Source organism: Heterodontus francisci, unplaced genomic scaffold (genome assembly GCF_036365525.1).
Source record: "Heterodontus francisci isolate sHetFra1 unplaced genomic scaffold, sHetFra1.hap1 HAP1_SCAFFOLD_54, whole genome shotgun sequence".
In the NCBI taxonomy this organism is placed as follows: Eukaryota; Metazoa; Chordata; class Chondrichthyes; order Heterodontiformes; family Heterodontidae; genus Heterodontus; species Heterodontus francisci.
Window position 1 is genome coordinate 11,378,479 of NW_027140250.1, and position 70,161 is coordinate 11,448,639.

Below are 70,161 nucleotides of genomic sequence, written 5' to 3' on the forward strand. Positions count from 1 at the left end.
GTATGTCTTTGTTACTTGGTGTCAGTGTATGTCTGTGTTACTTGGTGTCAGTGTATGTCTTTGTGACTTGTAGTCAGTGTATGTCTTTGTTACTGGGTGTCAGTGTGTGTCTGTGTTACTGTGTATCAGTGCATGTCTTTGATACTTGGTTTAAGTGTGTGTCTGTGTTACTGGGTATCAGTGTATGTTTTTGTTACTTGGTGTCAATGTGTGTCTTTTTTACTGGGTGTCAGTGTATGTCTTTGTTACTGGGTGTCATTGTATGTCTTTGTGATTTGGTGTAAGTGTGTGTCTGTGTTACTGGATATCAGTGTCTGTCTTTGTTATTTGGTGTAAGTGTGTGTCTGTGTTCCTGGGTATCAGTGTATGTCTTTGTTACTTGGTGTAAGTGTTTGTCCGTGTTGCTGGGTATCAATGTATGTCTTTGTTTCTTGGTGTAAGTGTGTGTCTGTGTTACTGGGTATCAGTGTATGTCTTTGTTACTGGGTATCAGTGTATGTCTTTGTTACTTGGTGTCAGTGTATGTCTGTGTTACTTGGTGTCAGTGTATGTCTTTGTGACTTGTAGTCAGTGTATGTCTTTGTTACTGGGTGTCAGTGTGTGTCTGTGTTACTGTGTATCAGTGCATGTCTTTGATACTTGGTTTAAGTGTGTGTCTGTGTTACTGGGTATCAGTGTATGTTTTTGTTACTTGGTGTCAGTGTGTGTCTTTTTTACTGGGTGTCAGTGTATGTCTTTGTTACTGGGTGTCAGTGTATGTTTTTGTGACTTGGTGTAAGTGTGTGTCTGTGTTACTGGATATCAGTGTCTGTCTTTGTTACTTGGTGTAAGTGTGTGTCTGTGTTCCTGGGTATCAGTGTATGTCTTTGTTACTTGGTGTAAGTGTTTGTCCGTGTTGCTGGGTATCAATGTATGTCTTTGTTACTTGGTGTAAGTGTGTGTCTGTGTTACTGGATATCAGTGTATGTCTTTGTTACTTGGTGTAAGTGTGTGTCTGTGTTACTGGGTATCAATGTCTGTCTTTGTTACTTGGTGTCAGTGTATGTCTTTGTGACTTGGTGTCAGTGTATGTCTTTGTTACTGGGTGTCAGTGCGTGTCTGTGTTACTGGGTGTCAGTGTATGTCTTTGTTAATTGGTGTAAGTGTGTGTCTGTGTTACTGGGTATCAGTGTATGTCTTTGTTACTTGGTGTCAGTGTATGTCTTTGTTACTTTGTGTAATTGCATGTCTTTGTTACTTGGTGTCAGTGGATGTCTTTGTGACTGTGTGTCAGTGTGTGTCTGTGTTACTGGGTATCAGTGTATGTCTTTGTTACTTGGTGTAACTGTGTGTCTGTGTTACTGGGTATCAGTGTATGTCTTTGTTACTTGGTGTCAGTATACGTCTTTGTTACTTGGTGTCAGTGTGTGTCTTTTTTACTGGGTGTCAGTGTATGTCTTTGTTCCTGGGTGTCAGTGTATGTCTTTGTGACTTGGTGTAAGTGTGTGTCTGTGTTACTGGGTATCAGTGTATGTCTTTGTTACTTGGTGTCAGTGTTTGTCTTTGTTACTTTGTGTAAGTGCATGTCTTTGTTACTTGGTGTCAGTGTACGTCTTTATTACTTGGTGTAAGTTTGTGTCTATGTTACTGGGTATCAGTGTATGTCTTTGTTACTTGGTGTAAGGGTATGTCTTTGTGACTTCGTGTAAGTGTGTGTCTTTGTTACTTGGTGTAAGTGTATGTCTTTGTTACTTGGTGTCAGTGTATGTCTGTGTTACTGGGTATCAGTGTATGTCTTTGTTTCTTGGTGTAAGTGTGTGTCTGTGTTACTGGGTATCAGTGTATGTCTTTGTTACTTGGTGTCAGTGTATGTCTATGTTACTTGGTGTCAGTGTATGTCTTTGTGACTTGTTGTCAGTGTATGTCTTTGTTACTGGGTGTCAGTGTGTGTCTGTGTTACTGGGTATCAGTGTATGTTTTTGTTACTTGGTGTCAGTGTGTGTCTTTTTTACTGGGTATCAGTGTATGTCTTTGTTACTGGGTGTCAGTGTATGTCTTTGTGACTTGGTGTAAGTGTGTGTCTGTGTTACTGGATATCAGTGTCTGTCTTTGTTACTTGGTGTCAGTGTATGTCTTTGTGACTTGGTGTCAGTGTATGTCTTTGTTACTGGGTGTCAGTGCGTGTCTGTGTTACTGGGTATCAGTGTATGTATTTGTTCCTGGGTGTCAGTGCGTGTCTGTGTTAATGGGTCTCAATGTATGTCTTTGTTACTGGGTATCAATGTATGTCTTTGTTACTTGGTGAAAGTGGATGTCTTTGTTACTTGGTGTCCGCGTATGTCTGCTCTACTTGGTGTAAGTGTATGTCTTGGTTACTGGGTATTTTTGTGAGTCTTTGTTACTTGGTGTAAGTGTGTGTCTGTGTTACTGGGTATGAGTGTGTGTCAGTGTAACATGGTATCAGTTTATGTCTTTGTTACTTGGTGTAAGTGTGTGTCTGTGTTACTGGGTATCAGTGTATGTCTTTGTTACTTGGTGTCAGTGTATGTCTTTTTTACTTGGTATCAGTGTATGTCCTTGTTACTTGGTGCAAGTGTGTGTCTGTGTCACTGGGTATCAGTGTCTGTCTTTGTTACTTGGTGTAAGTGTGTGTCTGTGTTCCTGGGTATCAGTGTATGTCTTTGTTACTTGGTGTAAGTGTGTGTCTGTGTTACTGGGAATCAGTGTATGTCTTTGTTACTTGGTGTCAGTGTGTGTCTGTGTTCCTGGGTATCAGTGTATGTCTTTGTTACTTGCTGTAAGTGTTTGTCTGTGTTGCTGGGTATCAATGTATGTCTTTGTTACTTGGTGTAAGTGTGTGTCTGTGTTACTGGGTATCAGTGTATGTCTTTGTTACTTGGTGCAAGTGTATGACTTTGTTACTATGTGTCAGTGTGTGTCTGTGTTACTGGATATCAGTGTATGTCTTTGTTCGTTGGTGTAAATGTGTGTCTGTGTTACTGGGTATCAGTGTCTGTCTTTGTTACTTGGTGTCAGTGTATGTCTTTGTGACTTGGTGTCAGTGTATGTCTTTGTTACTGGGTGTCAGTGCGTGTCTGTGTTACTGGGTGTCAGTGTATGTCTTTGTTACTTGGTGTAAGTGTGTGTCTGTGTTACTGGGTATCAGTGTATGTCTTTGTTACTTGCTGTCAGTGTACGTCTTTGTTACTTGGTGTCAGTGTGTGTCTTTTTTACTGGTTGTCAGTGTATGTCTTTGTTACTGGGTGTCAGTGTATGTCTTTGTGACTTGGTGTAAGTGTGTGTCTGTGTTACTGGGTATCAGTGTCTGTCATTGTGACATGGTGTAAGTGTGTGTCTGTGTTACTGGGTATCAGTGTATGTCTTTGTTACTTGGTGTCAGTGTATGTCTTTGTGACTTGGTGTCAGTGTTTGTCTTTGTTACGGGGTGTCAGTGCGTGTCTGTGTTACTGGGTATCAGTGTATGTATTTGTTCCTGGGTGTCAGTGCGTGTCTGTGTTAATGGGTCTCAATGTATGTATTTGTTACTGGGTATCAATGCATATCTTTGTTACTTGGTGAAAGTGGATGTCTTTGTTACTTGGTGTCAGCGTATGTCTGTTTTACTTGGTGTAAGTGTATGTCTTGGTTACTGGGTATTTTTGTGAGTCTTTGTTACTTGGTGTAAGTGTGTGCCTGTGTTACTGGGTATGAGTGTATGCCTTTGTTACTTGGTGTCAGTGTATGTCTTTGTTACTTGGTGTTATTGTATGTCTTTGTGACTTGGTGTTAGTGTGTGTCTGTGTTACTGGGTATCAGTGTATGTCTTTGTTACTTGGTGTCTGTGTGTGTCTGTGTTACTTGGTGTCAGTGTGTGTCAGTGTAACTGGGGATCAGTTTATGTCTTTGTTACTTGGTGTAAGTGTGTGTCTGTGTTACTGGGTATCAGTGTATGTCTTTGTTACTTGGTGTCAGTGTATGTCTTTTTTACTTGGTATCAGTGTATGTCCTTGTTACTTGGTGCAAGTGTGTGTCTGTGTCACTGGGTATCAGTGTCTGTCTTTGTTACTTGGTGTAAGTATGTGTCTGTGTTCCTGGGTATCAGTGTATGTCTTTGTTACTTGGTGTAAGTGTGTGTCTGTGTTACTGGGTATCAGTGTATGTCTTTGTTACTTGGTGTCAGTGTGTGTCATTGTTACTAGGTGTCAGTGCATGTCTTTGTGACTTGGTGTCAGTGTATGTCTTTGTTACTGGGTGTCAGTTTGTGTCTGTGTTACTGGTTGTCACTGAGTGTCTGTGTTACTGGGTATCAGTGTATGTATTTGTTACTTGGTGTAATTGTGTTTCTGTGTTACTGGGTATCAGTGTCTGTCTTTGTTACTTGGTCTAAGTGTGTGTCTGTGTTCCTGGGTATCAGTGTATGTCTTTGTTACTTGGTGTCAGTGTACGTCTTTGTTGCTTGGTGTCAGTGTGTGTCTTTTTTACTGGGTGTCAGTGTATGTCTTTGTGACTTGGTGTAAGTGTGGGTCTCTGTGTTACTGGGTATCAGCGTCTGTCTTTGTTACTTGGTCTAAGTGTGTGTCTGTGTTCCTGGGTATCAGTGAATGTCTTTGTTACTTGGTGTAAGTGTGTGTCTGTGTTACTGGGTATCAGTGTATTTCTTTGTTACTTGGTGTAAGTGTGTGTCTGTGTTACTGGGTATGAGTGTATGCCTTTGTTACTTGGTGTCAGTGTATGTCTTTGTTACTTGGTGTTATTGTATGTCTTTGTGACTTGGTGTTAGTGTGTGTCTGTGTTACTGGGTATCAGTGTATGTCTTTGTTACTTGGTGTCTGTGTGTGTCTGTGTTACTTGGTGTCAGTGTGTGTCAGTGTAACTGGGGATCAGTTTATGTCTTTGTTACTTGGTGTAAGTGTGTGTCTGTGTTACTGGGTATCAGTGTATGTCTTTGTTACTTGGTGTCAGTGTATGTCTTTTTTACTTGGTATCAGTGTATGTCCTTGTTACTTGGTGCAAGTGTGTGTCTGTGTCACTGGGTATCAGTGTCTGTCTTTGTTACTTGGTGTAAGTATGTGTCTGTGTTCCTGGGTATCAGTGTATGTCTTTGTTACTTGGTGTCAGTGTGTGTCATTGTTACTAGGTGTCAGTGCATGTCTTTGTGACTTGGTGTCAGTGTATGTCTTTGTTACTGGGTGTCAGTTTGTGTCTGTGTTACTGGGTGTCACTGTGTGTCTGTGTTACTTGGTATCAGTGTATGTATTTGTTACTTGGTGTAAGTGTGTTTCTGTGTTACTGGGTATCAGTGTCTGTCTTTGTTACTTGGTCTAAGTGTGTGTCTGTGTTCCTGGGTATCAGTGTATGTCTTTGTTACTTGGTGTCAGTGTACGTCTTTGTTGCTTGGTGTCAGTGTGTGTCTTTTTTACTGGGTGAAAGTGTATGTCTTTGTGACTTGGTGTAAGTGTGGGTCTCTGTGTTACTGGGTATCAGCGTCTGTCTTTGTTACTTGGTCTAAGTGTGTGTCTGTGTTCCTGGGTATCAGTGAATGTCTTTGTTACTTGGTGTAAGTGTGTGTCTGTGTTACTGGGTATCAGTGTATTTCTTTGTTACTTGGTGTAAGTGTGTGTCTGTGTTACTGGGTATGAGTGTATGCCTTTGTTACTTGGTATCAGTGTATGTCTTTGTTACTTGGTGTTATTGTATGTCTTTGTTACTTGGTGTCAGTGTATGTCTTTGTTACTTGGTGTTAGTGTGTGTCTGTGTTACTGGGTATCAGTGTATGTCTTTGTTACTTGGTGTCTGTGTGTATCTGTGTTACTTGGTGTAAGTGTGTGTCAGTGTAACTGGGTATCAGTGTATGTCTTTGTTACTTGGTGTAAGTGTGTGTCTGTGTTACTGGGTATCAGTGTATGTCTTTGTTACTTGGTGTCAGTGTATGTCTTTTTTACTTGGTATCAGTGTATGTCCTTGTTACTTGGTGCAAGTGTGTGTCTGTGTCACTGGGTATCAGTGTCTGTCTTTGTGACTTTGTGTAAATGTGTGTCTGTGTTCCTGGGTATCAGTGTATGTCTTTGTTACTTGGTGTAAGTGTGTGTCTGTGTTACTGGGTATCAGTGTATGTCTTTGTTACTTGGTGTCAGTGTGTGTCTTTGTTACTGGGTGTCAGTGCATGTCTTTGTTACTGGGTGTCAGTGTGTGTCTGTGTTACTGGGTGTCACTGTGTGTCTGTGTTACTGGGTATCAGTGTATGTCTTTGTTACTTGGTGTAAGTGTGTTTCTGTGTTACTGGGTATCAGTGTCTGTCTTTGTTACTTGGTCTAAGTGTGTGTCTGTGTTCCTGGGTATCAGTGTATGTCTTGGTTACTTGGTGTCAGCGTACGTCTTTGTTGCTTGGTGTCAGTGTGTGCCTTTTTTACTGGGTGTCAGTGTATGTCTTTGTTACTGGGTGTCAGTGTGTGTCTGTGTTACTGGGTGTCACTGTTTGTCTGTGTTACTGTGTATCAGTGTATGTCTTTGTTACTTAGTGTAAGTGTGTTTCTGTGTTACTGGGTATCAGTGTCTGTCTTTGTTACTTGGTCTAAGTGTATGACTTTGTTACTTTGTGTCAGTGTGTGTCTGTGTTACTGGGTATCAGTGTCTGTCTTTGTTACTTGGTGTCAGTGTATGTCTTTGTGACTTGGTGTCAGTGTATGTCTTTGTTACTTGGTCTAAGTGTGTGTCTGTGTTACTTGGTATCAGTGTATTTGTTTGTTACTTGGTGGAAGTGTGTGTCTGTGTTACTGGGTATGAGTGTATGCCTTTGTCACTTGGTGTCAGTGTATGTCTTTGTTACTTGGTGTTATTGTATGTCTTTGTTACTTGGTGTCAGTGTATGTCTTTGTGACTTGGTGTAAGTGTGTGTCTGTGTTACTGGGTATCAGCGTCTGTCTTTGTTACTTGGTCTAAGTGTGTGTCTGTGTTCCTGGGTATCAGTGAATGTCTTTGTTACTTGGTGTAAGTGTGTGTCTGTGTTACTGGGTATCAGTGTATTTCTTTGTTACTTGGTGTAAGTGTGTGTCTGTGTTACTGGGTATGAGTGTATGCCTTTGTTACTTGGTGTCAGTGTATGTCTTTGTTACTTGGTGTTATTGTATGTCTTTGTTACTTGGTGTAAGTGTATGTCTTTGTTACTTGGTGTTAGTGTGTGTCTGTGTTACTGGGTATCAGTGTATGTCTTTGTTACTTGGTGTATGTGTGTGTCTGTGTTACTTGGTGAAAGTGTGTGTCAGTGTAACTGGGTATCAGTGTATGTCTTTGTTACTTGGGGTAAGTGTGTGTCTGTGTTACTGGGTATCAGTGTATGTCTTTGTTACTTGGTGTCAGTGTATGTCTTTTTTACTTGGTATCAGTGTATGTCCTTGTTACTTGGTGCAAGTGTGTGTCTGTGTCACTGGGTATCAGTGTCTGTCTTTGTTACTTGGTGTAAGTGTGTGTCTGTGTTCCTGGGTATCAGTGTATGTCTTTGTTACTTGGTGTAAGTGTGTGTCTGTGTTACTGGGTATCAGTGCATGTCTTTGTTACTTGGTGTCAGTGTGTGTCTTTGTTACTGGGTGTCAGTGCATGTCTTTGTGACTTGGTGTCAGTGTATGTCTTTGTTACTGGGTGTCAGTGCATGTCTTTGTTACTGGGTGTCAGTGTGTGTCTGTGTTACTGGGTGTCACTGTGTGTCTGTGTTACTGGGTATCAGTGTATGTCTTTTTTACTTGGTGTAAGTGTGTTTCTGTGTTACTGGGTATCAGTGTCTGTCTTTGTTACTTGGTCTAAGTGTGTGTCTGTGTTCCTGGGTATCAGTGTATGTCTTGGTTCCTTGGTGTCAGTGTACGTCTTTGTTGCTTGGTGTCAGTGTGTGTCTTTTTTACTGGGTGTCAGTGTATGTCTTTGTTACTGGGTGTCAGTGTGTGTCTGTGTTACTGGGTGTCACCGTGTGTCTGTGTTACTGGGTATCAGTGTATGTCTTTGTTACTTGGTGTTAGTGTGTGTCTGTGTTACTGGGTATCAGTGTATGTCTTTGTTACTTGGTGTCCGTGTACGGCTTTGCTACTTGGTGTCAGTGTATGTCTTTGTTACTTGGTGTAAGTGTGTGTCTGTGTTACTGGGTATCAGTGCATGTCTTTGTTACTTGGTGTCAGTGTGTGTCTTTGTTACTGGGTGTCAGTGCATGTCTTTGTGACTTGGTGTCAGTGTATGTCTTTGTTACTGGGTGTCAGTGCATGTCTTTGTTACTGGGTGTCAGTGTGTGTCTGTGTTACTGGGTGTCACCGTGTGTCTGTGTTACTGGGTATCAGTGTATGTCTTTGTTACTTGGTGTTAGTGTGTGTCTGTGTTACTGGGTATCAGTGTATGTCTTTGTTACTTGGTGTCCGTGTACGGCTTTGCTACTTGGTGTCAGTGTATGTCTTTGTTACTTGGTGTAAGTGTGTGTCTGTGTTCCTGGGTGTCAGTGAATGTCTTTGTTACTTTGTGTAAGTGTGTGTCTGTGTTACTGGGTATCAGTGTATGTCTTTGTTAATTGGTGTAAGTGTATGACTTTGTTACTTTGTGTCAGTGTGTGTCTGTGTTACTGGATATCAGTGTATGTCTTTGTTACTTGGTGTAAGTGTGTGTCTGTGTTACTGGGTATCAGTGTCTGTCTTTGTTACTTGGTGTCAGTGTATGTCTTTGTGACTTGGTGTCAGTGCATGTCTTTGTTACTGAGTGTCAGTGCGTGTCTGTGTTACTGGGTGTCAGTGTATGTCTTTGTTACTTGGTGTAAGTGTTTGTCTGTGTTACTGGGTATCAGTGTATTTCTTTGTTACTTGGTGTCAGTGTATGTCTTTGTTACTTTGTGTAAGTGCATGTCTTTGTTACTTGGTGTCAGTGTACGTCTTTATTACTTAGTGTAAGTTTGTGTCTGTGTTACTGGGTATCTGTGTATGTCTTTGTTACTTAGTGTAAGGGTATGTCTTTGTGACTTCGTGTAAGTGTGTGTCTTTGTTACTTGGTGTAAGTGTATGTCTTTGTTACTTTGTGTCAGTGTATGTCTGTGTTACTGGGTATCAGTGTATATCTTTGTTTCTTGGTGTAAGTGTGTGTCTGTGTTACTGGGTATCAGTGTATGTCTTTGTTACTTGGTGTCAGTGTATGTCTTTGTTACTGGGTGTCAGTGTGTGTCTGTGTTACTGGGTATCAGTGTATGTCTTTGTTACTTGGTGTAAGTGTGTGTCTGTGTTACTGGATATCAGTGTATGTCTTTGTTACTTGCTGTCAGTGTACGTCTTTGTTACTTGGTGTCAGTGTGTGTCTTTTTTACTGGTTGTCAGTGTATGTCTTTGTTACTGGGTGTCAGTGTATGTCTTTGTGACTTGGTGTAATTGTGTGTCTGTGTTACTGGGTATCAGTGTCTGTCATTGTGACATGGTGTAAGTGTGTGTCTGTGTTACTGGGTATCAGTGTATGTCTTTGTTACTTGGTGTCAGTGTATGTCTTTGTGACTTGGTGTCAGTGTGTGTCTTTGTTACGGGGTGTCAGTGCGTGTCTGTGTTACTGGGTATCAGTGTATGTATTTGTTCCTGGGTGTCAGTGCGTGTCTGTGTTAATGGGTCTCAATGTATGTCTTTGTTACTGGGTATCAATGCATATCTTTGTTACTTGGTGAAAGTGGATCTCTTTGTTACTTGGTGTCAGCGTATGTCTGTTTTACTTGGTGTAAGTGTATGTCTTGGTTACTGGGTATTTTTGTGAGTCTTTGTTACTTGGTGTAAGTGTGTGCCTGTGTTACTGGGTATGAGTGTATGCCTTTGTTACTTGGTGTCAGTGTATGTCTTTGTTACTTGGTGTTATTGTATGTCTTTGTTACTTGGTGTCAGTGTATGTCTTTGTTACTTGGTGTCTGTGTGTGTCTGTGTTACTTGGTGTCAGTGTGTGTCAGTGTAACTGGGGATCAGTTTATGTCTTTGTTACTTGGTGTAAGTGTGTGTCTGTGTTACTGGGTATCAGTGTATGTCTTTGTTACTTGGTGTCAGTGTATGTCTTTTTTACTTGGTATCAGTGTATGTCCTTGTTACTTGGTGCAAGTGTGTGTCTGTGTCACTGGGTATCAGTGTCTGTCTTTGTTACTTGGTGTAAGTATGTGTCTGTGTTCCTGGGTATCAGTGTATGTCTTTGTTACTTGGTGTAAGTGTGTGTCTGTGTTACTGGGTATCAGTGTATGTCTTTGTTACTTGGTGTCAGTGTGTGTCATTGTTACTAGGTGTCAGTGCATGTCTTTGTGACTTGGTGTCAGTGTATGTCTTTGTTACTGGGTGTCAGTTTGTGTCTGTGTTACTGGGTGTCACTGTGTGTCTGTGTTACTGGGTATCAGTGTATGTATTTGTTACTTGGTGTAAGTGTGTTTCTGTGTTACTGGGTATCAGTGTCTGTCTTTGTTACTTGGTCTAAGTGTGTGTCTGTGTTCCTGGGTATCAGTGTATGTCTCTGTTACTTGGTGTCAGTGTACGTCTTTGTTGCTTGGTGTCAGTGTGTGTCTTTTTTACTGGGTGTCAGTGTATGTCTTTGTTACTGGGTGTCAGTGTATGTCTTTGTGACTTGGTGTAAGTGTGGGTCTCTGTGTTACTGGGTATCAGCGTCTGTCTTTGTTACTTTGTCTAAGTGTGTGTCTGTGTTCCTGGGTATCAGTGAATGTCTTTGTTACTTGGTGTAAGTGTGTGTCTGTGTTACTGGGTATCCGTGTATTTCTTTGTTACTTGGTGTAAGTGTGTGTCTGTGTTACTGTGTATGAGTGTATGCCTTTGTTACTTGGTGTCAGTGTATGTCTTTGTTACTTGGTGTTATTGTATGTCTTTGTTACTTGGTGTCAGTGTATGTCTTTGTTACTTGGTGTTAGTGTGTGTCTGTGTTACTGGGTATCAGTGTATGTCTTTGTTACTTGGTGTCTGTGTGTGTCTGTGTTACTTGGTGTAAGTGTGTGTCAGTGTAACTTGGTATCAGTGTATGTCTTTGTTACTTGGTGTAAGTGTGTGTCTGTGTTACTGGGTATCAGTGTATGTCTTTGTTACTTGGTGTCAGTGTATGTCTTTTTTACTTGGTATCAGTGTATGTCCTTGTTACTTGGTGCAAGTGTGTGTCTGTGTCACTGGGTATCAGTGTCTGTCTTTGTGACTTTGTGTAAGTGTGTGTCTGTGTTCCTGGGTATCAGTGTATGTCTTTGTTACTTGGTGTAAGTGTGTGTCTGTGTTACTGGGTATCAGTGTATGTCTTTGTTACTTGGTGTCAGTGTGTGTCTTTGTTACTGGGTGTCAGTGCATGTCTTTGTGACTTGGTGTCAGTGTATGTCTTTGTTACTGGGTGTCATTGCATGTCTTTGTTACTGGGTGTCAGTGTGTGTCTGTGTTACTGGGTGTCACTGTGTGTCTGTGTTACTGGGTATCAGTGTATGTCTTTGTTACTTGGTGTAAGTGTGTTTCTGTGTTACTGGGTATCAGTGTCTGTCTTGTTACTTGGTCTAAGTGTGTGTCTGTGTTCCTGGGTATCAGTGTATGTCTTGGTTACTTGGTGTCAGCGTACGTCTTTGTTGCTTGGTGTCAGTGTGTGCCTTTTTTACTGGGTGTCAGTGTATGTCTTTGTTACTGGGTGTCAGTGTGTGTCTGTGTTACTGGGTGTCACTGTGTGTCTGTGTTACTGTGTATCAGTGTATGTCTTTGTTACTTAGTGTAAGTGTGTTTCTGTGTTACTGGGTATCAGTGTCTGTCTTTGTTACTTGGTCTAAGTGTATGACTTTGTTACTTTGTGTCAGTGTGTGTCTGTGTTACTGGGTATCAGTGTCTGTCTTTGTTACTTGGTGTCAGTGTATGTCTTTGTGACTTGGTGTCAGTGTATGTCTTTGTTACTTGGTCTAAGTGTGTGTCTGTGTTACTTGGTATCAGTGTATTTGTTTGTTACTTGGTGTAAGTGTGTGTCTGTGTTACTGGGTATGATTGTATGCCTTTGTCACTTGGTGTCACTGTATGTCTTTGTTACTTGGTGTTATTGTATGTCTTTGTTACATGGTGTCAGTGTATGTCTTTGTGACTTGGTGTAAGTGTGTGTCTGTGTTACTGGGTATCAGCGTCTGTCTTTGTTACTTGGTCTAAGTGTGTGTCTGTGTTCCTGGGTATCAGTGAATGTCTTTGTTACTTGGTGTAAGTGTGTGTCTGTGTTACTGGGTATCAGTGTATTTCTTTGTTACTTGGTGTAAGTGTGTGTCTGTGTTACTGGGTATGAGTGTATGCCTTTGTTACTTGGTGTCAGTGTATGTCTTTGTTACTTGGTGTTATTGTATGTCTTTGTTACTTGGTGTAAGTGTATGTCTTTGTTACTTGGTGTTAGTGTGTGTCTGTGTTACTGGGTATCAGTGTATGTCTTTGTTACTTGGTGTCTGTGTGTGTCTGTGTTACTTGGTGAAAGTGTGTGTCAGTGTAACTGGGTATCAGTGTATGTCTTTGTTACTTGGGGTAAGTGTGTGTCTGTGTTACTGGGTATCAGTGTATGTCTTTGTTACTTGGTGTCAGTGTATGTCTTTTTTACTTGGTATCAGTGTATGTCCTTGTTACTTGGTGCAAGTGTGTGTCTGTGTCACTGGGTATCAGTGTCTGTCTTTGTGACTTGGTGTAAGTGTGTGTCTGTGTTCCTGGGTATCAGTGTACGTCTTTGTTACTTGGTGTAAGTGTGTGTCTGTGTTACTGGGTATCAGTGCATGTCTTTGTTACTTGGTGTCAGTGTGTGTCTTTGTTGCTGGGTGTCAGTGCATGTCTTTGTGACTTGGTGTCAGTGTATGTCTTTGTTACTGGGTGTCAGTGCATGTCTTTGTTACTGGGTGTCAGTGTGTGTCTGTGTTACTGGGTGTCACTGTGTGTCTGTGTTACTGGGTATCAGTGTATGTCTTTGTTACTTGGTGTAAGTGTGTTTCTGTGTTACTGGGTATCAGTGTCTGTCTTTGTTACTTGGTCTAAGTGTGTGTCTGTGTTCCTGGGTATCAGTGTATGTCTTGGTTCCTTGGTGTCAGTGTACGTCTTTGTTGCTTGGTGTCAGTGTGTGTCTTTTTTACTGGGTGTCAGTGTATGTCTTTGTTACTGGGTGTCAGTGTGTGTCTGTGTTACTGGGTGTCACCGTGTGTCTGTGTTACTGGGTATCAGTGTATGTCTTTGTTACTTGGTGTTAGTGTGTGTCTGTGTTACTGGGTATCAGTGTATGTCTTTGTTACTTGGTGTCCGTGTACGTCTTTGCTACTTGGTTTCAGTGTATGTCTTTGTTACTTGGTGTAAGTGAGTGTCTGTGTTCCTGGGTGTCAGTGAATGTCTTTGTTACTTTGTGTAAGTGTGTGTCTGTGTTACTGGGTATCAGTGTATGTCTTTGTTACTTGGTGTAAGTGTATGACTTTGTTACTTTGTGTCAGTGTGTGTCTGTGTTACTGGATATCAGTGTATGTCTTTGTTACTTGGTGTAAGTGTGTGTCTGTGTTACTGGGTATCAGTGTCTGTCTTTGTTACTTGGTGTCAGTGTATGTCTTTGTGACTTGGTGTCAGTGCATGTCTTTGTTACTGGGTGTCAGTGCGTGTCTGTGTTACTGGGTGTCAGTGTATGTCTTTGTTACTTGGTGTAAGTGTTTGTCTGTGTTACTGGGTATCAGTGTATGTCTTTGTTACTTGGTGTCAGTGTATGTCTTTGTTACTTTGTGTAAGTGCATGTCTTTGTTACTTGGTGTCAGTGTACGTCTTTATTACTTAGTGTAAGTTTGTGTCTGTGTTACTGGGTATCTGTGTATGTCTTTGTTACTTAGTGTAAGGGTATGTCTTTGTGACTTCGTGTAAGTGTGTGTCTTTGTTACTTGGTGTAAGTGTATGTCTTTGTTACTTGGTGTCAGTGTATGTCTGTGTTACTGGGTATCAGTGTATATCTTTGTTTCTTGGTGTAAGTGTGTGTCTGTGTTACTGGGTATCAGTGTATGTCTTTGTTACTGGGTATCAGTGTATGTCTTTGTTACTTGGTGAAAGTGGATGTCTTTGTTACTTGGTGTCAGTGTATGTCTGTGTTACTTGGTGTCAGTGTATGTCTTTGTGACTTGTTGTCAGTGTATGTCTTTGTTACTGGGTGTCAGTGTGTGTCTGTGTTACTGGGTATCAGTGCATGTTTTTGTTACTTGGTTTAAGTGTGTGTCTGTTTTACTGGGTATCAGTGTATGTTTTTGTTACTTGGTGTCAGTGTTTTTTTTTTCACTGGGTGTCAGTGTATGTCTTTGTTACTGGGTGTCAGTGTATGTCTTTGTGACTTGGTGTAAGTGTGTGTCTGTGTTACTGGGTATCAGTGTCTGTCTTTGTTACTTGGTGTAAGTGTGTGTCTGTGTTCCTGGGTATCAGTGTATTTCTTTGTTACTTGGTGTAAGTGTGTGTCTGTGTTGCTGGGTATCAAAGTATCTCTTTGTTACTTGGTGTAAGTGTGTGTCTGTGTTACTGGGTATCAGTGTATGTCTTTGTTACTTGGTGTAAGTGTATGTCTTTGTTACTTTGTGTCAGTGTATGTCTTTGTTACTTGGTGTAAGTTTGTGTCTGTGTTACTGGTTATCAGTGTATGTCTTTGTTACTTGGTGTAAGTGTGTGTCTGTGTTACTGGGTATCAGTGTCTGTCTTTGTTACTTGGTGTCAGTGTATGTCTTTGTGACTTGGCGTCAGTGTATGTCTTTGTTACTGGGTGTCAGTGCGTCTCTGTGTTACTGGGTATCAGTGTATGTCTTTGTTACTTGTTGCAAGTGTGTGTCTGTGTTACTGGGTATCAGTGTCTGTCTTTGTTACTTGGTGTCAGTGTATGTCTTTGTGACTTGGCGTCAGTGTATGTCTTTATTACTGGGTGTCAGTGTATGTCTTTGTGACTTGGTGTAAGTGTGTGTCTGTGTTACTGGGTATCAGTTTCTGTCTTTGTTACTTGGTGTAAGTGTGTGTCTGTGTTCCTGGGTATCAGTGTATGTCTTTGTTACTTGGTGTAAGTGTGTGTCTGTGTTGCTGGGTATCAAAGTATGTCTTTGTTACTTGGTGTAAGTGTGTGTCTGTGTTACTGGGTATCAGTGTATGTCTTTGTTACTTGGTGTAAGTGTATGTTTTTGTTACTTTGTGTCAGTGTATGTCTTTGTTACATGGTGTAAGTTTGTGTCTGTGTTACTGGCTATTAGTGTAAGTCATTGTTACTGGGTGTCAGTGCGTCTCTGTGTTACTGGGTATCAGTGTATGTCTTTGTTACTTGTTGCAAGTGTGTGTCTTTGTTACTGGGTAACAGGGTATGTCTTTGTTACTTGGTGTCAGTGTGTGTCTTTGTTACTTGGTGTAAGTGTATGTCTTTGTTACTTGGTGTCAGTGTTTCTCTGTGTTACTGTGTGTCAGTGTGTATCTGTGACACTAGGTGTCAGTATTTAGTTTAGTTTTGAGATACAGCACTGAAACAGGCCCTTCGGCCCACTGATTGTGTGCCGACCATCAACCACCCATTTATACTAATCCGAGACCAATCCCATAATCCTATCACATCCCCACCTGTCCCTATATTTTTCCCTGCCACCTACCTATACAAGGGGCAATTTATAATGGCCAATTAACCTGTCAACCTGCAAGTCTTTGGCATGTGGGAGGACACCGGAGCACCCGGAGGAAACCCACGCAGACACAGGCAGAACTAGCAAATTCCGCACAGGCAGTACCCAGAATCGAACCCGGGGCCCTGGTGCTGTGAGGCTGCGGTGCCAACCACTGCTCCAATGTGCAGCCCAGTGTGTGTCTGTGATACTGGGTATCAGTGTCTGTCTTTGTTACTTGGTGTCAGTGCATGTCTGTATTACTGGGTATCAGTGTATGTCTTTGTTACTTGGTGTCAGTGTATGTCTTTGTGACTTGGTGTCAGTGTATGTCTTTGTTACTGGGTGTCAGTGCGGGTCTGTGTTCCTGGGTGTCAGTGTGTGTCATTGTTACTGGGTGTCAGTGCGTGTCTGTGTTACTGGGTATCAATGTATGTCTTTGTTAATGGGTATCAAAGTATGTCTTTGTTACTTGGTGTAAGTGGACTTCTTTGTTACTTGGTGTCAGTGTATGTCTGTGTTACTTGGTGTCAGTGTACGTCTTTATTACTTAGTGTAAGTTTGTGTCTGTGTTACTGGGTATCAGTGTATGTATTTGTTACTTGGTGTAAGGGTATGTCTTTGTGACTTCGTGTAAGTGTGTGTCTTTGTTACTTGGTGTAAGTGTATGTCTTTGTTACTTGGTGTCAGTGTATGTCTGTGTTACTGGGTATCAGTGTATGTCTTTGTTTCTTGGTGTAAGCGTGTGTCTGTGTTACTGGGTATCAGTGTATGTCTTTGTTACTTGGTGTCAGTGTATGTCTGTGTTACTTGGTGTTAGTGTATGTCTTTGTGACTTGTTGTCAGTGGATGTCTTTGTTACTGGGTGCCAGTGTGTGTCTGCGTTTTGGGTATCAGTGCATGTCTTTGTTACTTGGTTTAAGTGTGTGTCTGTGTTACTGGGTATCAGTGTATGTTTTTGTTACTTGGTGTCAGTGTGTGTCTTTTTTACTGGGTGTCAGTGTATGTCTTTATTACTGGGTGTCAGTGTGTGTCTTTGTGACTTGGTGTAAGTGTGTGTCTGTGTTCCTGGGTATCAGTGTATGTCTTTGTTACTTGGTGTAAGTGTGTGTCTGTGTTGCTGGGTATCAAAGTATGTCTTTGTTACTTGGTGTAAGTGTGTGTCTGTGTTACTGGGTATCAGTGTATGTCTTTGTTACTTGGTGTAAGTGTATGTTTTTGTTACTTTGTGTCAGTGTATGTCTTTGTTACATGGTGTAAGTTTGTGTCTGTGTTCCTGGCTATCAGTGTAAGTCATTGTTACTGGGTGTCAGTGCGTCTCTGTGTTACTGGGTATCAGTGTATGTCTTTGTTACTTGTTGCAAGTGTGTGTCTTTGTTACTGGGTAACAGTGTATGTCTTTGTTACTTGGTGTCAGTGTATGTCTTTGTTACTTGGTGTAAGTGTATGTCTTTGTTACTTGGTGTCAGTGTTTCTCTGTGTTACTGTGTGTCAGTGTGTATCTGTGACACTAGGTGTCAGTATTTAGTTTAGTTTTGAGATACAACACTGAAACAGGCCCTTCGGCCCACTAATTGTGTGCCGACCATCAACCACCCATTTATACTAATCCGACACCAATCCCATAATCCTATCACATCCCCACCTGTCCCTATATTTTTCCCTGCCACCTACCTATACAAGGGGCAATTTATAATGGCCAATTAACCTGTCAACCTGCAAGTCTTTGGCATGTGGGAGGACACCGGAGCACCCGCAGGAAACCCACGCAGACACAGGCAGAACTAGCAAATTCCGCACAGGCAGTACCCAGAATCGAACCCGGGGCCCTGGTGCTGTGAGGCTGCGGTGCCAACCAATGCTCCAATGTGCAGCCCAGTGTGTGTCTGTGATACTGGGTATCAGTGTCTGTCTTTGTTACTTGGTGTCAGTGCATGTCTGTATTACTGGGTATCAGTGTATGTCTTTGTTACTTGGTGTCAGTGTATGTCTTTGTGACTTGGTGTCAGTGTATGTCTTTGTTACTGGGTGTCAGTGCGTGTCTGTGTTACTGGGTATCAATGTATGTCTTTGTTAATGGGTATCAAAGTATGTCTTTGTTACTTGGTGTAAGTGGACTTCTTTGTTACTTGGTGTCAGTGTATGCCTGTGTTACTTGGTGTCAGTGTATGTCTTTGTGACTTGGTGTCAGTGTATGTCTTTGTTTCTGGGTGTCAGTGTGTGTCTGTGTTACTGGGTATCAGTGTATGTCTTTTTTAGTTGGTGTAAGTGTTTGTCTGTGTTACTGGGTATCAGTGTATGTCTTTGTTACTTGGTGTCAGTGTATGTCTTTATTACTTAGTGTAATTGTGTGTCTGTGTTACTGGGTATCAGTGTATGTCTTTGTTAGTTGGTGTAAGTGTGTGTCTGTGTTACTGGGTATCAGTGTATGTCTTTGTTACTTGGTGTCAGTGTATGTCTTTATTACTTTGTGTAAGTGCATGTCTTTGTTACTGGGTATCAGTGTATGTCTTTGTTACTTGGTGTAAGTGTGTGTCTGTGTTACTGGGTATCAGTGTATGTCTTTGTTACTTGGTGTCAGTGTATGTCTTTGTTACTTTGTGTAAGTGCATGTCTTTGTTACTTGGTGTCAGAGTACGTCTTTATTACTTAGTGTAAGTTTGTGTCTGTGTTACTGGGTATCAGTGTATGTCTTTGTTACTTTGTGTAAGGGTATGTCTCTGTGACTTCGTGTAAGTGTGTGTCTTTGTTACTTGGTGTAAGTGTATGTTTTTGTTACTTGGTATCAGTGTATGTCTGTGTTACTGGGTATCAGTGTATGTCTTTGTTTCTTGGTGTAAGTGTGTGTCTGTGTTACTGGGTATCAGTGTATGTCTTTGTTACTGGGTATCAGTGTATGTCTTTGTTACTTGGTGTAAGTGGATGTCTTTGTTACTTGGTGTCAGTGTATGTCTGTGTTACTTGGTGTCAGTGTATGTCTTTGTGACTTGTTGTCAGTGTATGTCTTTGTTACTGGGTGTCAGTGTGTGTCTGTGTTACTGGGTTTCAGTGCATGTCTTTGTTACTTGGTTTAAGTGTGTGTCTGTGTTACTGGGTATCAGTGTATGTTTTTGTTACTTGGTGTCAGTGTGTGTCTTTTTTACTGGGTGTCAGTGTATGTCTTTGTTACTGGGTGTCAGTGTATGTCTTTGCGACTTGGTGTAAGTGTATGTCTGTGTTACTGGGTATCAGTGTCTGTCTTTGTTACTTGGTGAAAGTGAGTGTCTGTGTTCCTGGGTATCAGTGTATGTCTTTGTTACTTGGTGTAAGTGTGTGTCTGTGTTGCTGGGTATCAAAGTATGTCTTTGTTACTTGGTGCAAGTGTGTGTCTGTGTTACTGGGTATCAGTGTATGTCTTTGTTACTTGGTGTAAGAGTATGTCTTTGTTACTTTGTGTCAGTGTATGTCTTTATTACTTAGTGTAAGTGTGTGTCTGTGTTACTGGGTATCAGTGTATGTCTTTGTTACTTGGTGTAAGTGTGTGTCTGTGTTACTGGGTATCAGTGTATGTCTGTGTTACTTGGTGTCAGTGTATGTCTTTGTGACTTGGTGTCAGTGTATTTCTTTGTTACTGGGTATCAGTGCATGACGTTGTTACTGGGTGTCAGTGTATGTCTTTGTGACTTGGTGTAAGGGTGTGTCTGTGTTACTGGGTATCAGTGTCTGTCTTTGTTACTTGGTGTAAGTGTGTGTCTGTGTTCCTGGGTATCAGTGTATGTCTGTGTTACTTGGTGTCAGTGTATGTCTTTGTGACTTGCTGTCAGAGTATGTCTTTGTTACTGGGTGTCAGTGTCTGTCTGTGTTACTGGGTATCAGTGTATATCTTTGTTACTTGGTGTAAGTGTGTGTCTGTGTTACTGGGTATCAGTGTATGTCTTTGTTACTTGGTGTCAGTGTATGTCTTTGTGACTTGGTGTCAATGTATGTCTTTGTTACTGTCTGTCAGTGCGTGTCTGTGTTACTGGGTATCAGTGTATGTCTTTGTTACTGGCTATCAAAGTATGTCTTTGTTTCTTGGTGTAAGTGGACGTCTTTGATACTTGGTGTCAGTGTATGTCTCTGTTACTTGGTGTCAGTGTATGTCTTTGTGACTTGGTGTCAATGAATGTCTTTGTTTCTGGGTGTCAGTGTGTGTCTGTGCTCCTGGGTATCAGTGTATGTCTTTGTTTCTTGGTGTAAGTGTGTGTCTGTGTTACTGGGTATCAGTGTATGTCTTTGTTACTTGGTGTCAGTGTATGTCTTTGTTACTTTGTGTAAGTGCATGTCTTTGTTACTTGGTGTCAGTGTACGTCTTTATTACTTAGTGTAAGTTTGTGTCTGTGTTACTGGGTATCAGTGTATGTCTTTGTTACTTGGTGTAAGGGTATGTCTTTGTGACTTCGTGTAAGTGTGTGTCTTTGTTACTTGGTGTAAGTGTATGTCTTTGTTACTTGGTGTCACTGTATGTCTGTGTTACTGGGTATCAGTGTATGTCTTTGTTTCTTGGTGTAAGCGTGTGTCTGTGTTACTGGGTATCAGTGTATGTCTTTGTTACTTGGTGTAAGTGGATGTCTTTGTTACTTGGTGTCAGTGTATGTCTGTATTACTTGGTGTTAGTGTATGTCTTTGTGACTTGTTGTCAGTGGATGTCTTTGTTACTGGGTGCCAGTGTGTGTCTGTGTTACTGGGTATCAGTGCATGTCTTTGTTACTTGGTTTAAGTGTGTGTCTGTGTTACTGGGTATCAGTGTATGTTTTTGTTACTTGGTGTCAGTGAGTGTCTTTTTTACTGGGTGTCAATGTATGTCTTTGTTACTGGGTGTCAGTGTATGTCTTTGTGACTTGGTGTAAGTGTGTGTCTGTGTTACTGGGTATCAGTGTCTGTCTTTGTTACTTGGTGTAAGTGTGTGTCTGTGTTCCTGGGTATCAGTGTATGTCTTTGTTACTTGGTGTAAGTGTGTGTCTGTGTTGCTGGGTATCAAAGTATGTCTTTGTAACTTGGTGTAAGTGTGTGTCTGTGTTACTGGGTATCAGTGTATGTCTTTGTTACTTGGTGTAAGTGTATGTTTTTGTTACTTTGTGTCACTGTATGTCTTTGTTACATGGTGTATGTTTGTGTCTGTGTTACTGGCTATCAGTGTATGTCTTTGTTACTGGGTGTCAGTGCGTCTCTGTGTTACTGGGTATCAGTGTATGTCTTTGTTACTTGTTGCAAGTGTGTGTCTTTGTTACTGGGTAACAGTGTATGTCTTTGTTACTTGGTGTCAGTGTATGTCTTTGTTACTTGGTGTAAGTGTATGCCTTTGTTACTTGGTGTCAGTGTTTCTTTGTGTTACTGTGTGTCAGTGTGTATCTGTGACACTAGGTGTCAGTATTTAGTTTAGTTCAGAGATACAGCACTGAAACAGGCCCTTCGACCCACTGATTGTGTGCCGACCATCAACCACCCATTTATACTAATCCGAGACCAATCCCATAATCCTATCACATCCCCACCTGTCCCTATATTTTTCCCTGCCACCTACCTATACAAGGGGCAATTTATAATGGCCAATTAAACTGTCAACCTGCAAGTCTTTGGCATGTGGGAGGACACCGGAGCACCCGGAGGAAACCCACGCAGACACAGGCAGAACTAGCAAATTCCGCACAGGCAGTACCCAGAATCGAACCCGGGGCCCTGGTGCTGTGAGGCTGCGGTGCCAACCACTGCTCCAATGTGCAGCCCAGTGTGTGTCTTTGATACTGGGTATCAGTGTCTGTCTTTGTTACTTGGTGTCAGTGTATGTCTTTGTTTCTGGGTGTCAGTGTGTGTCTGTGTTACTTGGTGTCAGTGTATGTCTTTGTGACTTGGTGTCAGTGTATGTCTTTGTTTCTGGGTGTCAGTGTGTGTCTGTGTTACTGGGTATCAGTGTATGTCTTTGTTACTTGGTGAAAGTGTGTGTCTGTGTTACTGGGTATCAGTGTATGTCTTTGTTACTTGGTGTCAGTGTATGTCTTTATTACTTAGTGTAATTGTGTGTCTGTGTTACTGGGTATCAGTGTATGTCTTTGTTACTTGGTGTAAGTGTGTGTCTGTGTTACTGGGTATCAGTGTATGTCTTTGTTACTTGGTGTCAGTGTATGTCTGTGTTACTTGGTGTCAGTGTATGTCTTTGTGACTTGTTGTCAGTGTATGTCTTTGTTACTGGGTGTCAGTGTGTGTCTGTGTTACTGGGTATCAGTGTATGTTTTTGTTACTTGGTGTCAGTGTGTGTCCTTTTTACTGCGTTTCAGTGTATGTCTTTGTTACTGGGTGTCAGTGTATGCCTTTGTGACTTGGTGTAAGTGTGTGTCTGTGTTACTGGATATCAGTGTCTGTCTTTGTTACTTGGTGTAAGTGTGTGTTTGTGTTGCTGGGTATCAAAGTATGTCTTTGTTACTTGGTGTAAGTGTGTGTCTGTGTTACTGGGTATCAGTGTATGTCTTTGTTACTTGGTGTAAGTGTATGTTTTTGTTACTTTGTGTCACTGTATGTCTTTGTTACATGGTGTAAGTTTGTGTCTGTGTTACTGGCTATCAGTGTATGTCTGTGTTACTGGGTGTCAGTGCGTCTCTGTGTTACTGGGTATCAGTGTATGTCTTTGTTACTTGTTGCAAGTGTGTGTCTTTGTTACTGGGTAACAGTGTATGTCTTTGTTACTTGGTGTCAGTGTATGTCTTTGTTACTTGGTGTAAGTGTATGTCTTTGTTACTTGGTGTCAGTGTTTCTTTGTGTTACTGTGTGTCAGTGTGTATCTGTGACACTAGGTGTCAGTATTTAGTTTAGTTTAGAGATACAGCACTGAAACAGGCCCTTCGGCCCACTGATTGTGTGCCGACCATCAACCACCCATTTATACTAATCCGAGACCAATCCCATAATCCTATCACATCCCCACCTGTCACTATATTTTTCCCTGCCACCTACCTATACAAGGGGCAATTTATAATGGCCAATTAAACTGTCAACCTGCAAGTCTTTGGCATGTGGGAGGACACCGGAGCACCCGGAGGAAACCCACGCAGACACAGGCAGAACTAGCAAATTCCGCACAGGCAGTACCCAGAATCGAACCCGGGGCCCTGGTGCTGTGAGGCTGCGGTGCCAACCACTGCTCCAATGTGCAGCCCAGTGTGTGTCTGTGATACTGGGTATCAGTGTCTGTCTTTGTTACTTGGTGTCAGTGCATGTCTGTATTACTGGGTATCAGTGTATGTCTTTGTTACTTGGTGTCAGTGTATGTCTTTGTTACTGGGTGTCAGTGCGGGTCTGTGTTCCTGGGTGTCAGTGTATGTCATTGTTACTGGGTGTCAGTGCGTGTCTGTGTTACTGGGTATCAATGTATGTCTTTGTTAATGGGTATCAAAGTATGTCTTTGTTACTTGGTGTAAGTGGACTTCTTTGTTACTTGGTGTCAGTGTATGTCTGTGTTACTTGGTGTCAGTGTATGTCTTTGTGACTTGGTGTCAGTGTATGTCTTTGTTTCTGGGTGTCAGTGTGTGTCTGTGTTACTGGGTATCAGTGTATGTCTTTGTTACTTGGTGAAAGTGTGTGTCTGTGTTACTGGGTATCAGTGTATGTCTTTGTTACTTGGTGTCAGTGTATGTCTTTATTACTTAGTGTAATTGTGTGTCTGTGTTACTGGGTATCAGTGTATGTCTTTGTTACTTGGTGTAAGTGTGTGTCTGTGTTACTGGGTATCAGTGTATGTCTTTGTTACTTGGTGTCAGTGTATGTCTGTGTTACTTGGTGTCAGTGTATGTCTTTGTGACTTGTTGTCAGTGTATGTCTTTGTTACTGGGTATCAGTGTATGTTTTTGTTACTTGGTGTCAGTGTGTGTCTTTTTTACTGGGTTTCAGTGTATGTCTTTGTTACTGGGTGTCAGTGTATGCCTTTGTGACTTGGTGTAAGTGTGTGTCTGTGTTACTGGATATCAGTGTCTGTCTTTGTTACTTGGTGTAAGTGTGTGTCTGTGTTCCTGGGTATCAGTGTATGTCTTTGTTACTTGGTGTAAGTGTGTGTCTGTGTTGCTGGGTATCAATGTATGTCTTTGTTACTTGGTGTAATTGTGTGTCTGTGTTACTGGGTATCAGTGTATGTCTTTGTTACTTGGTGTCAGTGTATGCCTTTGTTACTTTGTGTCAGTGTATGTCTTTGTTACTTGGTGTAAGTGTGTGTCTGTGTTACTGGGTATCAGTGTCTGTCTTTGTTACTTGGTGTCAGTGTATGTCTTTGTGACTTGGTGTCAGTGTATGTCTTTGTTACTGGGTGTCAGTGCGTCTCTGTGTTACTGGGTATCAGTGTATGTCTTTGTTACTTGTTGCAAGTGTGTGTCTTTGTTACTGGGTAACAGTGTATGTCTTTGTTACTTGGTGTCAGTGTATGTCTTTGTTACTTGGTGTAAGTGTATGTCTTTGTTACTTGGTGTCAGTGTTTCTTTGTGTTACTGTGTGTCAGTGTGTATCTGTGACACTAGGTGTCAGTATTTAGTTTAGTTTAGAGATACAGCACTGAAACAGGCCCTTCGGCCCATAGATTGTGTGCCGACCATCAACCACCCATTTATACTAATCCGACACCAATCCCATAATCCTATCACATCTCCACCTGTCCCTGTATTTTTCCCTGCCACCTACCTATACAAGGGTCAATTTATAATGGCCAATTAACCTGTCAACCTGCAAGTCTTTGGCATGTGGGAGGACACCGGAGCACCCGGAGGAAACCCACGCAGACACAGGCAGAACTAGCAAATTCCGCACAGGCAGTACCCAGAATCGAACCCGGGGCCCTGGAGCTGTGAGGCTGCGGTGCCAACCACTGCTCCAATGTGCATCCCAGTGTGTGTCTGTGATACTGGGTATCAGTGTCTGTCTTTGTTACTTGGTGTCAGTGCATGTCTGTATTACTGGGTGTCAGTGTATGTCTTTGTTGCTTGGTGTCAGTGTATGTCTTTGTGACTTGGTGTCAGTGTATGTCTTTGTTACTGGGTGTCAGTGCGGGTCTGTGTTACTGGGTGTCAGTGTATGTCATTGTTACTGGGTGTCTGTGCGTGTCTGTGTTCCTGGGTATCAATGTATGTCTTTGTTAATGGGTATCAAAGTATGTCTTTGTTACTTGGTGTAAGTGGACGTCTTTGTTACTTGATGTCAGTGTATGTCTGTGTTACTTGGTGTCAGTGTATGTCTTTGTGACTTGGTGTAAGTGTGTGTCTGTGTTACTGGGTATCAGTGTATGTCTTTGTTACTTGGTGTCAGTGCATGTCTTTATTACTTAGTGTAAGTGTGTGTCTGTGTTACTGGGTATCAGTGTATGTCCTTGTTACTTGGTGTAAGTGTGTGTCTGTGTTACTGGGTATCAGTGTATGTCTTTGTGACTTGTTGTCAGTGTATGTCTTTGTTACTGGGTGTCAGTGTGTGTCTGTATTACTGGGTATCAGTGCATGTCTTTGTTACTTGGTTTAAGTGTGTGTCTGTGTTACTGGGTATCAGTGTATGTTTTTGTTACTTGGTGTCAGTGTGTGTCTTTTTTACTGGGTTTCAGTGTATGTCTTTGTTACTGGGTGTCAGTGTATGTCTTTGTGACTTGGTGTAAGTGTGTGTCTGTGTTACTGGGTATCAGTGTCTGTCTTTGTTACTTGGTGTAAGTGTGTGTCTGTGTTCCTGGGTATCAGTGTATGTCTTTGTTACTTGCTGTAAGTGTGTGTCTGTGTTGCTGGGTATCAATGTATATCTTTGTTACTTGGTGTAATTGTGTGTCTGTGTTACTGGGTATCAGTGTATGTCTTTGTTACTTGGTGTCAGTGTATGCCTTTGTTACTTTGTGTCACTGTATGTCTTTGTTACTTGGTGTAAGTGTGTGTCTGTGTTACTGGCTATCAGTGTATGTCATTGTTACTTGGTGTAAGTGTGTGTCTGTGTTACTGGGTATCAGTGTCTGTCTTTGTTACTTGGTGTAATTGTGTGTCTGTGTTACTGGGTATCAGTGTATGTCTTTGTTACTTGGTGTCAGTGTATGCCTTTGTTACTTTGTGTCACTGTATGTCTTTGTTACTTGGTGTAAGTGTGTGTCTGTGTTACTGGCTATCAGTGTATGTCATTGTTACTTGGTGTAAGTGTGTGTCTGTGTTACTGGGTATCAGTGTCTGTCTTTGTTACTTGGTGTCAGTGTATGTCTTTGTGACTTGGTGTCAGTGTATGTCTTTGTTGCTTGGTGTCAGTGTATGTCTTTGTGACTTGGTGTCAGTGTATGTCTTTGTTACTGGGTGTCAGTGCGGGTCTGTGTTACTGGGTGTCAGTGTATGTCATTGTTACTGGGTGTCTGTGCGTGTCTGTGTTCCTGGGTATCAATGTATGTCTTTGTTAATGGGTATCAAAGTATGTCTTTGTTACTTGGGGTAAGTGGACGTCTTTGTTACTTGGTGTCAGTGTATGTCTGTGTTACTTGGTGTCAGTGTATGTCTTTGTGACTTGGTGTCAGTGTATGTCTTTGTTACTGGGTGTCAGTGTGTGTCTGTGGTACTGGGTATCAGTGTATGTCTTTGTTACTTGGTGTAAGTGTGTGTCTGTGTTACTGGGTATCAGTGTATGTCTTTGTTACTTGGTCTCAGTGCATGTCTTTATTACTTAGTGTAAGTGTGTGTCTGTGTTACTGGGTATCAGTGTCTGTCTTTGTTACATGGTGTAAGTGTGTGTCTGTGTTCCTGGGTATCAGTGTATGTCTTTGTTACTTGCTGTAAGTGTGTGTCTGTGTTGCTGGGTATCAATGTATGTCTTTGTTACTTGGTGTAATTGTGTGTCTGTGTTACTGGGTATCAGTGTATTTCTTTGTTACTTGGTGTCAGTGTATGCCTTTGTTACTTTGTGTCACTGTATGTCTTTGTTACTTGGTGTAAGTGTGTGTCTGTGTTACTGGCTATCAGTGTATGTCCTTGTTACTTGGTGTAAGTGTGTGTCTGTGTTACTGGGTATCAGTGTCTGTCTTTGTTACTTGGTGTAATTGTGTGTCTGTGTTACTGGGTATCAGTGTATGTCTTTGTTACTTGGTGTCAGTGTATGCATTTGTTACTTTGTGTCACTGTATGTCTTTGTTACTTGGTGTAAGTGTGTGTCTGTGTTACTGGCTATCAGTGTATGTCATTGTTACTTGGTGTAAGTGTGTGTCTGTGTTACTGGGTATCAGTGTCTGTCTTTGTTACTTGGTGTCAGTGTATGTCTTTGTGACTTGGTGTCAGTGTATGTCTTTGTTGCTTGGTGTCAGTGTATGTCTTTGTGACTTGGTGTCAGTGTATGTCTTTGTTACTGGGTGTCAGTGCGGGTCTGTGTTACTGGGTGTCAGTGTATGTCATTGTTACTGGGTGTCTGTGCGTGTCTGTGTTCCTGGGTATCAATGTATGTCTTTGTTAATGGGTATCAAAGTATGTCTTTGTTACTTGGTGTAAGTGGACGTCTTTGTTACTTGGTGTCAGTGTATGTCTGTGTTACTTGGTGTCAGTGTATGTCTTTGTGACTTGGTGTCAGTGTATGTCTTTGTTACTGGGTGTCAGTGTGTGTCTGTGGTACTGGGTATCAGTGTATGTCTTTGTTACTTGGTGTAAGTGTGTGTCTGTGTTACTGGGTATCAGTGTATGTCTTTGTTACTTGGTGTCAGTGCATGTCTTTATTACTTAGTGTAAGTGTGTGTCTGTGTTACTGGGTATCAGTGTATGTCCTTGTTACTTGGTGTAAGTGTGTGTCTGTGTTACTGGGTATCAGTGTATGTCTTTGTGACTTGTTGTCAGTGTATGTCTTTGTGACTTGGTGTAAGTGTGTGTCTGTGTTACTGGGTATCAGTGTCTGTCTTTGTTACTTGGTGTAAGTGTGTGTCTGTGTTCCTGGGTATCAGTGTATGTCTTTGTTACTTGCTGTAAGTGTGTGTCTGTGTTGCTGGGTATCAATGTATGTCTTTGTTACTTGGTGTAATTGTGTGTCTGTGTTACTGGGTATCAGTGTATGTCTTTGTTACTTGGTGTCAGTGTATGCCTTTGTTACTTTGTGTCACTGTATGTCTTTGTTACTTGGTGTAAGTGTGTGTCTGTGTTACTGGCTATCAGTGTATGTCATTGTTACTTGGTGTAAGTGTGTGTCTGTGTTACTGGGGATCAGTGTCTGTCTTTGTTACTTGGTGTCAGTGTATGTCTTTGTGACTTGGTGTCAGTGTATGTCTTTGTTACTGGGTGTCAGTGCGTCTCTGTATTACTGGGTATCAGTGTATGTCTTTGTTACTTGTTGTCAGTGTGTGCCTGTGTTACTGGTTAACAGTGTATGTCTTTGTTACTTGGTGTCAGTGTATGTCTTTGTTACTTGGTGTCAGTGTTTCTTTGTGTTACTGTGTGTCAGTGTGTATCTGTGACACTAGGTGTCAGTATTTAGTTTAGTTTGGAGATACAGCACTGAAACAGGCCCTCCGGCCCATAGTTTGTGTGCCGACCATCAACCACCCATTTATACTAATCCGACACCAATCCCATAATCCTATCACATCCCCACCTGTCCCTATATTTTTCCCTGCCACCTACCTATAGAAGGGGCAATTTATAATGGCCAATTAACCTGTCAACCTGCAAGTCTTTGGCATGTGGGAGGACACCGGAGCACCCGGAGGAAACCCGCGCAGACACAGGCAGAACTAGCAAATTCCGCACAGGCAGTACCCAGAATCGAACCCGGGGTCCTGGAGCTGTGAGGCTGCGGTGCCAACCACTGCTCCAATGTGCATCCCAGTGTGTGTCTGTGATACTGGGTATCAGTGTCTGTCTTTGTTACTTGGTGTCAGTGCTTGTCTGTATTACTGGGTATCAGTGTATGTCTTTGTTGCTTGGTGTCAGTGTATGGCTTTGTGACTTGGTGTCAGTGTATGTCTTTGTTACTGGGTGTCAGTGCGGGTCTGTGTTACTGGGTGTCAGTGTATGTCATTGTTACTGGGTGTCTGTGCCTGTCTGTGTTCCTGGGTATCAATGTATGTCTTTGTTAATGGGTATCAAGGTATGTCTTTGTTACTTGGTGTAAGTTGACGTCTTTGTTACTTGGTGTCAGTGTATGTCTGTGTTACTTGGTGTCAGTGTATGTCTTTGTGACTTGGTGTCAGTGTATGTCTTTGTTACTGGGTGTCAGTGTGTGTCTGTGTTACTGGGTATCAGTGTATGTCTTTGTTACTTGGTGTAAGTGTGTGTCTGTGTTACTGGGTATCAGTGTATATCTTTGTTACTTGGTGTCAGTGTATGTCTTTATTACTTAGTGTAAGTGTGTGTCTGTGTTACTGGGTATCAGTGTATGTCTTTGTTACTTGGTGTAAGTGTGTGTCTGTGTTACTGGGTATCAGTGTATGTCTTTGTTACTTGGTGTCAGTGTATGTCTTTGTGACTTGGTGTCAGTGTATTTCTTTGTTACTGGGTATCAGTGCATGACGTTGTTACTGGGTGTCAGTGTATGTCTTTGTGACATGGTGTAAGGGTGTGTCTGTGTAACTGGGTATCAGTGTCTGTCTTTGTTACTTGGTGTAAGTGTGTGTCTGTGTTCCTGGGTATCAGTGTATGTCTGTGTTACTTGGTGTCAGTGTATGTCTTTGTGACTTGCTGTCAGAGTATGTCTTTGTTACTGGGTGTCAGTGTCTGTCTGTGTTACTGGGTATCAGTGTATATCTTTGTTACTTGGTGTAAGTGTGTGTCTGTGTTACTGGGTATCAGTGTATGTCTTTGTTACTTGGTGTTAGTGTTGTCTTTGTTACTTGGTGTCAGTGTATGTCTTTGTTACTGGATGTCAGTGCGTGTCTGTGTTACTGGGTATCAGTGTATGTCTTTGTTACTGGGTGTCAGTGCGTGTCTGTGTTACTGGGTATCAATGTATGTCTTTGTTACCTGGTGCAAGTGGATGTCTTTGTTACTTGGTGTCAGCGTATGTCTGTGTTACTTGGTGTAAGTGTATGTCTTGGTTACTGGGTATCTTTGTATGTCTTTGTTACTTGGTGTAATTGTGTGTCTGTGTTACTGGGTATCAGTGTATGCCTTTGTTACTTGGTGTCAGTGTATGTCTTTGTTACTTGGTGTAAGTGTGTGTCTGTGTCACTGGGTATCATTGTATGTCTTTGTTACTTGGTGTCTGTGTGTGTCTGTGTTACTTGGTGTAAGTGTGTGTCAGTGTAACTGGGTATCAGTGTATGTCTTAGATAATTGGTGTCAGTGTATCTCTTTGTTACTTGGTGTAAGTGTGTGTCTGTGTTACTGGTTATCAGTGTATGTCTTTGTTACTTGGTGTCATTGTGTGTCTGTGTTACTGGGTATCAGTGTATGTCTTTGTTACTTGGTGTCAGTGTATGTCTTTGTTACTGGGTGTCAGTGCGTGTCTGTGTTACTGGGTGTCTGTGTATGTCATTGTTACTTGGTTTAAGTGTGTGTCTGTGTTACTGGGTATCAGTGTATGTCTTTGTTACTTGGTGTCAGTGTATGTCTTTGTTACTTGGTGTAAGTGCATGTCTTTGTTACTTGGTGTAAGTGTATGTCTTTGTTACTTTGTGTCAGTGTATGACATTATTACTTAGTGTAAGTGTGTGTCTGTGTTACTGGGTATCAGTGTATGTCTTTGTTACCTGGTGTCATTGTATTTCTTTGTCACTTTGTGTCAGTGTATTTCTTTGTGACTTGGTGTCAGTGTATGTCTTTGTTACTGGTTGTCAGTGCGTGTCTGTGTTACTGGGTATCAGTGTATGTCTTTGTTACTGGGTGTCAGTGTATGTCATTGTGACTTGGTTTAAGTGTGTGTCTGTGTTACCGGGTATCAGTGTCTGTCTTTGTTACTTGGTGTCAGTGTATGCCTTTGTGACTTGGTGTCAGTGTATGTCTCTGTTAATGGGTGTCAGTGCGTGTCTGTGTTACTGGGTATCAGTGTATGTCTTATTTACTGGATGTCAGTGCGTGTCTATATTACTGGGTATCAATGTATGTCTTTGTTACTTGGTGTAAGTGGATGTCTTTGTTACTTCTTGTCAGCGTATGTCTGTGTTAGTTGGTGTAAGTGCATGTCTTGGTTACTGGGGATCTTTGCATGTCTTTGTAACTTGGTGTAAGTGTGTGTCTGTGTTACTGGGTATCAGTGTATGTCTTTATTACTTGATTTAAGGGTGTGTCTGTGTTACTGGGTATCAGTGCCTTTCTTTGTGACTTGATGTAAGTGTGTGTCTGTGTTACTGGGTATCAGTGTATGTCTTTGTTACTTGGTGTAAGTGTGTGTTTGTGTTACTTAGTATCAGTGTATGTCTTTGCTACTTGGTGTCAGTGTCTGTCTTTGTGACTTGCTGTCAGTGTATGTCTTTGTGACTTGGTTTAAGGGTGTGTCTGTGTTACTGGGTATCAGTGTCTGTCTTTGTTACTTGGTGTCAGTGTATGTCTTTGTGACTTGGTGTCAGTGTATGTCTTTGTTACTTGGTGTAAGAGTATGTCTATGTTACTTGGTGTCAGTGTTTGTCTTTGTTACTTGGTGTAAGTGTGTGTCTGTGTTACTGGGTATCAGTGTATGTCTTTGATAATTGGTGTCTTTGTGTGTCTGTGTTACTTGGTGTCAGTGTGTGTCAGTGTAACTGGGTATCAGTGTATGTCTTTGTTACTTGGTGTAAGTGTGTGTCTGTGTTACTGGGTATCAGTGTATGTCTTTGTTACTTGGTGTCAGTGTATGTCTTTTTTACTTGGTGAAAGTGTATGTCTTTGTTACTTGGTGTCAGTGTATGTCTTTGCTACTTGGTGTCAGTGTATGTCTTTTTTACTTGGTGTAAGTGTATGTCTTTGTTACTTGGTGTCAGTGTATGCCTTTGTTACTTGGTGTAGTGTGTGTCTGTGTTACTGGGTATCAGTGTCTGTCTTTGTTAATTGGTGTCAGTGTATGTCTTTGTTACTTGGTCTAAGTGTGTGTCTGTGTTACTGGTTATCAGTGTATGTCTTTGTTACTTGGTGTCAGTGTGTGTCTGTGTTGCTGGGTATCAGTGTATGTCTTTTGACCTGGTGTCAGTGTATGTCTTTGTTACTGGGTTTCAGTGCGTGTCTGTGTTACTTGGTGTCAGTGTATGTCTTTATTACTTAGTGTAAGTGTGTGTCTGTGTTACTGGGATCAGTGTATGTCTTTGTTACTTGGTGTCAGTGTATTTCTTTGTTACTTGGTGTCATTGTATGTCTTTGTGACTTGGTGTCAGTGTATGTCTTTGTTACTGGGTGTCAGTGCGTGTCTGTGTTACAGGGTATCAGTGTATGTCTTTGTTACTGGGTGTCAGTGTATGTCATTGTGACTTGGTTTAAGGGTGTGTCTGTGTTACTGGGTATCAGTGTCTGTCTTTGTTACTGGGTGTAAGTGTGTGTCTGTGTTACTGGGTATCAGTGTCTGTCTTTTTTACTTGGTGTAAGTGTGTGTCTGTGTTACTGGGTATCAGTGTATGTCTTTGTTACTGGGTGTAAGTGTGTGTCTGTGTTACTGGGTATCAGTGTCTGTCTTTTTTACTTGCTGTAAGTGTGTGTCTGTGTTACTGGGTATCAGTGTATGTCTTTGTTACTTGGTGTCAGTGTATGTCTGTGTTACTTGGTGTAAGTGTGTGTCTGTGTTACTGGGTATCAGTGTATGTCTTTGTTACTTGGTGAAAGAGTGTGTTTGTGCTACTTAGTATCAGTCTATGTCTTTGCTACTTGGTGTCACGGTATGTCTTTGTGACTTGGTGTCAGTGTATGTCTTTGTTACTGGGTTTCAGTGCGTGTCTGTGTTACAGGGTGTCAGTGTATGTCCCTGTTACTGGGTCTCAATGTGTGTCTTTGTTACTTGGTGTACGTGGTTGTCTTTGTTACTGGGTGTCAGCGTATGTCTGTGTTACTTGGTGTAAGTGTATTTCTTGGTTACTGGGTATCTTTGTATGTCTTTGTTGCGTGGTGTAATTGTGTGTCTGTGTTACTGGGTATCAGTGTATGCCTTTGTTACTTGGTGTCAGTGTATGTCTTTGTTACTTGGTGTAAGAGTATGTCTTTGTTACTTGGTGTCAGTGTTTGTCTGTGTTACTGGGTATCGGTGTATGTCTTTGTTACTTGATGTCTGTGTGTGTCTGTGTTACTTGGTGTAAGTGTGTGTCAGTGTAACTGGGTATCAGTGTATGTCTTTGTGACTTGGTGTAAGTGTGTGTCTGTGTTACTGGGTATCAGTGTATGTCTTTGTTACTTGGTGTCAGTGTATGTCTTTTTTACTTGGTGTAAGTGCATGTCTTTGTTACTTGGTGTCAGTGTATGTCTTTGTTACTTGGTGTGAGTGTGTGTCTGTGTTACTGTGTATCAGTGTATGTCTTTGTTACTCGGTGACAGTGTGTGTCTTTGTTACTGGGTGTCAGTGTCTTTCTTTGTTACTTTGTGTAAGTGTTCTCTGTGTTACTGGGTGTCAGTGTGTATCTGTTTTCCTGGGTGTCAGTGTATGTCTGTGTGACTTGGTGTCAGTGTATGTCTTTGTTAATGGGTGTCAGTGCGTGTCTGTGTTAATGGGTATCAGTGTATGTCTTTGTTACCGGGTGTCAGTGCGTGTCTGTATTACTGGGTATCAATGTATGTCTTTGTTACTGGGTATCAATGTCTACCCGTCTACCCTGAGGCACAGTGTGGCTTTCGTGCAGAGAGATCGACTATTGACATGCTGTTCTCCCTTCGTCAGATACAGGAGAAATGCCGTGAACAACAGATGCCCCTCTACATTGCTTTCATTGATCTCACCAAAGCCTTTGACCTCGTCAGCAGACGTGGTCTCTTCAGACTACTAGAAAAGATCGGATGTCCACCAAAGCTACTAAGTATCATCACCTCATTCCATGACAATATGAAAGGCACAATTCAACATGGTGGCTCCTCATCAGAGCCCTTTCCTATCCTGAGTGGTGTGAAACAGGGCTGTGTTCTCGCACCCACACTTTTTGGGATTTTCTTCTCCCTGCTGCTTTCACATGCGTTCAAATCCTCTGAAGAAGGAATTTTCCTCCACACAAGATCAGGGGGCAGGTTGTTCAACCTTGCCCGTCTAAGAGCGAAGTCCAAAGTACGGAAAGTCCTCATCAGAGAACTCCTCTTTGCTGACGATGCTGCTTTAACATCTCACACTGAAGAATGCCTGCAGAGTCTCATCGACAGGTTTGCGTCTGCCTGCAATGAATTTGGCCTAACCATCAGCCTCAAGAAAACGAACATCATGGGGCAGGATGTCAGAAATGCTCCATCCATCAATATTGGCGACCACGCTCTGGAAGTGGTTCAAGAGTTCACCTACCTAGGCTCAACTATCACCAGTAACCTGTCTCTAGATGCAGAAATCAACAAGCGCATGGGTAAGGCTTCCACTGCTATGTTCAGACTGGCCAAGAGAGTGTGGGAAAATGGCGCACTGACACGGAACACAAAAGTCCGAGTGTATCAGGCCTGTGTCCTCAGTACCTTGCTCTACGGCAGCGAGGCCTGGACAACGTATGCCAGCCAAGAGCGACGTCTCAATTCATTCCATCTTCGCTGCCTTCGGAGAATACTTGGCATCAGGTGGCAGGACTATATCTCCAACACAGAAGTCCTTGAAGCGGCCAACATCCCCAGCTTATACACACTACTGAGTCAGCGGCGCTTGAGATGGCTTGGCCATGTGAGCCGCATGGAATATGGCAGGATCCCCAAAGACACATTGTACAGCGAGCTCGCCACTGGTATCAGACCCACCGGCCGTCCATGTCTCCGTTATAAAGACGTCTGCAAACGCGACATGAAATCGTGTGACATTGATCACAAGTCGTGGGAGTCAGTTGCCAGCGTTCGCCAGAGCTGGCGGGCAGCCATAAAGACAGGGCTAAATTGTGGCGAGTCGAAGAGACTTAGTAGTTGGCAGGAAAAAAGACAGAGGCGCAAGGGGAGAGCCAACTGTGCAACAGCCCCAACAAACAAATTTCTCTGCAGCACCTGTGGAAGAGCCTGTCACTCCAGAATTGGCCTTTATAGCCACTCCAGGCGCTGCTTCACAAACCACTGACCACCTCCAGGCGCGTATCCATTGTCTCTCGAGATAAGGAGGCCCAAAAGAATCAATGTATGTCTTTGTTACTTGGTGTAAGTGGATGTCTTTGTTACTTGGTGTCAGCGTATGTCTGTGTTACTTGGTGTAAGTGTATGTCTTGGTTACTGGCGATCTTTGTATGTCTTTGTTACTTGGTGTAAGTGTGTGTCTGTGTTACTGGGTATCAGTGTATGTCTTTGTTACTTGGTGTCAGTGTATGTCTTTGTTACTTGGTGTAAGTGTATGTCTTTGTTACTTGGTGTCAGTGTATGCCTTTGTTACTTGGTGTAGTGTGTGTCTGTGTTACTGGGTATCAGTGTCTGTCTTTGTTAATTGGTGTCAGTGTATGTCTTTGTTACTTGGTCTAAGTGTGTGTCTGTGTTACTGGTTATCAGTGTATGTCTTTGTTACTTGGTGTCTGTGTGTGTCTGTGTTGCTGGGTATCAGTGTATGTCTTTTGACCTGGTGTCAGTGTATGTCTTTGTTACTGGGTTTCAGTGCGTGTCTGTGTTACTTGGTGTCAGTGTATGTCTTTATTACTTAGTGTAAGTGTGTGTCTGTGTTACTGGGATCAGTGTATGTCTTTGTTACTTGGTGTCAGTGTATTTCTTTGTTACTTGGTGTCATTGTATGTCTTTGTGACTTGGTGTCAGTGTATGTCTTTGTTACTGGGTGTCAGTGCGTGTCTGTGTTACAGGGTATCAGTGTATGTCTTTGTTACTGGTTGTCAGTGTATGTCATTGTGACTTGGTTTAAGGGTGTGTCTGTGTTACTGGGTATCAGTGTCTGTCTTTGTTACTGGGTGTAAGTGTGTGTCTGTGTTACTGGGTATCAGTGTCTGTCTTTTTTACTTGGTGTAAGTGTGTGTCTGTGTTACTGGGTATCAGTGTATGTCTTTGTTACTGGGTGTAAGTGTGTGTCTGTGTTACTGGGTATCAGTGTCTGTCTTTTTTACTTGCTGTAAGTGTGTGTCTGTGTTACTGGGTATCAGTGTATGTCTTTGTTACTTGGTGTCAGTGTATGTCTGTGTTACTTGGTGTAAGTGTGTGTCTGTGTTACTGGGTATCAGTGTATGTCTTTGTTACTTGGTGAAAGAGTGTGTTTGTGCTACTTAGTATCAGTCTATGTCTTTGCTACTTGGTGTCACGGTATGTCTTTGTGACTTGGTGTCAGTGTATGTCTTTGTTACTGGGTTTCAGTGCGTGTCTGTGTTACAGGGTGTCAGTGTATGTCCCTGTTACTGGGTCTCAATGTGTGTCTTTGTTACTTGGTGTACGTGGTTGTCTTTGTTACTGGGTGTCAGCGTATGTCTGTGTTACTTGGTGTAAGTGTATTTCTTGGTTACTGGGTATCTTTGTATGTCTTTGTTGCGTGGTGTAATTGTGTGTCTGTGTTACTGGGTATCAGTGTATGCCTTTGTTACTTGGTGTCAGTGTATGTCTTTGTTACTTGGTGTAAGAGTATGTCTTTGTTACTTGGTGTCAGTGTTTGTCTGTGTTACTGGGTATCGGTGTATGTCTTTGTTACTTGATGTCTGTGTGTGTCTGTGTTACTTGGTGTAAGTGTGTGTCAGTGTAACTGGGTATCAGTGTATGTCTTTGTGACTTGGTGTAAGTGTGTGTCTGTGTTACTGGGTATCAGTGTATGTCTTTGTTACTTGGTGTCAGTGTATGTCTTTTTTACTTGGTGTAAGTGCATGTCTTTGTTACTTGGTGTCAGTGTATGTCTTTGTTACTTGGTGTGAGTGTGTGTCTGTGTTACTGTGTATCAGTGTATGTCTTTGTTACTCGGTGACAGTGTGTGTCTTTGTTACTGGGTGTCAGTGTCTTTCTTTGTTACTTTGTGTAAGTGTTCTCTGTGTTACTGGGTGTCAGTGTGTATCTGTTTTCCTGGGTGTCAGTGTATGTCTGTGTGACTTGGTGTCAGTGTATGTCTTTGTTAATGGGTGTCAGTGCGTGTCTGTGTTAATGGGTATCAGTGTATGTCTTTGTTACCGGGTGTCAGTGCGTGTCTGTATTACTGGGTATCAATGTATGTCTTTGTTACTGGGTATCAATGTCTACCCGTCTACCCTGAGGCACAGTGTGGCTTTCGTGCAGAGAGATCGACTATTGACATGCTGTTCTCCCTTCGTCAGATACAGGAGAAATGCCGTGAACAACAGATGCCCCTCTACATTGCTTTCATTGATCTCACCAAAGCCTTTGACCTCGTCAGCAGACGTGGTCTCTTCAGACTACTAGAAAAGATCGGATGTCCACCAAAGCTACTAAGTATCATCACCTCATTCCATGACAATATGAAAGGCACAATTCAACATGGTGGCTCCTCATCAGAGCCCTTTCCTATCCTGAGTGGTGTGAAACAGGGCTGTGTTCTCGCACCCACACTTTTTGGGATTGTCTTCTCCCTGCTGCTTTCACATGCGTTCAAATCCTCTGAAGAAGGAATTTTCCTCCACACAAGATCAGGGGGCAGGTTGTTCAACCTTGCCCGTCTAAGAGCGAAGTCCAAAGTACGGAAAGTCCTCATCAGAGAACTCCTCTTTGCTGACGATGCTGCTTTAACATCTCACACTGAAGAATGCCTGCAGAGTCTCATCGACAGGTTTGCGTCTGCCTGCAATGAATTTGGCCTAACCATCAGCCTCAAGAAAACGAACATCATGGGGCAGGATGTCAGAAATGCTCCATCCATCAATATTGGCGACCACGCTCTGGAAGTGGTTCAAGAGTTCACCTACCTAGGCTCAACTATCACCAGTAACCTGTCTCTAGATGCAGAAATCAACAAGCGCATGGGTAAGGCTTCCACTGCTATGTTCAGACTGGCCAAGAGAGTGTGGGAAAATGGCGCACTGACACGGAACACAAAAGTCCGAGTGTATCAGGCCTGTGTCCTCAGTACCTTGCTCTACGGCAGCGAGGCCTGGACAACGTATGCCAGCCAAGAGCGACGTCTCAATTCATTCCATCTTCGCTGCCTTCGGAGAATACTTGGCATCAGGTGGCAGGACTATATCTCCAACACAGAAGTCCTTGAAGCGGCCAACATCCCCAGCTTATACACACTACTGAGTCAGCGGCGCTTGAGATGGCTTGGCCATGTGAGCCGCATGGAATATGGCAGGATCCCCAAAGACACATTGTACAGCGAGCTCGCCACTGGTATCAGACCCACCGGCCGTCCATGTCTCCGTTATAAAGACGTCTGCAAACGCGACATGAAATCGTGTGACATTGATCACAAGTCGTGGGAGTCAGTTGCCAGCGTTCGCCAGAGCTGGCGGGCAGCCATAAAGACAGGGCTAAATTGTGGCGAGTCGAAGAGACTTAGTAGTTGGCAGGAAAAAAGACAGAGGCGCAAGGGGAGAGCCAACTGTGCAACAGCCCCAACAAACAAATTTCTCTGCAGCACCTGTGGAAGAGCCTGTCACTCCAGAATTGGCCTTTATAGCCACTCCAGGCGCTGCTTCACAAACCACTGACCACCTCCAGGCGCGTATCCATTGTCTCTCGAGATAAGGAGGCCCAAAAGAATCAATGTATGTCTTTGTTACTTGGTGTAAGTGGATGTCTTTGTTACTTGGTGTCAGCGTATGTCTGTGTTACTTGGTGTAAGTGTATGTCTTGGTTACTGGCGATCTTTGTATGTCTTTGTTACTTGGTGTAAGTGTGTGTCTGTGTTACTGGGTATCAGTGTATGTCTTTGTTACTTGGTGTCAGTGTATGTCTTTGTTACTTGGTGTAAGTGTATGTCTTTGTTACTTGGTGTCAGTGTTTGTCTTTGTTACTTGGTGTAAGTGTGTGTCTGTGTTACTGGGTATCAGTGGATGTCTTTGATAATTGGTGTCTTTGTGTGTCTGTGTTACTTGGTGTCAGTGTGTGTCAGTGTAACTGGGTATCAGTGTATGTCTTTGTTACTTGGTGTAAGTGTGTGTCTGTGTTACTGGGTATCAGTGTATGTCTTTGTTACTTGGTGTCAGTGTATGTCTTTTTTACTTGGTGTAAGTGTATGTCTTTGTTACTTGGTGTCAGTGTATGTCTTTGCTACTTGGTGTCAGTGTATGTCTTTTTTACTTGGTGTAAGTGTATGCCTTTGTTACTTGGTGTCAGTGTATGCCTTTGTTACTTGGTGTAAGTGTGTGTCTGTGTTACTGGGTATCAGTGTATGTCTTTGTTAATTGGTGTCAGTGTATGTCTTTGTTACTTGGTCCAAGTGTGTGTCTGTGTTACTGGTTATCAGTGTATGTCTTTGTTACTTGGTGTCAGTGTGTGTCTGTGTTGCTGGGTATCAGTGTATGTCTTTTGACTTGGTGTCCGTGTATGTCTTTGTTACTGGGTTTCAGTGCGTGTCTGTGTTACTGGGTGTCTGTGCATGTCATATTTACTTGGTGGAAGTGTGTGTCTGTGCTACTGGGTATCAGTTTCTGTCTTTGTTACTTGGTGTCAGTGTATGTCTTTATTACTTAGTGTAAGTGTGTGTCTGTGTTACTGGGTATCAGTGTATGTCTTTGTTACTTGGTGTAAGTGTGTGTCTGTGTTACTGGGATCAGTGTATGTCTTTGTTACTTGGTGTCAGTGTATTTCTTTGTTACTTGGTGTCATTGTATGTCTTTGTGACTTGGTGTCAGTGTATGTCTTTGTTACTGGGTGTCAGTGCGTGTCTGTGTTACAGGGTATCAGTGTATGTCTTTGTTACTGGGTGTCAGTGTATGTCATTGTGACTTGGTTTAAGGGTGTGTCTGTGTTACTGGGTATCAGTGTCTGTCTTGGTTACTGGGTGCAAGTGTGTGTATGTGTTACTGGGTATCAGTGTATGTCTGTGTTACTTGGTGTCAGTGTATGTCTTTGTGACTTGGTGTCAGTGTATGTCTTTTATACTGGGTGTCAGTGTGTGTCTGTGTTACTGGGTATCAGTGTATGTCTTTGTTACTTAGTGTAAGTGTGTGTTTGTGCTACTTAGTATCAGTCTATGTCTTTGCTACTTGGTGTCACGGCATGTCTTTGTGACTTGGTGTCAGTGTATGTCTTTGTTACTGGGTGTCAGTGCGTGTCTGTGTTACAGGGTGTCAGTGTATGTCTTTGTTACTGGGTATCAATGTGTGTCTTTGTTACTTGGTGTAAGTGGATGTCTTTGTTACTTGGTGTCAGCGTATGTCTGTGTTACTTGGTGTAAGTGTATTTCTTGGTTACTGGGTATCTTTGTATGTCTTTGTTGCGTGGTGTAATTGTGTGTCTGTGTTACTGGGTATCAGTGTATGCCTTTGTTACTTGGTGTCAGTGTATGTCTTTGTTACTTGGTGTAAGTGTATGTCTTTGTTACTTGGTGTCATTGTTTGTCTTTGTTACTTGCTGTAAGTGTTTGTCTGTGTTACTGGATATCGGTATATGTCTTTGTTACTTGATGTCTGTGTGTGTCTGTGTTACTTGGTGTAAGTGTGTGTCAGTGTAACTGGGTATTAGTGTATGTCTTTGTTACTTGGTGTAAGTGTGTGTCTGTGTTACTGGGTATCAGTGTATGTCTTTGTTACTGGGTGTCAGTGTATGTCTTTTTTACTTGGTGTAAGTGTATGTCTTTGTTACTTGGTGTCAGTGTATGTCTTTGTTACTTGGTGTAAGTGTGTGTCTGTGTTACTGGGTATCAGTGTATGTCGTTGTTAATTGGTGACAGTATATGTCTTTGTTACTTGGTGTAAGTGTGTGTCTGTGTTACTGTGTATCAGTGTATGTCTTTGTTACTCGGTGACAGTGTGTGTCTTTGTTACTGGGTGTCAGTGCATTTCTTTGTGACTTGGTGTAAGTTTGTGTCTGTGTTACTGGGTATCAGTGTCTTTCTTTGTTACTTTGTGTAAGTGTTTCTCTGTGTTACTGGGTGTCAGTGTGTATCTGTGTTCCTGGGTGTCAGTGTATGTCTGTGTTAATTGGTGTAAGTGTGTGTCTTTGTTACTTGGTGTCAGTGTATGTCTTTGTTACTGGGTGTCAGTGTGTGTCTGTGTTACTTGGTGTCAGTGTATGTCTTTGTTACTGTGTATCAGTGGTTCTCTGTGTTACTGGGTGTCAGTGTGTGTTTGTTTGTATTACTGGGTGTCAGTGTGTGTCTGTGTTACTGGGTATCAGTGGATGTCTATGTTACTTGGTGTAAGTGTGTGTCTGTGTTACTGGGTATCAGTGTATGTCTTTGTTACTTGGTGTCAGTGTATGTCTTTGTTACTTGGTGTAAGAGTATGTCTTTGTTACTTGGTGTCAGTGTGTGTCTTTGTTACTTGGTGGAAGTGTGTGTCTGTGTTGCTGGGTATCAGTGTATGTCTTTTGACTTGGTGTCCGTGTATGTCTTTGTTACTATGTTTCAGTGCGTGTCTGTGTTACTGGGTGTCTGTGCATGGCATTTTTACTTGGTGGAAGTGTGTGTCTGTGCTACTGGGTATCAGTTTCTGTCTTTGTTACTTGGTGTCAGTGTATGTCTTTATTACTTCGTGTAAGTGTGTGTCTGTGTTACTGGGTATCAGTCTATGTCTTTGCTACTTGGTGTCACGGCATGTCTTTGTGACTTGGTGTCAGTGTATGTCTTTGTTACTGGGTGTCAGTGCGTGTCTGTGTTACAGGGTGTCAGTGTATGTCCTTGTTACTGGGTGTCAGAGCGTGTCTGTGTTACTGTGTATCAATGTATGTCTTTATTACTGGGTATCAATGTGTGTCTTTGTTACTTGGTGTAAGTGGATGTCTTTGTTACTTGGTGTCAGCGTATGTCTGTGTTACTTGGTGTAAGTGTATTTCTTGGTTACTGGGTATCTTTGTATGTCTTTGTTGCGTGGTGTAATTGTGTGTCTGTGTTACTGGGTATCAGTGTATGCCTTTGTTACTTGGTGTCAGTGTATGTCTTTGTTACTTGGTGTAAGTGTATGTCTTTGTTACTTGGTGTCAGTGTTTGTCTTTGTTACTTGGTGTAAGTGTTTGTCTGTGTTACTGGATATCGGTGTATGTCTTTGTTACTTGATGTCTGTGTGTGTCTGTGTTACTTGGTGTAAGTGTGTGTCAGTGTAACTGGGTATTAGTGTATGTCTTTGTTACTTGGTGTAAGTGTGTGTCTGTGTTACTGGGTATCAGTGTATGTCTTTGTTACTTGGTGTCAGTGTATGTCTTTTTTACTTGGTGTAATTGTATGTCTTTGTTACTTGGTGTCAGTGTATGTCTTTGTTACTTGGTGTAAGTGTGTGTCTGTGTTACTGGGTATCAGTGTATGTCGTTGTTAATTGGTGTCAGTGTATGTCTTTGTTACTTGGTGTAAGTGTGTGTCTGTGTTACTGTGTATCAGTGTATGTCTTTGTTACTCGGTGACAGTGTGTGTCTTTGTTACTGGGTGTCAGTGCATGTCTTTGTGACTTGGTGTAAGTTTGTGTCTGTGTTACTGGGTATCAGTGTCTTTCTTTGTTACTTTGTGTAAGTGTTTCTCTGTGTTACTGGGTGTCAGTGTGTATCTGTGTTCCTGGGTGTCAGTGTATGTCTGTGTTAATTGGTGTAAGTGTGTGTCTTTGTTACTTGGTGTCAGTGTATGTCTTTGTTACTGGGTGTCAGTGTGTGTCTGTGTTACTTGGTGTCAGTGTATATCTTTGTTACTGTGTATCAGTGGTTCTCTGTGTGACTGGGTGTCAGAGTGTGTTTGTTTGTATTACTGGGTGTCAGTGTGTGTCTGTGTTACTGGGTAGCAGTGGATGTCAATGTTACTTGGTGTAAGTGTGTGTCTGTGTTACTGGGTATCAGTGTATGTCTTTGTTACTTGGTGTCAATGTATGTCTTTGTTACTTGGTGTAAGTGTATGTCTTTGTTACTTGGTGTCAGTGTGTGTCTTTGTTACTTGGTGTAAGTGTGTGTCTGTGTTACTGGGTGTCAGTGTGTGTCTGTGTTACTTGGTGTAAGTGTGTGTTTTTGTTACTTGGTGTCCGTGTGTGTCTGTGTTACTGGGTGTCAGTTTATGTCTTTGTTACTTGGTGTCAGTGTATGTCTTTGTTACTAGGAGTAAGTGTGTGTCTGTGTTACTGGGTATCAGTGTCTGTCTTTGTTACTTGGTGTAAGTGTGTGTCTGTGTTACAGGGTATCAGTGTATGTCTTTGTTACTTGGTGTCAGTGTATGTATGTGTTACTTGGTGTAAGTGTGTGTCTGTGTTACTGGGTAACAGTGAATGTCTTTGTTACTTGGTGTAAGTGCGTGTCTGTGTTACTGGGTATCAGTGTATCTCTTTGTTACTTGGTGTCAGTGTATGTCTTTGTTAATTGGTGTAAGTGTATGTCTTTGTTACTTGGTGTCATTGTATGTCTTTGTTACTTGGTGTAAGTGTGTGTCTGTGTTACTGGGTGTCAGTGTGTGTCTGTGTTACTTGGTGTCAGTGTATGTCTTTGTTAATTGGTGTAAGTGTATGTCTTTGTTACTTGGTGTCATTGTATGTCTTTGTTACTTGGTGTAAGTGTGTGTCTGTGTTACTGGGTGCCAGTGTGTGTCTTTGTTACTTGGTGTAAGTCTATGTCTTTGTTACTTGGTGTCCGTGTGTGTCTGTGTTCCGGGGTGTCAGTTTATGTCTTTGATACTCTGTGTCAGTGTCTGTATTTGTTAATTGGTGTAAGTGTGTGTCTGTGTTACTGTGCATCAGTGCATGCCTTTGTGACTTGGTGTAAGTTTGTGTCTTTGTTACTGGGTGTCAGTGTCTTTCTTTGTTACTTTGTGTAAGTGTTTCTCTGTGTTACTGGGTGTCAGTGTGTATCTGTGTTCCTGGGTGTCAGTGTATGTCTGTGTTACTTGGTGTAAGTGTGTGTCTTTGTTACTTGGTGTCAGTGTGTGTCTGTGTTACTTGGTGTCAGTGTAAGTCTTTGTTACTGTGTATCAGTGGTTCTCTGTGTTCCTGGGTGTTTGTTTGTATTACTGGGTGTCAGTGTGTGTCTGTGACACTAGGTGTCAGTATTTAGTTTAGTTTCGAGATAAAGCAATTAAACAGGCCCTTCGGCCCACCGAGTCTGTGCCGACCATCAACCACCCATTTATACTAATCCCACACTAATCCCGTATTTCTATCACATCCCCACCTGTCCCTATATATTTCCCTACCACCTACCTATACTAGGGGCAATTTATAATGGCCAATTAACCTATCAACCTGCAAGTCTTTGGCATGTGGGAGGAAACGGGAGCACCCGGAGGAAACCCAGGCAGACACAGGGAGAACTTGCAAACTCCGCACAGGCAGTACCCAGAATCGAACCCGGGTCCCTGGAGCTGTGAGGCTGCCGTGCGAAGCACTGCGTCAATGTGGCCACCGCCCCCCATTCCCCCCCAGTGTGTGCCTCTGTTACTGGGTATCAGTGTATGTCTTTGTTACTTGGTGTCAGTGAATGTCTGTGTTACTTGGTGTAAGTGTGTGTCTGTGTTACTGGGTATCAGTGGATGTCTTTGTTACTTGGTGTAAGTGTGTGTCTGTGTCACTGGGAATCAGTGTATGTCTTTGTTACTTGGTGTCAGTGTATGTATTTGTTACTTGGTGTAAGTGTATGTCTTTGTTACTTGGTGTCAGTGTATGTCTTTGTTACTTGGTGTAAGTGTATGTCTTTGTTACTTGGTGTCAGTGTTTGTCTTTGTTACTTGGTGTAAGTGTGTGTCTGTGTTACAGGGTATCGGTGTATGTCTTTGTTACTTGATGTCTGTGTGTGTCTGTGTTACTTGGTGTAAGTGTGTGTCAGTGTAACTGGGTATCAGTGTAAGTCTTTGCTACTTGCTGTAAGTGTGTGTCTGTGTTACTGGGTATCAGCGTATGTCTTTGTTACTTGGTGTTAGTGTATGTCTTTTTTACTTGGTGTAAGTGGATGTCTTTGTTACTTGGTGTCAGTGTATGTCTTTGTTACTTGGTGTAAGTGAGTGTCTGTGTTACTGGGTATCAGTGTATGTCGTTGTTAATTGGTGTCAGTGTATGTCTTTGTTACTTGGTGTAAGTGTGTGTCTGTGTTACTGTGTATCAGTGTATGTCTTTGTTACTTGGTGTCAGTGTGTGTCTTTGTTACTGGGTGTCAGTGCATGTCTTTGTGACTTGGTGTAAGTTTGTGTCTGTGTTACTGGGTATCAGTGTCTTTCTTTGTTACTTTGTGTAAGTGTTTCTCTGTGTTACTGGGTGTCAGTGTGTATCTGTGTTCCTGGGTGTCAGTGTATGTCTGTGTTACTTGGTGTAAGAGTGTGTCTTTGTTACTTGGTGTCAGTGTATGTGTTTGTTACTGGGTGTCAGTGTGTGTCTGTGTTACATGGTGTCAGTGTATGTCTTTGTTACTGTGTATCAGTGGTTCTCTGTGTAACTGGGTGTCAGTGTGTGTTTGTTTGTATTACTGGGTGTCAGTGTGTGTCTGTGTTACTGGGTATCAGTGGATGTCTTTGTTACTTGGTGTAAGTGTGTGTCTGTGTTACTGGGTATCAGTGTATGTCTTTGTTACTTGGTGTCAGTGTATGTCTTTGTTACTTGGTGTAAATGTATGTCTTTGTTACTTGGTGTCAGTGTATGTCTTTGTTACTTGGTGTAAGTGTGTGTCTGTGTTACTGGGTGTCAGTGTGTGTCTGTGTTACTTGGTGTAAGTGTGTGTTTTTGTTACTTGGTGTCCGTGTGTGTCTGTGTTACTGGGTGTCAGTTTATGTCTTTGTTACTTGGTGTCAGTGTATGTCTGTGTTACTATGTGTAAGTGTGTGTCTGTGTTACTGGGTATCAGTGTCTGTCTTTGTTACTTGGTGTAAGTGTGTGTCTGTGTTCCTGGGTATCAGTGCATGTCTTTGTTACTTGGTGTCAGTGTATGTCTTTGTTACATGGTGTAAGTGTGTGTCTGTGTTACTGGGTATCAGTGTATGTCTTTGTTACTTGGTGTCAGTGTATGTATTTGTTACTTGGTGTAAGTGTATGTCTTTGTTACTTGGTGTCATTGTATGTCTTTGTTACTTGGTGTAAGTGTGTGTCTGTGTTACTGGGTGCCAGTGTGTGTCTGTGTTACTTGGTATAAGTCTGTGTCTTTGTTACTTGGTGTCCGTCTGTGTCTGTGTTACCGGGTGTCAGTGTATGTCTTTGTTACTGGGTGTAAGTGTGTGTCTGTGTTACTGTGTATCAGTGTATGTCTTTGTTAGTTGGTGTCAGTGTGTGTCTTTGTTACTGGGTGTCAGTGCATGTCTTTGTGACTTGGTGTAAGTTTGTGTCTGTGTTACTGGGTATCAGTGTCTTTCTTTGTTACTTTGTGTTAGTGTTTCTCTGTGTTACTGGGTGTCAGTGTGTATCTGTGTTCCTGGGTGTCAGTGTATGTCTGTGTTACTTGTTGTAAGTGTGTGTCTTTGTTACTTGGTGTCAGTGTGTGTCTGTGTTACTTGGTGTCAGTGTATGTCTTTGTTACTGTGTATCTGTGGTTCTCTGTGTTACTGGGTGTTTGTTTGTATTACTGGGTGTCAGTATGTGTCTGTGACACGAGGTGTCAGTATTTAGTTTAGTTTCGAGATAAAGCAATTAAACAGGCCCTTCGGCCCACCGAGTCTGTGCCGACCATCAACCACCCATTTATACTAATCCTACACTAATCTCGTATTTCTATCACATCCCCACCTTTCCCTATATATCTCCCTACCACCTACCTATACTAGGGGCAATTTATAATGGCCAATTAACCTATCAACCTGCAAGTCTTTGGCATGTGGGAGGAAACCGGAGCACCCGGAGGAAACCCAGGCAGACACAGGGAGAACTTGCAAACTCCGCACAGGCAGTACCCAGAATCGAACCCGGGTCCCTGGAGCTGTGAGGCTGCCGTGAGATACACTGCGTCAATGTGGCCACCGCCACCCATTCCCCCCCAGTGTGTGCCTCTGTTACTGGGTATCAGTGTATGTCTTTGTTACTTGGTGTCAGTGAATGTCTGTGTTACTTGGTGTAAGTGTGTGTCTGTGTTACTGGGTATCAGTGGATGTCTTTGTTACTTGGTGTAAGTGTGTGTCTGTGTCACTGGGAATCAGTGTATGTCTTTGTTACTTGGTGTCAGTGTATGTATTTGTTACTTGGTGTAAGTGTATGTCTTTGTTACTTGGTGTCAGTGTATGTCTTTGTTACTTGGTGTAAGTGTATGTCTTTGTTACTTGGTGTCAGTGTTTGTCTTTGTTACTTGGTGTAAGTGTGTGTCTGTGTTACTGGGTATCGGTGTATGTCTTTGTTACTTGATGTCTGTGTGTGTCTGTGTTACTTGGTGTAAGTGTGTGTCAGTGTAACTGGGTATCAGTGTAAGTCTTTGTTACTTGGTGTCAGTGTGTGTCTGTGTTACTGGGTATCAGTGTATGTCTTTGTTACTTGGTGTCAGTGTGTGTCTTTGTTACTGGGAGTCAGTGCATGTCTTTGTGACTTGGTGTAAGTTTGTGTCTGTGTTACTGGGTATCAGTGTCTTTCTTTGTTACTTTGTGTTAGTGTTTCTCTGTGTTACTGGGTGTCAGTGTGTATCTGTGTTCCTGGGTGTCAGTGTGTGTCTGTGTTACTTGGTGTAAGTGTGTGTCTTTGTTACTTGGTGTCCGTCTGTGTCTGTGTTACTGGGTATCAGTGTATGTCTTTGTGACTTGGTGTCAGTGTATGTCTTTGTTACTTGTTGTCAGAGTGTGTCTTTGTGACTTGGTGTCAGTGTACGTCTATGTTGCTTGGTGTAAGTGTGTGTCTGTGTTACTAGGTATCAGTGTCTGTCTTTGTTACTTGTTGTCAGTGTATGTCAAAATACTTGGTGTAAGTGTATGTCTTTGTCACTGGGTGTCAGTGTATGTCTTTGTTATTGTGTATAAGTGGTTCTCTTTGTTACTGGGTGTCAGTGTGTGTTTGTTTGTGTTACTGGGAGTCAGTGTGTGTCTGTGATACTCGGTGTCAGTATTTAGTTTAGTTTAGAGATAAAGCACTTAAACAGGCCCTTCGGCCCACCGAGTCTGTGCCATCCATCAACCACCCATTTATACTAATCCTACACGAATCCCGTATTTCTATCACATCCCCACCAGTCCCTACATATTTCCCTACCACCTACCTATACTAGGGGCAATTTATAATGGCCAATTAACCTATCAAACTGCAAGTCTTTGGCATGTGGGAGGAAACCGGAGCACCCGGAGGAAACCCACGCAGACACAGGGAGAACTTGCAAACTCCGCACAGGCAGTACCCAGAATCGAACCCGGGTCCCTGGAGGTGTGAGGCTGCGGTGCGAACCACTGCGCGATAAGTGCCCCCCTCCCCACAGTGTGTGCCTGTGTTACCGGGTGTCAGTGTATGTCTTTGTTACTGGGTGTCAGTGTATGTCTTTGTTACTTGGTGGAAGTGTGTGACTGTGTTACTGGGTATCAGTGTCTGTCTTTGTTACTTGGTGTAAGTGTATGTCTGTGTTACTTGGTGTCAGTGTGTGTCTGTGTTACCGGGTGTCAGTGTGTGTCTGTGTTAGTTGGTGTAAGTGTGTGTCTTTGTTACTTGGTGTCCGTCTGTGTCTGTGTTACCGGGTGTCAGTGTATGTCTTTGTTACTGGGTGTCAGTGTATGTCTTTGTTACTTGGTGTAAGTGTGTGTCTGTGTTACTGGGTATCAGTGTCTGTCTTTGTTACTGGGTGTCAGTGTATATCTTTGTTACTTGGTGTCAGTGTATGTCTGTGTTACTTGGTGTATGTGTGTGTCTGTGTTACTGGGTATCAATGTATGTCTTTGTGACTTGGTGTCAGTGTATGTCTTTGTTACTTGGTGTCAGTGTATGTCTGTGTTACTTGGTGTAAGTGTGTGCCTGTGTTACTGGGTATCAGAGTAAGTCTTTGTCACTTGGTGTCAGTGTATGTCTGTGTTACTTGGTGTATGTGTGTGTCTGTGTTACTGGGTGTCAGTGTGTGTCTGTGTTACTTGGTGTAAGTGTCTGTCTTTGTGACTTGGTGTAAGTGTATGTCTTTGTTACTGGGTGTCAGTGTATGTCTTTGTTACTTGGTGTAAGTGTGTGTCTGTGTTACAGGGTATCAGTGTCTGTCTTTGTTACTTGGTGTAAGTGTGTGTCTGTGTTACTGGGTATCAGTGTATTTCTTTGTTACTTGGTGTCAGTGTATGTCTGTGTTACTTGGTGTAAGTGTGCTTCTGTGTTACTGGGTATCAGAGTATGTCTTTGTGACTTGGTGTCAGTGTATGTCTTTGTAACTGGGTGTCAGTGTGTGTCTTTGTGACTTGGTGTCAGTGTATGTCTTTGTTACATTGTGTAAGTGTGTGTCTGTGTTACTGGGTATCAGTGTACGTCTTTGTTACTTGGTGTAAGTGTGTGTCTGTGGAACTGGGGATCAGTGTATTTCTTTGTTACTTGGTGTCAGTGTATGTCTGTGTTACTTGGTGTAAGTGTGCTTCTGTGTTACTGGGTATCAGTGTATGTCTTTGTGACTTGGTGTCAGTGTATGTCTTTGTAACTGGGTGTCAGTGTGTGTCTTTGTGACTTGGTGTCAGTGTATGTCTTTGTTACATGGTGTAAGTGTGTGTCTGTGTGACTGGGTATCAGTGTATGTCTTTGTTACTTGGTGTAAGTGTGTGTCTGTGTTACTGGGTATCAGTGTATTTCTTTGTTACTTGGTGTCAGTGTATGTCTGTGTTACTTGGTGTAAGTGTGTGTCTTTGTTACTTGGTGTCAGTGTATGTCTTTGTTACTTGATGTCAGTGTATGTCTGTGTTACTTGGTGTAAGTGTATGCCTGTGTTACTGGGTATCAGTGTATGTCTTTTTTTACTTGGTGTCAGTGTATGTCCGTGTTACTTGGTGTCAGTGTGTGTCTGTGTTACTGGGTGTCAGTGTGTGTCTGTGTTACTTGGTGTAAGTGTGTGTCTTTGTTACTTGGTGTCCGTCTGTGTCTGTGTTACTGGGTGTCAGTGTATATCTTTGTTACTTGGTGTCAGTGTATGTCTGTGTTACTTGGTGTCAGTGTCTGTCTTTGTTATTGTGCATCAGTGGTTCTCTGTGTTACTGGGTGTCATTGCGTGTTTGTTTGTGTTACTGGGAGTCAGTGTGTGTCTGTGATACTCGGTGTCAGTATTTAGTTTAGTTTAGAGATAAAGCACTTAAACAGGCCCTTTGGCCCACCGAGTCTGTGCCGACCATCAACCACCCATTTATACTAATCCTACGCTAATCCCGTATTTCTATCACATCCCCACCTGTCCCTATATATTTCCCTACCGCCTACCTATACTAGGGGCAATTTATAATGGCCAATTAACCTATCAACCTGCAAGTCTTTGGCATGTGGGAGGAAACCGGAGCACCCGGAGGAAACCCACGCAGACACAGGGAGAACTTGCAAACTCCGCACAGGCAGTACCCAGAATCGAACCCGGGTCCCTGGAGCTGTGAGGCTGCGGTGCTAACCACTGCGCGATATGTGCCCCCCTCCCCACAGTGTGTGCCTGTGTTACTGGGTATCAGTGTATGTCTTTGTTACTTGGTGTCAGTGTGTGTATGTCTGTGTTTCTTGCTTTCAGTGTGATTGTTTGTGTTACAGGGTGTCAGTGCGTTTCTGTGTAACTTGGTGTATGTGTGTGTCTTTGTTACTTGGTGTCCGTGTGTGTCTGTGTGACCGGGTGTCAGTGTATGTCTTTGTTACTGGGTGTCAGTGTATTTCTTTGTTACTTGGTGTAACTGTGTGTCTGTGTTACTGGGTATCAGTGTCTGTCTTTGTTACTTGGTGTAAGTGTATGTCTGTGTTAGTTGGTGTCAGTGTGTGTCTGTGTTACTGGGTTTCAGTGTGTGTCTGCGTTACTTGGTGTAAGTGTGTGTCTTTGTTACTTGGTGTCCGTCTGTCTCTGTGTTACTGGGTGTCAGTGTATATCTTTGTTACTTGGTGTCAGTGTATGTCTGTGTTACTTGGTGTATGTGTGTGTCTGTGTTACTGGGTATCAGTGTATGTCTTTGTGACTTCGTGTCAGTGTATGTCTTTGTTACTTGGTGTCAGTGTATGTCTGTGTTACTTGGTGTAAGTGTGTGCCTGTGTTACTGGGTATCAGAGTTTGTCTTTCTCACTTGGTGTCAGTGTATGTCTGTGTTACTTGGTGTAAGTGTGTGTCTGTGTTACTGGGTGTCAGTGTGTGTCTGTGTTAATTGGTGTAAGTGTGTGCCTTTGTTACATGGTGTCCGTGTGTGTCTGTGTTACTGGGTGTCAGTGTATGTCTTTGTTACTGTGTGTCAGTGTATGTCTTTGTTACTTGGTGTAAGTGTGTGTCTGTGTTACTGTGTATCAGTGTATGTCTTTGTGACTTGGTGTCAGTGTATGTCTTTGTTACTGGGTGTCAGTGTATGTCTTTGTGACTTGGTGTAAGTGTGTGTCTGTGTTACTGGGTATCAGTGTCTGTCTTTGTTACTTGGTGTCAGTGTATGTCTGTGTTACTGGGTATCAGTGTATGTCTTTGTTACTTGGTGTAAGTGACTGTCTTTGTTACTTGGTGTCAGTGTATGTCTTTGTTACTTGGTGTCAGTGTATGTCTGTGTTACTTGGTGTAATTTTGTGTCTTTGTTACTTGGTGTCAGTATATGTATGTGTTACTTTGTGTCAGCGTATGTCTGCATGACTTGGTGTAAGTGCATGTCTGTGTTACTTGGTGTCAGTGTATGTCTTTGTTACTTGGTGTCAGTGTAGGTCTGTGTTACTTGGTGTAACTGTGTGTCTTTCTTACTTGTTGTAAGTGCTTGTCTTTGTTACTTGGTGTCAGTGTATGTCTGTGTAACTTGGTGTAAGTGTGTGTCTTTGTTAGTTGGTGTAAGTGTATGTATTTGTGACTTAGTGTCAGTGTATGTCTTTGTTATTTGGTGTAAGTGTATGTATTTGTTACTTGGTGTCAGTGTATGTCTTTCTTACGTTGTGTAAGTGTTTGTCTGTGTTACTGGGTATCAGTGTATGTCTTTGTTACTTGGTGTCAGGGTATGACTTTGTTACTTGGTGTAAATGTATGCCTTTGTTACTTGGTGTCAGTGTATGTATTTGTTACTTGGTGTAAGTGTGTGTCTGTGTTACTGGGTATCAGTGTATTTCTTTGTTAATTGGTGTCAGTGTTTGTCTTTGATACTGGGTGTCAGTGTATGTCTTTGTTACCTTGTGTAACTGTGTGTCTGTGTTGCTGGGTATCAGTGTATGTCTTTGTTACTTGGTGTCAGTGTGTGTCTTTGTTACTTGGTGTCAGTGTGTGTCTTTGTTACTGGGTGTCAGTGTATGTCTTTGTGACTTGGTGTAAGAGTGTATCTGTGTTACTGGGTATCAGTGTCTGTCTTTGTTACTTGGTGTCAGTGTATGTCTGTGTTACTGGGTATCAGTGTATGTCTTTGTTACTTGGTGTAAGTGTATGTCTTTGTTACTTGGTGTCAGTGTATGTCTTTGATACTTGGAGTCAGTGTATGTCTGTGTTACTTGGTGTAAGTTTGTGTCTTTGTTTCTTGGTGTCAGTATATGTATTTGTTACTTGGTGTCAGTGTATGTCTGTATGACTTGGTGTAAGTGTCTGTCTTTGTTACTTGGTGTCAGTGTATGTCTGTGTTACTTGGTGTAAGTGTGTGTCTTTGTTAGTTGGTGTAAGTATATGTCTTTGTTACTTGGTGTCAGTGTATGTCTTTGATACTTGGTGTAAGTGTTTGTCTGTGTTACTGGGTATCAGTGTCTGTCTTTGTTACTTGGTGTAAGAGTGTGTCTGTGTTGCTCGGTATCAGTGTATGTCTTTGTTACTTGGTGTCAGTATAGGTCTGTGTTACTTGGTGTAAGTGTGTGTCTTTCTTACTTGTTGTAAGTGCATGTCTTTGTTACTTGGTGTCAGTGTATGTCTTTGTAACTTGGTGTAATTGTGTGTCTTTGTTAATTGGTGTAAGTGTATGTCTTTGTTACTTGGTGTCAGTGCATGTCTGTGTTATTTGGTGTAAGTGTATGTATTTGTTACTTGGTGTCAGTGTATGTCTTTGTTACGTTGTGTAAGTGTTTGTCTGTGTTACTGGGTATCAGTGTATGTCTTTGTTAGTTGGTGTCTGTGTATCTCTGTGATACTTGGTGTCAGTGTGTGTCTGTGTTAGTTGGTATCATTGTATGTCTTTGTTACTTCGTGTAAGTGTGTGTCTGTGTTACTGGGTATCCGTGTATGTCTTTGTTACTTGGTGTCAGTGAAAGACTTTGTTACCTGGTGTAAGTGTATGCCTTTGTTACTTGGTGTCAGTGTATGTATTTGTTACTTGGTGTAAGTGTGTGTCTGTGTTCCTGGGTATCAGTATATTTCTTTGTTAATTGGTGGCTGTGTTTGTCTTTGTTACTGGGTGTCAGTATATGTCTTTGTTACTTTGTGTCAGCGTATGTCTGTATGACTTGGTGTAAGTGCATCTCTGTGTTACTTGGTGTAAGTGTATGTATTTGTTACTTGGTGTCAGTGTATGTCTTTGTTACGTTGTGTAAGTGTTTTTCTGTGTTTCTGGGTATCAGTGTCTGTCTTTGTTACTTGGTGTCTGTGAATGTCTGTGATACTTGGTGTAATTGTGTGTCTGTGTTACTGGGTATCAGTGTATGTCTTTGTTACTTCGTGTAAGTGTGTGTCTGTGTTACTGGGTATCAGTGTATGTCTTTGTTACTTGGTGTCAGTGAATGTCTTTGTTACCTGGTGGAAGTGTATGCCTTTGTTACTTGGTGTCAGTGTATGTATTTGTTACTTGGTGTAAGTGTGTGTCTGTGTTACTGGGTATAGTATATGTCTTAGTTAATTGGTGTCAGTGTATGTCTTTGTTACTCGGTGTCAGTGTATGGATTTGTTACTTGGTGGAAGTGTTTGTATGTGTTACTGGGTATCAGTGTATGTCTTTGCTACTTGGTGTAAGTGTGTGTTTGTGTTACTGGGTATCAGTGTATGTCTTTGTTATTTGGTGTAAGTGTATGTCTTTGTTACTTGGTGTCAGTGTATGTCTTTGATACTTGATGTCAGTGTATGTCTGTGTTACTTGGTGTAAGTTTGTGTCTTTGTTACTTGGTGTCAGTATATGTATTTGTTACTTGCTCTCAGTGTATGTCTGTATGACTTGGTGTAAGTGTATGTCTTTGTTACTTGGTGTCAGTGTATGTCTGTGTTACTTGGTGTAAGTGTGTGTCTTTGTTACTTGGTGTAAGTGTATGTCTTTGTTACTTGGTGTCAGTGTATGTCTGTGTTGCTTGGTGTAAGTGTGTGTCTTTGTTATTTGGTGTAAGTGTATGTCTTTGTTACTTGGTGTCAGTGTATGTCTGTGTTACTTGGTGTAAGTGTATGTCTTTGTTACTTGGTGTCAGTGTATGTCTTTGTTCCTTGGTGTAAGTGTGTGTCTGTGTTACTGGGTATCAGTGTATGTCTTTGTTACTTCGTGTAAGTGTGTGTCTGTGTTACTGGGTATCAGTGTATGTCTTTGTTACTTGGTGTCAGTGAATGTCTTTGTTACCTGGTGGAAGTGTATGCCTTTGTTACTTGGTGTCAGTCTATGTATTTGTTACTTGGTGTAAGTGTGTGTCTGTGTTACTGGGTATAGTATATGTCTTTGTTAATTGGTGTCAGTGTATGTCTTTGTTACTTGGTGTCAGTGTATGTATTTGTTACTTGGTGTAAGTGTGTGTCTGTGTTACTGGGTATCAGTGTATGTCTTTGCTACTTGGTGTCAGTGTGTGTCTGTGTTACTGGGTATCAGTGTATGTCTTTGTTACTTGGTGTAAGTGTATGTCTTTGTTACTTGGTGTCAGTGTATGTCTTTGATACTTGGTGTCAGTGTATGTCTGTGTTACTTGGTGTAAGTTTGTGCCTTTGTTACTTGGTGTCAGTATATGTATTTGTTACTTGCTCTCAGTGTATGTCTGTATGACTTGGCGTAAGTGTATGTCTTTGTTACTTGGTGTCAGTGTATGTCTGTGTTACTTGGTGTAAGTGTGTGTCTTTGCTACTTGGTGTAAGTGTATGTCTTTGTTACTTGGTGTCAGTGTATGTCTGTGTTGCTTGGTGTAAGTCTGTGTCTTTGTTAGTTGGTGTAAGTGTATGTCTTTGTTACTTGGTGTCAGTGCATGTCTGTGTTACTTGGTGTAAGTGTATGTCTTTGTTACTTGGTGTCAGTGTATGTCTTTGTTCCTTGGTGTGTGTGTGTGTCTGTGTTACTGGGTATCATTGTATGTCTTCGTAACTTGGTGTCTGTGCATGTCTGTGTTACTTGGTGTAAGTGTATGTATTTGTTACTTGGTGTCAGTGTGTGTCTTTCTTACTTGGTGTCAGTGTGTGTCTTTGTTATTGGGGGTCAGTGTTTGTCTTTGTTACTGGGTGTCAGTGTATGTCTTTGTGACTTGGTGTAAGTGTGTGTCTGTGTTACTGGGTATCAGTTTCTGACTTTGTTACTTGGTGTAAGTGTGTGTCTGTGTTACTGGGTGTCAGTGTATGTCTTTGTTACTTGGTGTAAGTGTATGTCTTTGTTACTTGGTGTCAGTGTACGTCTGTGTTACTTGGTGTAAGTGTATGTCTTTGTTACTTGGTGTCAGTGTATGTCTTTGTTACTTGGTGTAAGTGTATGTCTTTGTTACTTTGTGTCAGTGCATGTCTTTGTTACTTGGTGTAAGTGTATGTCTTTGTTACTTGGTGTCAGTGTTTGTCTCTGTTACTTGGTGTAACTGTGTGTCTGTGTTACTGGGTATCAGTGTATGTCTTTGTTACTTGGTGTCATTGTCTGTCTTTGTTACTTGGTGTAAGTGTGTGTCTGTGTTACTGGGTATCAGTGTATGTCTTTGTTACTTGGTGTCAGTGTATGTCTTTGTTACTTGGTGTCAGTGTATGTCTGTCTTACTTGGTGTAAGTGTGTGTCTGTGTTACTGGGTATCAGTGTATGTCTTTGTTACTTGGTGTCAGTGTATGTCTTTGTTACTTGGTGTAAGTGTATGTCTCTGTTACTTGGTGTCAGTGTATTTCTTTGTTATTTGGTGTAAGTGTGTGTCTGTGTTACTGAGTATCAGTGTATGCCTTTGTTACTTGGTTTAAGTATGTGTCTGTGTTACTGGGTATCAGTGTATGTCTTTGTTACTTGGTGTCAGTGTATGTTTTTGTTACTGGGTGTCAGTGTATGTCTTTGTTACTTGGTGTCCGTGTGTGTCTGTGTTACAAGGTGTCAGTGTATGTCTTTGTTACTGGGTGTCAGTGTATGCCTTTGTTACTTGGTGTCAGTGTATGTCTTTGTTACTTGGTGTAAGTGTGTGTCTGTGTAACTGGGTATCATTGTATGTCTTTGTTACTTGGTGTCAGTGTATGTCTGTGTTACTTGGTGTAATTTTGTGTCGTTGTTACTTGGTGTCAGTGTATGACTGTGTTACTTGGTGTAAGTGTATGTCTTTGTTACTTGGTGTCAGTCTATGACTTTGTTACTTGGTGTAAGTGTGTGTCTGTGTTACTGGGTATCAGTGCATGTCTTTGTTACTTGGTGTCAGTGTGTGCCTTTGTTACTTGGTGTAAGTGTGTGTCTGTGTTAATGGGTATCAGTGTCAGTCATTGTTACTTGGTGTAAGTGTGTGTCGGTGTTACTGGGTATCATTGTATGTCTTTGTTACTTGGTGTCAGTGTATGTCTGTGTTACTTGCTGTAAGTGTGTGTCGTTGTTACTTGGTGTCAGTGTATGACTGTGTTACTTGGTGTAAGTGTATTTCTTTGTTACTTGGTGTCAGTGTATGTCTTTGTTACATGGTGTAAGTGTGTGTCTGTGTTACTGGGTATCAGTGTATATCTTTGTTACTTGGTGTCTGTGTATGTCTGTGATACTTGGTGTAAGTGTGTGTCTGTGTGGCTGGGTATCAGTGTATGTCTTTGTTACTTGGTGTAAGTGTGTGTCTGTGTTACTGGGTAACAGTGTATGTCTTTGTTAATTTGTGTCAGTGGATGTCTTTGTTACTTGGTGTCAGTGTGTCTCTTTGTTACTTGATGACAGTGTGTTTCTTTGTTACTGGGTGTCAGTGTATGTCTTTGTTACTGGGTGTCAGTGTATGTCTTTGTGACTTGCTGTAAGTGTTTGTCTCTGTTACTGGGTATCAGTGTCTGTCTTTGTTACTTGGTGGAAGTGTGTGTCTATGTTCCTGGGTATCAGTGTATATCTTTGTTACTTGGTGTAAGTGTATGTCTTTGTTACTTGGTGTCAGTGTATGTCTTTGATACTTGGTGTCAGTGTATGTCTGTGTTACTTGGTGTAAGTTTGTGTCTTTGTTACTTGGTGTCAGTGTATGTATTTGTTACTTGGTGTAAGTGTGTGTCTTTGTTACTGGGTATCAGTGTATGTCTTTGTTACTTGCTGTCTGTGTATGTCTTTGTATACTTGGTGTCAGTGTGTGTCTTTGTTACTTGGTGTCAGTGTGTTTCTTTGTCACTGGGTGTCAGTGTTTGTCTTTGTTACTGGGTGTCAGTGTGTGTCTTTGTGACTTGGTGTTAGAGTGTGTCTGTGTTACTGGGTATCAGAGTATGTCTTTGTTACTGGGTATCAGTGTCTGTCTTTGTTACTTGCTGTCAGTGTATGTCTGTGTACTTGGTGTAAGTGTGTGTCTTTGTTACTTGGTGCCAGTGTATGTCTGTGTTACTTGGTGTAAGTGTATGTCTTTGTTACTTGGTGTCAGTGCATGTCTTTGTTACTTGGTGTAAGTGTATGCCTTTGTTACTTGGTGTCAGTGTTTGTCTCTGTTACTTGGTGTAAGTGTGTGTCTGTGTTACTTGGTATCAGTGTATGTCTTTGTTACTTGGTGTAAGTGTGTGTCTGTCTTACTGGGTATCAGTGTATGTCGTTGTTACTTGGAGTCAGTGTATGTCTTTGTTACTTGGTGTAAGTGTGTGTCTGTGTTACTGGGTATCAGTGTATGTCTTTGTTACTTGGTGTCAGTGTATGTCTTTGTTACTTGGTGTAAGTGTATGTCATTGTTACTTGGTGTCAGTGTATGTCTTTGTTCCTTGGTGCCAGTGTATTTTTTTGTTACTTGGTGTAAGTGTGTGTCTGTGTTAATGAGTATCAGTGTATGTCTTTGCTACTTGGTGTAAGTGTGTGTCTGTGTTACTGGGTATCAGTGTATGACTTTGTTACTTGGTGTCAGTTTATGTCTTTGTTACTTGGTGTCAGTGTATGTCTTTGTTACTTGGTGTAAGTATGTGTCTGTGTTACTGGGGATCAGTGAATGTTTTTGTTACTGGGTGTCAGTTTATGTTTTTGTTACTGGCTGTCACTGTATGTCTTTGTTACTTGGTGTCCGTGTGTGTCTGTGTTGCTGGGTGTCAGTGCATGTCTTTGTTACTGGGTGTCAGTGTGTGCCTTTGTTACTTGGTGTCAGTGTATGTCTTTGTTACTTGGCGTAAGTGTGTGTCTGTGCAACTGAGTATCAGTGTATGTCTTTGTTACTTGGTGTAAGTGTGTGTCTGTGTTACTGGGTACCAGTGCATGTCTTTGTTACTTGGTGTCAGTGTTTGTCTTTGTTACTTGGTGTAAGTGTGTGCCTGTGTTACTGGGTATCAGTGAATGTCTCTGTTACTTGGTGTCAGTGTATGCCTTTGTTACTTGGTGTAAGTGTGTGTCTGTGTTACTGGAGATCAATGTATGTCTTCGTTACTTGGTGTCAGTGTATGCCTTTGTTACTTGGTGTCATTGTGTATCTTTGTTACTGGGTTAAAGTGTATGTCTTTGATACTGGGTGTCAGTTTATGTCTTTGTGACTTGGTGTACGTGTGTGTCTGCGTTACTGAGTATCAGTGTCTGTCATTGTTACTTCGTGTAAGTGTGTGTCTTTGTTACTTGGTGTCAGTGTATGTCTGTGTTACTTGGTGTAAGTGTGTGTCTTTGTTACTTGGTGTCAGTGTATGTCTGTGTTACTTGGTGGCAGTGTATGTCTTTGTTACTTGGTGTCAGTGCATGTCTTTGTTACTTGGTGTCAGTGTATGTCTTTGTTACATGGTGTAAGTGTGTGTCTGTGTTACTGGGTATCAGTTTATGTCTTTGTTACTTGGTGTCTGTGTATGTCTGTGATACTTGGTGTAAGTGTGTGTCTGTGTGGCTTGGTGTCTTTGTATGTCTTTGTTACTTGGTGTAAGTGTATGTCTTTGTTACTTGGTGTCAGTGTATGTCTTTGTTACTTGGTGTAAGTGTATGGCTTTACTACTTGGTGTCAGTGTATGTCTTTGATACTTGCTGTAAGTGTATGTCTGTGTTACTGGGTATCAGTGTATGTCTTTGTTACTTGGTGTCAGTGTATGTCTTTTTTACTTGGTGTAAGTGTATGTCTTTGTTACGTGGTGTCAGTGTATGTCTTTGTTACTTGGTGTATGTGTGTGTCTGTGTTACTGGGTATCAGTGTATGTCTTTGTTAATTGGTGTAAGTGTGTGTTTGTGTTACTGGGTATCAGTGTATGTCTTTGTTACTTGGTGTAAGTGTACGTCTTTGTTACTTGGTGTCCGTGCATGTCTTTATTACTTGGTGTAAGTGTATGCCTTTGTTACTTGGTGTCAGTGGATGTCTCTGTTACTTGGTGTAAGTGTGTGTCTGTGTCCCTGGGTATCAGTGTATGTCTTTGTTACTTGGTGTCATTGTCTGTCTTTGTTACTTGGTGTAAGTGTGTGTCTGTGTCACTGGGTATCAGTGTATGTCTTTGTTACTTGGTGTCAGTGTATGTCTGTGTTACTTGGTGCAAGTGTGTGTCTGTGTTACTGGGTATCAGTGTATGTCTTTGTTACTTGGTGTCAGTGTATGTCTGTGTTACTTGGTGTAAGTGTATGTCTTTGTTACTTGGTGTCAGTGCATGTCTTTGTTACTTTGTGTAAGTGTATGTCTTTGAAACTTGGTGTCAGTGTGTGTCTTTGTTACTTGTTGTAAGTCTATGTCTTCGCTACTTGGTGTCAGTGTATGTCTTTGATACTTGGTGTAAGTGTATGTCTGTGTTACTGGGTATCAGTGTCTCTCTTTGTTACTTGGTGTAAGTGTGTGTCTGTGTTACTGGGTATCAGTGTATGTCTTTGTTACTTAGTGTCAGTGTATGTCTTTTTCACTAGGTGTAAGTGTATGTCTTTGTTACTTGGTGTCAGTGTGTGTCTGTGTTACTTGGTGTAAATGTGTGTCTGTGTAACTGGGTATCAATGTATGTCTTTGTTAATTGGTGTAAGTGTGTTTCTGTGTTACTTGGTATCAGTGTATGTCTTTGTTACTTGGTGTCAGTGTATGTCTGTTTTACTTGGTGTAAGTGTATGTCTTTGTTACTTTGTGTCAGTGAATGTCTTTGTTACTTGGTGTAAGTGTGTGTCTGTTTTACTGGGTATCAGTGTATGTCTTTGTTAATTGTTGTCATTGTATGTCTTTGTCACTGGGTGTCAGTGTATGTCTTTGTTGCTTGGTGTAAGAGTATGTCTTTGTTACTTGGTGTCAGTGTGAGTCTGTGTTACTGGGTATCAGTGTCTGTCTTTGTTACTTGGTGTAAGAGTGTGTCTGTGTTGCTGGGTATCAGTGTATGGCTTTGTTACTTGCTGTCAGTGTAGGTCTGTGTTACTTGGTGTAAGTGTGTGTCTTTCTTACTTGGTGTAAGCGCATGACTTTGTTACTTGGTGTCTGTGTATGTCTGTGTAACTTGGTGTAGGAGTGTGTCTTTGTTAGTTGGTGTAAGTGGATATCTTTGTTACTTGGTGTCAGTGTATGTCTGTGTTATTTGGTGTAAGTGTATGTATTTGTTACTTGGTGTCGGTGTATGTCTTTGTTACTTGGTGCAAGTGTTTGTTTGTGTTACTGGGTATCAGTGTATTTCTTTGTTAGTTGGTGCCTGTGTATGTCTGTGATACTTGGTGTAAGTGTGTGTCTGTGTTACCGGGTATCAGTGTATGTCTTTGTTACTTGGTGTCAGTGTATGTCTTTGTTACTTGGTGTCAGTGTATGTATTTGTTACTTGGTGTCAGTGTATGTCTTTGTTCCTTGGTGTCAGTGTATGTCTATGTTAATTTGTGTCAGTGGATGTCTTTGTTACTTTGTGTTAGTGTGTGTCTTTGTTACTGGGTGTCACTGTATGTCTTTGTTACTGGGTGTCAGTGTATGTCTTTGTGACTTGGTGTAAGTGTGTGTCTCTGTTACTGGGTATCAGTGTCTGTCTCTGTTACTTGGTGTAAGTGTATGTCTTTGTGACTTGGTGTAAGTGTGTGTCTCTGTTACTGTGTATCAGTGTCTGTCTTTTTTACTTGGTGTAAGTGTGTGTCTGTGTTACTGGGTATCAGTGTATGTCTCTGTTACTTGGTGCAAGTGTATGTCTTTGTTACTTCGTGTCAGTGTATGTCTTTGATACGTGGTGCCAGTGTATGTCTGTGTTACTTGGTGTAAGTTTGTGGCTTTGTTACTTGATGTCTGTGTATGTATTTGTTACTTGCTGTCAGTGTATGTCTGTGTTACTTGGTGTAAGTGTATGTCTTTGTTACTTGGTGTCAGTGCATGTCTTTGTTACTTGGTGTAAGTGTGTGTCTTTGTTACTTGGTGTAAGTGTATGTCTTTGTTACTTGGTGTCAGTGTATGTCTGTCTCACTTGGTGTAATTGTGTGTCTTTGTTACTTGGTGTCAGTGTATGTCTTTGTTCCTTGGTGTCAGTGTATGTCTGTGTTACTGGTTATCAGTGTATGTCTTTGTTACTTGGTGTCTTTGTATGTCTGTGATACTTGGTGTAAGTGTGTGTCTGTGTTACTGGGTATCAGTGTATGTCTTTGTTACTTGGTGTAAGTGTGTGTCTGTGTTACTGGGTATCAGTGTATGTCTTCGTTACTTGGTGTCTGCGTATGTCTTTGTTACTTGGTGTCAGTGTGTGTCTTTGTTATTTGGTGTCAGTGTATGTCTTTGTTACTTGGTGTAAGTGTATGTCTTTGTTACTTGGTGTCAGTGTGTCTCTTTGATACTTGGTGTCCGTGTGTGTCTGTGTTACTGGGTGTCAGTGTATGTCTTTGTTACTGGGTGTCAGTGTATGTCTTTGTTACTGGGTGTCAGTGTATGTCTTTGATACTTGGTGTCAGTGTATGTCTGTGTTACTTGGTGTAAGTTTATGTCTTTGTTACTTGTTGTCAGTGTATGTATTTGTTAGTTGGTGTCTTTGTATGTCTGTGATACTTGGTGTAAGTGTGTGTCTGTGTTACTGGGTATCAGTGTATGTCTTTGTTACTGGGTGTAAGTGTGTGTCTGCGTTACTGGGTATCAGTGTATGTCTTCGTTACTTGGTGTCTGCGTATTTCTTTGTTACTTGGTTTCAGTGTGTCTTTGTTACTTGGTGTCAGTGTATGTCTTTGTCACTTGGTGTAAGTGTTTGTCTGTGTTACTGGGGATCAGTGAATGTCTTTGTTACTTGGTGTAAGTGTGTGTCTGTGTGGCTGGGTATCAGTGTATGTCTCCGTTACTTGGTGTAATTGTGTGTCTGTGTTACTGGGTATCAGTGTATGTCTTTGTTAATTGGTGTCAGTGTATGTCCTTGTTACTTGGTGTAAGTGTGTGTCTGGGTTACTGGGTATCAGTGTATGTCTTTGTTACTTGGTGTAAGTGTACGTCTTTGTTACTTGGTGTCCGTGCATGTCTTTGTTACTTGGTGTAAGTGTATGCCTTTGTTACTTGGTGTCAGTGTATGTCTCTGTTACTTGGTGTAAGTGTGTGTCTGTGTTACTGGGTAGCAGTGTATGTATTTGTTACTTGGTGTCATTGTCTGTCTTTGTTACTTGGTGTAAGTGTGTGTCTGTGTTACAGGGTATCAGTGTATGTCTTTTTTACTTGGTGTCAGTGTATGTATTTGTTACTTGGTGTAAGTGTGTATATGTGTTACTGGGTAGCAGTGTATGTCTTTGTTACTTGGTGTCAGTGTATGCCTTTGTTACTTGGTGTAAGTGTATGTCTTTGTTACTTGGTGTCAGTGTATGTCTGTGTTACTTGGTGTAAGTGTATGTCTTTGTTACTTGGTGTCAGTGTTTGTCTTTGTTACTTGGTGTAAATGTATGTCTTTGTTACTTGGTGTCAGTGTATGTCTTTGTTACTTGTTGTAAGTGTATGTCTTTGCTACTTGGTGTCAGTGTGTGTCTTTGATACTTGGTGTAAGTGTATGTCTGTGTTACTGGGTATCAGTGTCTCTCTTTGTTACTTGGTGTCAGTGTGTGTCTGTGTTACTGGGTATCAGTGTATGTCTTTGTTACTTGGTGTCAGTGTAAGTCTTTCTCACTTGGTGTCAGTGTATGTCTTTGTTACTTGGTGTCAGTGTGTGTCTGTGTTACTTGGTGTATGTGTGTGCCTGTGTAACTGGGTGTCAGTGTATGTCTTTGTTAATTGGTGTAAGTGTGTGTCTGTGTTACTGGGTATCAGTGTATGTCTTTGTTACTTGGTGTCAGTGTATGTCTTTTTTACTTGGTGTAAGTGTATGTCTTTGTTACTTTGTGTAAGTGTATGTCTTTATTACTTGGTGTAAGTGTATGTCTGTTTTACTGGGTATCAGTGTATGTCTTTCTTAATTGTTGTCAGTGTATGTCTTTGTTACTGGGTGTCAGTATATGTCTTTGATACTTGGTGTAGGAGTATCTCTTTGTTACTTGGTGTCAATGTGTGTCTTTGTCAATGGGTGTCAGTACATATCTTTTTTACTGGGTATCAGTGTCTGTCTTTGTTACTTGGTGTAAGTGTGTGTCTTTGTTACTTGCTGTAAGTGCATGTCTTTGTTACTTGGTGTCAGTGTATGTCTGTGTAACTTGTGGTAAGTGTGTGTCTTTGTTAGTTGATGTAAGTGTATATCTTTGTTACTTGGTGTCAGTGTATGTCTGTGTTATCTGGTGTAAGTGAATGTATTTGTTACTTGGTGTCGGTGTATGTCTTTGTTACTTGGTGTAAGTGTTTGTCTGTGTTACTGGATATCAGTGTATTTCTTTGTTAGTTGGTGTCTGTGTATGTCTGTGATACTTGGTGTAAGTGTGTGTCTTTGTTACTTGGTGTCATTGTCTGTCTTTGTTACTTGGTGTAAGTGTGTGTCTGTGTTACTGGGTATCAGTGTATGTCTTTTTTACTTGGTGTCAGTGTATGTATTTGTTACTTGGTGTAAGTGTGTATCTGTGTTACTGGGTAGCAGTGTATGTCTTTGTTACTTGGTGTCAGTGTATGCCTTTGTTACTTGGTGTAAGTGTATGTCTTTGTTACTTGCTGTCAGTGTATGTCTGTGTTACTTGGTGTAAGTGTATGTCTTTGTTACTTGGTGTCAGTGTTTGTCTTTGTTACTTGGTGTAAATGTATGTCTTTGTTACTTGGTGTCAGTGTATGTCTTTGTTACTTGTTGTAAGTGTATGTCTTTGCTGCTTGGTGTCAGTGTATGTCTTTGATACTTTTTGTAAGTGTATGTCTGTGTTACTGGGTATCAGTGTCTCTCTTTGTAACTTGGTGTCAGTGTGTGTCTGTGTTACTGGGTATCAGTGTACGTCTTTGTTACTTGGTGTCAGTGTAATTCTTTCTCACTTGGTGTCAGTGTATGTCTTTGTTACTTGGTGTCAGTGTGTGTCTGTGTTACTTGGTGTATGTGTGTGCCTGTGTAACTGGGTGTCTGTGTATGTCTTTGTTAATTGGTGTAAGTGTGTGTCTGTGTTACTGGGTATCAGTGTATTTCTTTGTTACTTGGTGTCAGTGTATGTCTTTTTTACTTGGTGTAAGAGTATGTCTTTGTTACTTGGTGTCAATGTGTGTCTTTGTTAATGGATGTCAGTGCATATCTTTGTTACTGGGTATCAGTGTATGTCTTTGTTACTTGGTGTCAGTGTCGGTCTGTGTTACTTGGTGTAAGTGTGTGTCTTTGTTACTTGCTGTAAGTGCATGTCTTTGTTACTTGGTGTCAGTGTATGTCTGTGTAACTTGTTGTAAGTGTGTGTCTTTGTTAGTTGGTGTAAGTGTATATCTTTGTTACTTGGTGTCAGTGTATGTCTGTGTTATCTGGTGTAAGTGTATGTATTTGTTACTTGGTGTCGGTGTATGTCTTTGTTACTTGGTGTAAGTGTTTGTCTGTGTTACTGGATATCAGTGTATTTCTTTGTTAGTTGGTGTCTGTGTATGTCTGTGATACTTGGTGTAAGTGTGTGTCTGTGTTACCGGGTATCAGTGTATGTCTTTGTTACTTGGTGTCAGTGTATGTCTTTGTTACTTGGTGTAAGTGTATATCTTTGTTACTTGGTGTCAGTGTATGTATTTGTTACTTGGTGTCAGTGTATGTCTTTGTTACTTGGTGTCTGTGTATGTCTGTGTTAATTTGTGTCAGTGGATGTCTTTGTTACTTTGTGTCAGTGTGTGTCTTTGTTACTGGGTGTCACTGTATGTCTTTGTTCCTGGGTGTCAGTGTATGTCTTTGTGACTTGGTGTCAGTGTGCGTCTCCGTTACTGGGTATCAGTGTCTGTCTTTGTTACTTGGTGTAAGTGTATGTCTTTGTGACTTGGTGTAAGTGTGTGTCTCTGTTACTGTGTATCAGTGTATGTCTTTGTTACTTGGTGTAAGCGTATGTCTTTGTTACTTGGTGTCAGTGAATGTCTTTGACACTTGGTGTTTGTGTATGTCAGTGTTACTTGGTGTAAGTTTGTGTCTTTGTTACTTGGTGTCAGTGTATGTATTTGTTACTTGGTGTCAGTGTATGTCTGTGTTACTTGGTGTAGGTGAATGTCTTTGTTACTTGCTGCAAGTGTGTGTCTTTGTTACTTGGTGTCAGTGTATGTCTTTGTTACTTGGTGTCAGTGTATGTCTGTGTCACTTGGTGTAATTGTGTATCTTTGTTACTTGGTGTCAGTGTATGTCTTTGTTACTTGGTGTAAGTGTATGTCTGTGTTACTGGTTATCAGTGTATGTCTTTGTTACTTGGTGTCTTTGTATGTCTGTGATACTTGGTGTAAGTGTGTGTCTGTGTTACTGGGTATCAGTATATGTCTTTGTTACTTTGTGTAAGTGTATGTCTTTGTTACTTGGTGTCAGTGTATGTCTTTGATACTTGGTGTCAGTGTATGTCTGTGTTACTTGGTGTAAGTTTGTGTCTTTGTTCCTTGGTGTCAGTGTATGTATTTGTTACTTGGTGTCTTTGTATGTCTGTGATACTTGGTGTAAGTGTGTGTCTGTGTTACTGGGTATCAGTGGATGTCTTTGTTACTTGGTGTTAATGTGTGTCTGTGTTACTGGGTATCAGTGTATGTCTTCGTTACTTGGCGTCTGCGTATGTCTCTGTTACTTGGTGTCAGTGCGTGTCTTTTTTACTTGGTGTCAGTGTATGTCTTTTTTACTTGGTGTCTGTGTGTGTCTGTGTTACTGGGGATCAGTGAATGTCTTTGTTACTGGGTGTCAGTGTATGCCTTTGTTACTTGGTGTCAGTGTATGTCTTTGTTACTTGGTGTCAGTGTATGTCTTTGTTACTTGGTGTATGTGTGTGTCTGTGTTACTGGGTATCAGTGCATGTTTTTGTTACTTGGGTTCAGTTTATGTCTTTGTTACTTGGTGTACGTGTGTGTCTGTGTTACTGGGTTTCAGTGTATGTCATTGTTACTTGGTGTCAGTGTGTGCCTTTGTTACTTGGTGTCATTGTCTGTCATTGTTACTGGGTGTCAGTGTATGTCTTTGTTACTGGGTGTCAGTGTATGTCTTGGTGACTTGGTGCAAGTGTGTGTCTGTGTTACTGGGTATCATTGTCTGTCATTGTTACTTTGTGTAAGTGTGTGTCTGTGTTACTGGGTATCAGTGTATGTCTTTGTTACTTGGTGTAAGTGTATGTCTTTGTGACTTGGTGTAAGTGTGTGTCTCTGTTACTGTGTATCAGTGTATGTCTTTGTTACTTGGTGTCAGTGTGTGTCTTTGTTACTGGGTGTCACTGTATGTCTTTGTTCCTGGGTGTCAGTGTATGTCTTTGTGACTTGGTGTAAGTGTGCGTCTCTGTTACTGGGTATCAGTGTCTGTCTTTGTTACTTGGTGTAAGTGTATGTCTTTGTGACTTGGTGTAAGTGTGTGTCTCTGTTACTGTTTATCAGTGTATGTCTTTGTTACTTGGTGTCAGTGTATGTCTTTGACACTTGGTGTCAGTGTATGTCAGTGTTACTTGGTGTAAGTTTGTGTCTTTGTTACTTGGTGTCAGTGTATGTATTTGTTACTTGGTGTCAGTGTATGTCTGTGTTACTTGGTGTAAGTGTATGTCTTTGTTACTTGGTGTCAGTGTATGTCTTTGTTACTTGGTGTAAGCGTGTGTCTTTGTTACTTGGTGTCAGTGTACGTCTGTGTCACTTGGTGTAATTGTGTATCTTTGTTACTTGGTGTCAGTGTATGTCTTTGTTACTTGCTGTAAGTGTATGTCTTTGTCACTTGGTGTCAGTGTATGTCTTTGAGACTTGGTGTCAGTGTATGTCTGTGTTACTTGGTGTAACCTTGTGTCTTTGTTACTTGGTGTCAGTGTATGTATTTGTTACTTGGTGTCTTTGTATGTCTGTGATACTTGGTGTAAGTGTGTGTCTGTGTTACTGGGTATCAGTGTATGTCTTTGTTACTTGGTGTTAATGTGTGTCTGTGTTACTGGGTATCAGTGTATGTCTTCGTTACTTGGCGTCTGCGTATGTCTTTGTTACTTGGTGTCAGTGCGTGTCTTTTTTACTTGGTGTCAGTGTATGTCTTTTTTACTTGGTGTAAGTGTGTGTCTTTGTTACTGGGGATCAGTGAATGTCTTTGCTACTGGGTGTCAGTGTATGCCTTTGTTACTTGGTGTCAGTGTATGTCTTTGTTACTTGGTGTCAGTGTCTGTCTTTGTTACTTGGTGTATGTGAGTGTCTGTGTTACTGGGTATCAGTGAATGTCTTTGTTACTTGGTGTCAGTTTATGTCTTTGTTACTTGGTGTAAGTGTGTGTCTGTGTTACTGGGTTTCAGTGTATGTCATTGTTACTTGGTGTCAGTGTGTGCCTTTGTTACTTGGTGTCATTGTGTGTCATTGTTACTGGGTGTCAGTGTATGTCTTGGTGACTTGGTGCAAGTGTGTGTCTGTGTTACTGGGTATCAGTGTCTGTCATTGTTACTTTGTTTAAGTGTGTGTCTGTGTTACTGGGTATCAGTGTATGTCTTTGTTACTTGGTGTCAGTGTATGTCTATGTTACTTGGTGTAAGCGTGTGTCTTTGTTACTTGGTGTCAGTGTATGTCTTTGTTACTTGGTGTCAGTGTATGTCTTTGTTACATGGTGTAAGTGTGTGTCTGTGTTACTGTGTATCAGTGTATGTCTTTGTTACTTGGTGTCTGTGTATGTCTTTGTATACTTGATGTCAGTGTGTGTCTGTGTTACTGGGTATCAGTGTATGTCTTTGTTACTGGGTACCAGTGTCTGTCTTTGTTACTTGGTGTAAGTGTGTGTCTGTGTTACTGGGTATCAGTGTATGTTTTTGTTACTTGGTGTCAGTGTATGTCTATGTACTGAGTATAAGTGTGTGTCTTTGTTACCTGGTGTCAGTGTATGTCTGTGCTACTTGGTGTAAGTGTATGTCTTTGTTACTTGGTGTCAGTGCATGTCTTTGTTACTTGGTGTAAGTGTATGCCTTTGTTACTTGGTGTCAGTGTATGTCTCCGTTACTTGGTGTAAGTGTGTGTCTGTGTTACTGGGTATCAGTGTATGTCTTTGTTACTTGGTGTCATTGTATGTCTGTGTTACTTGGTGTAAGTGTGTGTCTGTGTTACTGGGTATCAGTGTATGTCTGTGTTATTGATCTAAGTGTATGTCTTTGTTACTTGGTGTCAGTGTATGTCTTTGTTACTTGGTGTAAGTGTTTGTCTTTGTTACTTGGTGTCAGTGTATGTCTTTGTTCCTTGGTGTAAGTGTATGTCTTTGCTGCTTGGTGTCAGTGTATGTCTTTGTTACTTGTTGTCTGTGTGTGTCTGTGTTACTTGGTGTAAGTGTGTGTCTGTGTAACTGGGTATCAGTGTATGTCTTTGTTACCTGGAGTAAGTGTGTCTCTGTGTTACTGGGTATCAGTGAATGTCTTTGTTACTTGGTGTCAGTTTATGTCTTTGTTACTTGGTGTAAGTGTGTGTCTGTGTTACTGGGTTTCAGTGTATGTCATTGTTACTTGGTGTCAGTGTGTGCCTTTGCTACTTGGTGTCATTGTGTGTCATTGTTACTGGGTGTCAGTGTATGTCTTGGTGACTTGGTGCAAGTGTGTGTCTGTGTTACTGGGTATCAGTGTCTGTCATTGTTACTTTGTTTAAGTGTGTGTCTGTGTTACTGGGTATCAGTGTATGTCTTTGTTACTTGGTGTCAGTGTATGTCTGTGTTACTTGGTGTAAGCGTGTGTCTTTGTTACTTGGTGTCAGTGTATGTCTTTGTTACTTGGTGTCAGTGTATGTCTTTGTTACATGGTGTAAGTGTGTGTCTGTGTTACTGTGTATCAGTGTATGTCTTTGTTACTTGGTGTCTGTTTATGTCTTTGTATACTTGGTGTCAGTGTGTGTCTGTGTTACTGGGTATCAGTGTATGTCTTTGTTACTGGGTACCAGTGTCTGTCTTTGTTACTTGGTGTCAGTGTATGTCTGTGTTACTTGGTGTAAGCGTGTGTCTTTGTTACTTGGTGTCAGTGTATGTCTTTGTTACTTGGTGTCAGTGTATGTCTTTGTTACCTGGTGTCAGTGTATGTCTGTGCTACTTGGTGTAAGTGTATGTCTTTGTTACTTGGTGTCAGTGCATGTCTTTGTTACTTGGTGTCAGTGTATGTCTGTGTTACTTGGTGTAAGCGTGTGTCTTTGTTACTTGGTGTCAGTGTATGTCTTTGTTACTTGGTGGCAGTGTATGTCTTTGTTACATGGTGTAAGTGTGTGTCTGTGTTACTGTGTATCAGTGTATGTCTTTGTTACTTGGTGTCTGTGTATGTCTTTGTATACTTGGTGTCAGTGTGTGTCTGTGTTACTGGGTATCAGTGTATGTCTTTGTTACTGGGTACCAGTGTCTGTCTTTGTTACTTGGTGTAAGTGTGTGTCTGTGTTACTGGGTATCAGTGTATGTTTTTGTTACTTGGTGTCAGTGTATGTCTATGTACTGAGTATAAGTGTGTGTCTTTGTTACCTGGTGTCAGTGTATGTCTGTGCTACTTGGTGTAAGTGTATGCCTTTGTTACTTGGTGTCAGTGTATGTCTCCGTTACTTGGTGTAAGTGTGTGTCTGTGTTACTGGGTATCATTGTATGTCTTTGTTACTTGGTGTCATTGTATGTCTGTGTTACTTGGTGTAAGTGTGTGTCTGTGTTACTGGGTATCAGTGTATGTCTGTGTTATTGATCTAAGTGTATGTCTTTGTTACTTGGTGTCAGTGTATGTCTTTGTTACTTGGTGTAAGTGTGTGTCTTTGTTACTTGGTGTCAGTGTATGTCTTTGTTCCTTGGTGTAAGTGTATGTCTTTGTTGCTTGGTGTCAGTGTATGTCTTTGTTACTTGTTGTCTGTGTGTGTCTGTGTT